This window comes from Cervus elaphus, chromosome 15 (genome assembly GCF_910594005.1).
Source record: "Cervus elaphus chromosome 15, mCerEla1.1, whole genome shotgun sequence".
In the NCBI taxonomy this organism is placed as follows: domain Eukaryota; kingdom Metazoa; phylum Chordata; class Mammalia; order Artiodactyla; family Cervidae; genus Cervus; species Cervus elaphus.
Genome location: NC_057829.1, coordinates 82,191,391 through 82,248,502, shown reverse-complemented (window position 1 = coordinate 82,248,502; position 57,112 = coordinate 82,191,391). Strand labels below are relative to the sequence as shown.

Here is a 57,112-nt window from a genome sequence, read left to right as displayed (position 1 = left end):
ATGAAGTCCATAACTGGGGTATCAGGTTGACCCCCGTTCAAAACCCACTTTGACCATTTTCTGGCTGTGATCTTGGGCAAGTAGCATAACTGTTTCAATCCTCAGCCCCCTACATGAAAGCAGAGACAAATCCGCCTGCCTCCAGGGGCTGCTATGAGGATGAGCAGAGGTCATGCTTTTATGGTAGCAAGCGCAGGGCACAGGACACAGTCCTTCATAAACATCAGGAGTTTATTACATCAAAGGACTCTGCGAGCTACTCCATCAAGGTCATTTTGAGCCTGCAATTCAGACCTACCTCTCTACTCAGGGCCAAGGACATTCACATGAGGCAAACACACTCTCCCCTAAGATTCAGTGTTCAGTGCTCCTGGTGAACTTATGGTTGCTTCTTCCTTGTGAAAGAATTTGGAGGTGAAGCAAGAGGGTTAAGAAAGCAAGGTGAGAGTTTATTTAAGCAAGAATATTCCCCATGCTTCAGTGGTAAAGAATCCCCTTGCAAGGCAGGAGATGCAGGCTCAATCTCTGGGTGGGGAAGATCCCCTAGAGGAGGAAACGGCTACCCACTCCAGTACTCTTGCCTGGAGAATCCCATGGACAGAGGAGCCTGATGGGCTACAGTCCATGGGGTCACAAAGAGTCAGGACAGAAGCAATGGAGCCCAGAAGCACACCCTCAGAGGGAGAGCCGGCAGACAGTGAGGAGCTGCTGCCCTGGGCTTCTTTGGCAAGCCAGTTATGGCGGGCATACAAATGAAGGGTGGAATAGTCATTGGGGAAGGAGGAGCCCTCGGGGTCACACTCCCTGATTTTCATCCCGGCTCCATTTTTGCGAGGGGAGAAGGGGATGTGTGTGGGTCTTCAGTCGCTCAGTTGTGTCTGACCCTTTGCAACCCCATGGACTGTAGTCCACCAGGCTCCTCTAACCCTTTGCAACCCCATGGACTGTAGTCCACCAGGCTCCTCTCCACCTCTGTCCACCAGAAGGAAGGATTTTGTCCTTATTTAGCTTAGATCAGAAGTGTCATGGCGTCAGTACATGATGGGTACTTCTTATCTGTAAGGCTAATCTTATTATAATGAGAGCATAATGAGCAAAAGTTACATTTGGACACAGAACATTCCCATTTCTCCTCACCTTTCTTTGTCTGCTTCCAGGACACTCATCACCCAAAACCTGTGGCTTCCTGTCAGTCTGGAGGTTCCTGCTTTCCTTTGTCTGTCTATAGATGCCCACTGTCTACAAGATTCATAGTTTCCTGCCACCTGGCCCCTGCCCCCGCTTCTCTGCTCATACCTACCTACCTGCCCGCTGTGACAATGGTGTCACCAAGGAAACACACTGGCACGGGTGAAAGAGCAGGAGAACAGGCAGGGTGCTGCATGGTGCAGAGCCAGAATTGCAGAGATCAGAGACCAGGGAGTTCAGCGGGAAATTTCAGGGAAGTTAACACATCAGAAGCGATCAGCCCAGGGTCTGGGTTGGACCAGGTACACAGGAACACAGGCCATAGTTATTATCACTGTCATCCACTGCAGGAGGTGATGGGACCTATGCCTCCCACATCCCTGCATCACTTTGCCAACAAAGGTCTGTCTAGTCAAAGCTATGGTTTTTCCAGGAGTCATGTACGGATGTGAGAGTTGGACCAAAAAGAAAGCTGAGTGCCAAAGAACTGATGCTTTTGAACTGTGGTGTTGGAGAAGACTCTTGAGAGTCCTTTGGACAGCAAGGAGATCAATGTAGTCCATTCTAAAGGAAATCAACCCTGAATATTCATTGGAAGGACTAATGGTGAAGTTGAAACTCCAATACTTTGGCCACCTGATGCAAAGAGCTGACTCTTTGGAAAAGACCTTGATGTTGGGAAAGACTGAGGGCAGGAGGAGAAGGGGGCAACAGAGGATGAGATGGTTGGATGGCATCTCTGACGCACTCAATGGACATTAGTTTGAGCAAACTCTTGGAGATAGTGAAGGACAGGGAGGCCTGATGTGCTGCAGTTCATGGTCGCAAAGAGTCAGACACAACTGAGCAACTGAACAACGACGACAACCCTGGCATCACCGACTCTCACCCCTTATTGAAGGACAGGAGCTCCTGCAGAAAATCTCACTTTATTGCTGTTTTGTGGGCTTGCCAGGGGCCTTTTTCATTATTCCTTGTTTTCCTCTCTGTATTGCTTGCTCTCTCTCCTTCTTGGCTTTTGGTTCAGTGTGGGAGTTATTTGATTTATTATTTGCTAAACAGGCAAAGCAATTTTTTTCCATGTTAAATTTCATAATTTTACCAGCGCTGGCAAAAGGGTTCACAAATACCATAAATCGTCTCCCTGAAGTCTTTAAATCCATTCAGACGGTTGCAGGATTATGCATCATCTAGCAAAAATACATTGGCTCTGTGATGTTTTATCCTTTTTATTTAAACTTGACTTGTTTCTTATTTGTTTTGGTTTTTTCTAAACAAAAACCTTAACACTAAAGAAATGAAGCTGACAGCACAGAGTTCCCTAGGCATTAGGGCTCCCTCATGAAATTCAGAAAACAGCAATCATCAGCCCGTGGATTCGAGCTGCACAGAAAAGGCATCCACAGTTATCTGTCCCATTATCAACATTTCCCATTGCCAAGGACCTACCTAGGTCAGCCTGGGTACCATATTTAGTCTGGGCATTCTGGAAGAAATACATTAGAGCTGGAAAAAAAAAATAAAAACGTAAAGATGACCTTTTCAAGCTAACATTTAACAGGCAGGAAATTGAGGCTGTGAGGAAGAAGTGACCTAAAGTTGGAGGCAACCAAGATGTCCTTCAGTCAGGCTGCAGATCACGGGGTCAGCCACAGCGTCTGCACACGGCACCCTGTGAGCAAGTGCAACTAGACAAAGCACAAAGGGAAGGAAGAGAAAGATCTGGCCCCAGTCCTGAGTCTGATCTGAAGATGTGAGCGGCGGAAGCCAAAGGATCAACATCACTACACATCAAAAACATGGATGCTGGCTCCAGAGACAAGGCAGAGGAATAGAAGGACGTGAGCTCACCCCTTCTTACAGAAACACCAAAATCACAACTAACTGTTGAACAACCACCAAGATGTCATTCAGTACGTAAGTAGAGAGATTTCCCTGTAGTACATTCAGACAATGGAATACTGCTCAGCGCTAAAAAGAAATGAGCTATCAATCCATGAAAAGATATGGAGGAAACTTAAGTGCATACTACTAAGTGGAAAGAGCCAACCTGAAAAGCATAGATCTTATATAATTCCAGTATGCAATTATACATCAATTCTGGAAAAGGTAAAACTATAGAGTTAGTAAAAAGATCAGGGGTTGCCAGAGTTTAGGGGAGAGGGAGGGATGGATACACAGAACACATAGGATTTTTAGGGCAGTGAAAATACTCTTGTGATATTACAATTATGGATACATGTACATTTATCCAAGACAGTAAATTGTGCAACACCAAGAGCAAAACTTAACATAAACTGTGGGATTTGGGTGATAATAATATGTCAGTGTAGGATCTTCAATTATAAAAAATTTACACTCTGATGGTGATAATGGAAGAGGCTCTGCACATGTGGGGACAGGAGACATATGAGAAACCTCTGTTCCTTCTGTTCAATATTGCTATGAATTGAAAACTGTTCTAAATTAAAAAAAATAAAAACTACACTGTACATTGCTATGTATTGGCTTGGCCAAAATGTTTGTATCATCTTAAAGTAAAACCCAATATATCTACTATTGACGACCAATACAACACTACTCATGGCTCCCTAGGTTTCCCTGGTGGCTCAGATGGTAAAGAAACTGCCTGCAACGCAGGAGATCGAGGTTCGATCCTCGGGTTGGGGAGATCCCCTGGAGAAGGGCATGACAACTCACTCCAATATTCTTGCCTGGAGAATCCCACGGACAGACTCACACACGACTAAGTGACTAACACTTTCAGGGGGGAAAACCCCATGGACTGTAGCCCAGAAGGCTCCTCTGTCCATGGGATTCTTCAGGCAAGAATACTGGATTGGCTTGCCACGCCCTTCTCCAGGGGATCTTCCCGACCCAGGGATTGAATCCTCATCTCTTTCGTCTCCTGCCTTGGCAGGTGGGTTCTTTACCACTAGCACCACCTGGGAAGCCAACTACAGCTTCCATATCTACAGACTTTGCCCCTAATCTAATCTCTTCTCAGTTAGCCTATCAGCTCCTTGAACCAAAGCTTTTCTAAAAATAAATAAACGAATTCCGTGTGGTTGAGAGCTTGCTTTTCCCTTCTGACATCCCTGGGGCCTGGAATGCTGGGAGATTAAGTTTAAAAGAGTTTTTCCAGACTCTCCAAGACCTCCCTTTTCTCAACTTCACCCACATCCCAAGTATCACCCTGTGCCCAGACTTCACATGGTTTTAATTCTAGCAGGCATCACCTGATCTCTTTAACGCACAGACAAGAGGCTGGGTACGGGAACTGATTCCATGCACTAGGCCCTGTTTACGCACCTCTCCAGACCTTTCCACCCACCTCTCCCTCTCCCCCACCCCTGCTCTCTAGAGCCTTCCTAGGCAGGGTTCATGCCATTTTCTTTGCTATACAGCCCAGCTGCCTTCACATGCTTAGTCTCTCAGTCATGTCTGACTCTTTGCAACCCCATGGACATTAGCCTGCCAGGCTCCACTGTCCACGGGATTTTCTCAGCAAGAACACAGGAGTGGGTAGCCATTTCCTCCTCCAGGGGATCTTCCCAACCCAGGGATCGAACCTGTATCTACTGGGTCACCTGCGTTGCAGGTGGAGTCCTTACGGCTGAGCCACCAGGGAAGCCCCTGCCAGCACGCTTGATGCCATCAATCAGGAGCCCCCCTGCCCCGCAGCATGGCTGACCCACTGGCCAGACCACGTCACCGAAGCTCTGCCTCTCCCGGCACCTCCCTGGATCGGAGGAAACAGAGCGCAGAAATGCAGGGTTGTTAACACCCAACAGCCAAGAAACGAAGGAGCCAACTGGTAAACACCTCCCACTTCTTATCCCCTTCCCCCAGCCTCCCCACCCGGCTCTGGATGGTTCTGAATTGCTGTGATTCTACGCCTCTGCTCCGTGATGCCCTGCACTGCTGTATTCCTTACTAACTCTGACCCCCTCTGGCAAACACCAGCTTGTATTTACTGTCATTGGCTGCCGCTCTCAATTCTCTTTTTCCCCTTGGTATTTCACCACTCTCTACTTTCCCACCAAGCTTTCTCTGTAAATGGCCAGACAGTAAACATTTCAGGTTCTACAGGCCGCATGGTCTCTATCACAATGACTCAGCTCCACCCTTGCAGCCTGAAAGCAGGTGGCAATGCAATTTGTTAATGAGTGGGTGTGACTGGTCAATAAAATGTTATTTATGGATGCTGACATTTGAATTTCATGTTAATATGCACATGTCAAAAAATTCTTTTTTCATCTTTTTTCAGCCATTCAAAATGGAAAAACCATTCTTAGCTCATGGATCATATAACACAGCCAATAAGGGGATGCATCTGGCCCATAGTTTGATAACCCTCCTTGAAATCACTGAGTCGTCAGGTTTCTTCATTCACAGATTATACAAACCAGGTGACACAGGCCAAAGTTTGCCAGTCCAGCTTCAGCCCATAAGCTCTGCTTCAGGCCTGTTTTCTAGAGCTCTCAGGCTAAGGCACCACAGTCATAATCCTCAGGTGAATTTTTTAAATAATAAATGAAAATATTTTTTCTTCTTAAGAATGTTCTGTACTGACTCAGGAGCCTGAGTTTCTAGACATATAGCTCCATCAAGAATCCTGCCAGATCCTGAAAGGCAAACACCATATGATATCATTATATATGGAATCTAAAAGACGACACAAATGAACAAATCTGTGAAAAAGAAAGAAACTCACAGACATAGAGAACTGACTTGTGGTTTCCAAGGGCAGGTAGGGGAGGGAAGAACTTAGAGTTTGGGATTAGAAGATGCAATCTGTTACACCTAAGATGGATAAACTACAAGGTCCTACTGTATAGCACAGGCAGCTATATTCAAGACCCTGTGATACGTGTACCCCAGTGTTCATCCCAGCACTGTTTACAACAGCCAGGATGTGGAAGCAACCTAGATGTCCATCAGCTGATGATGGATAAGAAAGTTGTGGTACATATACACAATGGAATGTTACTCAGCTATTAAAAAGAATGCATCTTAATCAGTTCTAATGAGGTTGATGAAACTGGAGCCTATTATACAGAGAGAAGTAAGTCAGAAAGAAAAACACCAATACAGTATATGGAATTTAGAAAGATGGTAATGATGACCCTATATGCGAGATAGCAAAAGAGACGCAGATGTAAAGAACAGACTTTTGGACTCTGTGGGAGAAGACGAGGGTAGAATGATTTGAGAGAATAGCACTGAAATATGTGTATTATCATATGTGAAATGGATCGCCAGTCCAGGTTCAATGCATGAGGAAGGGTGCTCAGGGCTGGTGCACTGGGATCACCCAGAGGGATGAGATGGGGAGGAAGGTGGGAGGGGGGTTCAGGATGGGGGACACATGTACACCCATGGCTGATTCATGTCAATGTATAGCAAAACCACTACAATATTGTAAAGTAATTAGCCTCCAATTAAAATAAATTAATTAATTAAAAAAAGACCCAGTGATAAACCACAATGGAAAAGAATATGCAAAAGAATGTATATATACACAATTATACGTATCTGTATGTATAACTGAATCACCTTGTTGTATAGCAGAAATTAATACAACATTATAAATTAACTATATGGCAATAACATTTTTTTTTAAATCCCCTGCCTCCTTCCCACAGTTATCCTTATCCCTGAAGCTCAGGGATCTGGGAGACTGGGTCCTCTGAGGAGCTGGGAGCTCTAGGGCTTCTCTTGTGTGTCAAACACTACCTTCCATTCCCTTTTACTTCCCTTGGGCATAATTCTTTACTCCCCTTAAGGTTAAGGAACATCAATTAAATTTTTTTATCCTCTATTAATACCATCTACACAATGAATATTTATTGCTCACTAAACATAGGTTGATTCTTCATCACAGTAGGTGTAAGAAGACAGATTTCAGGCTTCCCTGGTGGCTCAATAGTAAAGAATAGTAAAGTAAAATAAATACTAAAGAATAGTTTAAAAAAAAAAAAAAAGAGGAAAAAAAGAGTTCATGATGGGGTTGGATTGCCTAATCAGAGATGCCTGAGGAGAAAGATGCCTTCAAGAGAAGTGAGTTGCACATCATGTTAGGTAATCAAGAAGAATCTCTAAGACTACTTGGCAAGGATGCTAAGGATTCAAGAATTTATACTTCAGGGACTTCCGTAGTGGTCCAGCAATTAAGACTCCAAGCTCCCAATGCAGAGGGCCCGAGTTTGGTCCCTAGTTGGGGAACTAGAGACCACATGCTACAGCTATAGATCCCACATACCACAACTAAGACCTGGTGCAGCCAAATAAAAAATAAATATAAATAAATAATTTTTTTAAAAAAAGAATTTATATTCAGGAAGAAGGTTGGACTTCAGTCCAGCCCCAAGAGTCTGTGATTCCCCAAATGGTCTGAGACCCAAGAGAAAGAGAGAGAAAACTAACAGCTGCCCATTCACTGTGCTGAGTGCTTTGCAAATGAATAGTATCAAAAATAATAATGACCAACAAGTATTGAATTTATGACACATTCCAAGTACTGCACAGCACTAATCCAAGACCACACAGCTAGAAAACAAAACAAGCACTGAACTCCAGTCTGACTAACCCCAAAGGCCAGGAGGTATCTTTCTCCTCAAGTGGGAGATTAGGTCAGACCATGAAGTCCTAGTATGTTTTGATGGGACTGTATTGTCTGACCACTTAAAAAGTGACATTAATGATCATGTCCTTGACTAAATTAAGGTCCATTGTGATGTCTCTTCTCTTGAGAAGGAACGTATCAGAGGATCAATTAAAAAATAAAATTGCAGAGAATCACGAATGCTATGGAACATGGACTCTCCCCAGGGAACCGGGAATAGCAACAAACTGCCTCACAGCCCATCACCAATTAAGGATGCTTAAATGGCAGCTTGTATCTCAGGGGGACGCCACAGGCAGGAACCACGGCGTTTCATCAGGCCTGAAAACAAGTACTTTGTCGTGATCTTGATGTATAATTTACGTGAGCATAAAATGTGTCTCCTCTCTTTTTAAAAACAGACAAGCGCCAGCCCAGAGCCCCAGCTGTGCCCCTCGGCCCCTCCACAGAGAAAGACTATTCCTGTCATGGTCTAGCTTTTGTTTTGACCTGCAGCACATCTGAAAACGTGGCCATGGCAGCCACTCTGAGCTTCCCTTCAATCTGCCCCTCAAGTGAAGCAACTACTTAACACCCACACCTGTTCCCATTCCGAAATGCCCTCCCAGCTCCTCCTTCAAAACTCAGGGAGTCCTCCCAGAGGGGCCTCTTCCTCATCTCTACCATGCGTCTCCTCTATACCTGGGTTGCACATAGTTTTGAATTCATTATCATGATGCTTGGAAAGAATTAAAAACAGCATTCTTAAGTTAGGTTTGCCCCCGCAATCAGGCTATAAACCTGAAGAGAAGAACCAGTCTATTATGTATGTGGGAAGAGACAGAGAACATTATTCATCTGAATTTCAGACTGGCAGGGGTGGTGGGAGCTGATTCTCATGAGAAAGATGAAGGGAGAAAAACCCTTTTTCCAAGGGCCAGTGTTCAGTGGAAAGTTGCTGTATGAAGACCTTGGCTACATAACAAACCAGCACAGAATCGAACGGCTTAGAATCACTGCGATGGGCATTACCTCTCACAGCTCTGTGCATTTACCAGACTCCACCTGGCGGCTCTCACCTAGGTCTCTAGTTGCTGTTGTTTAGTCACTGAGTCGTGTTCAACTCTGCGACCTCATGGGCAGTAGTAGCCAGGCTCCTCTGTCCTTCACTATCTCCCAGAGTTTGCTCAAGTTCATGTGCATTAAGTCGGTGACGCTCTCTAACCATCTCATCCTCTGCCACCCCCTTCCTTTGCCTTCAATCTTTCCCAACATCAGGGTCTTTTCCAAGAGTCAACTCTTCGCATCAGGTGGCCAGAGTATTGGAGCTTCAGCTTCAGTCCTTCCCATGAACATTCAGGGTTGATTTCCTTGAGTACTGATTGGTTGGATCTCCTTGCAGTCCAAGACTCTCAACAGTCTTCTCCAGCACCATTCCAGGTGCACTCAGATCCTGGCTGGGGTCAGCTGAAGAAGGGTCCACAGGGACAGATGTTCAGATGACGGCCTCATGCCTACCGCTGGCGGCCATCCAGACCCGCACGTGTGTCTCTGCACCCAGCCTGCCTGGGCCTCTCCAGAACATTTTGGGGTACTGCTGGTGTCCTTAAACTATGCCCCAGAGGGTTAAAGAAATTGGTGACTAACCAACTCTGGACCTTGTCTTCCAGGAGGACAGATGGGGAGGCAGCTTGTGGAAATCAACTTCGTTTGTAACAGGACAGAAGTGGCCGAAACCGGCTGGAGCCAAGACAGCTGATCAGAGTCTGTGCAGAAGAGACTTGCTTGCAGGTGGGGCGGCCTTCTGAAGTCACAGCTCGGATTTCCACCGGGAGTTTCATACCAGCTCTGGGCAAATGGGCACGCGCAACCCAGGAAGAAACAAGCCACGTGCTTGCACCTGTGTGTAAGAACCCATCGCTTGCCTTAAACTTTGTAAACAGCCATGTTTCTCCTTGATTCGCAGCCTCCAAACCCCAACTCTTATGAAATATCCCCCTCCTCTTTCTACTGGGGACACAGATTTGAGCCGTGCCTCCTGTCTCCTTGTCTCATTGAAGCTTTTCCGTTTCTCAAAAGCAGGTGGCAGAGCATAGGCTTCTATGCATTTTGGGCAGCAGGCCGTTTGCTCCATATCACCTTCGTTTCACAGAGCTGCTGTAATAAATTGCCACAGACAGTGTGGCTTAAGCAACAGAATGTCATTCTGGAGGTTCTTTAAGAGAAGACTTCCTTGCCTCTCTATAACTTGTGGTGTTGATAATCCCCAACAGGGTGGGGACCCCTCACTGAGTCCTTTGCCCTGAGTTGCAAATGCCAGTTGAGCAACATCACGTTGGCATAGCAGAGCAGAAACTTTATTCATTGATCAAGCCTGGAGAAGGGACGGTTCCTGCTCTAAAAACACCTTCTCCCCGAAGGAAAGGGAAGGTGGGAATATTAAGGGGTAGGAGAAGAAGTGACATCAGGGCTCTAGGAAAGGAGCAGAGGTTTCCAGAGGCAGCGGGAGCATGCATAGTCTTCCGTGCTTCTTTGCACGTGGAATTGTGCCTAGCAGAGTACAGACCCTTGCCTTGGGCAGAGAGCTTAGCATAGCAAGGAAGCAAAGAAAACTTCCAGACAAGTCCAGGTCTCATCTGTGCAGGTACATTCCTGTGGTCAAGTCTGAGCCCAATCGGGGCAGTGGACCACTGCATGGCTCTCAAAGCATAGCTGCAAAACATCTCTGTCAAACACCAGGTACTTTTGAAACAAACAGAAGTAAATGAAGGATGGGATCTTTCAGCTCTCAGGGGCTGTGAGCAATCCTCAGGTCCCTTGGCCTCGAGCTGCATCACTCCAGTCTCGCCTCTAACTCCACGTGGCCTTCTCTGTGTTTGTCTCTCTGTGTCCTGTCCTCTTACAAGGGTACCAGTGGATTTAGGACCCAGTCTAACTAAATCCCTGGTAGCTCAGACAGTAAAGCGTCTGCCTACAATGCGGGAGACCCAGGTTCAATCGCTGGGTCAGGAAGATCCCCTGGAGAAGGAAATGGCAACCCACTCCAGTATTCTTGCCTGGAAAATCCCATGGACTGAGGATCCTGGTAGGCTACAGTCCATGGGGTCACAAAGAGTCAGACACGACTGAGTGACTTCACTTTCACTTTCTAACTAAATCGAGCATGATGTCATCTAGATACCCATAACAAATCATATCTGTGAAGACAGTATTTCCAAGTAATTTCTGGGTGGACATGAGTTTTTAAGGGACGTTGTTTAACCTCTACAGCTGGTTTCCCTCAAAATAAGATTTTTCATGAAGACAAGGCAGAAGCTGCAAGGCTTTCTCTGACCCAGCCTCAGAGCAATCAGCAACATTACTGTTGATTATAAGCAGAGTGAGCTCTGATTTGAGAAGGGGCCATACAGGGCATACTACTAGAAGCATGGTCCCTTGGGATCATACTTGGAGACCAGCATCTATAAGAACCTGTCTCCTGAGAAACTGTTTGCGGGTCAAGAAGCAGCAGTTAGAATCAGACATGGAACAACAGGCTTGTTCAAAATTGGGAAAGCAGTACAAGGGTGTGTATTATCACCCTACTTATTTCACTTATATGCAAAGTTAAATCGAAGTACATCATGCAAAGTGCAGGGCTGGATGAAGCACAAGCTGGAATCAAGATTGCCAGGAGAAATATCAACAACCTCAGATATGCAGATGATAACACTCTAATGGCAGAAAGCAAAGAGGAACTGAAAGCCTCTTGATGAAAGTGAAAGAGGAGAGTGAAAAAGCTGGCTTAAAACTCAACATTCAAAAAACTAAGATCATAGTATCTAGGCCCATCACTTCATGGCAAATAGAAGGGGAAAAGTGAAAGTAGTGACATTTTATTTTCTTGGGCTCCAAAATCACTGCAGATGGTGACTGCAGCCATGAAATTAAAAGACGCTTGCTCCTTGGAAGGAAAGCTATGACAAACCTAGATAGCATATTAAAAAGCAGAGACATCAGGCAACAAAGGTCCATATAATTAAAGCTATGGATGGTTTTTCCAGCAGTCATATATAGATGTGAGAGTTGGTCCATAAAGAAGACTGAGAGCCAAAGAATTGATGCTTTCAAACTGTGGTGCTCGAGAAGAGTCTTGAGAGTCCTTTGGACAGCAAGGAAATCAAACCAGTCAATCCTAAAGGAAATCAATCCTGAATATTCACTGAAAGGACTATTGCTAAAGCTCCAGTTCTTTGGCCACCTGATGTGAAGAGCCAACTCTGAAAATACACTGATGCTGGGAAAGATTGAAGGCAAATGGAGAAGAGGAGGCAGCAGAGGATGAGTGGTTAAATAGCATCACTGACTCAATAGACATGAATTTGAGTAAACTCTGGGAGACGGTGAAGGACAGGGGAGCCTGGCATGCTGCAGTCCATGTGGCCACAAAGAGTCAGACATGACTTAGCAACCGAACAACAATCTGTGAGAAGGACCAGGGACAGGGGAAGTGAACAGGAGGGACAGGACACAGAGGGGAGAGAAGACATTCTTAGGACTGCCATGGTGGGACAAGGGAAGCGATGCATGCACTTGATTTCCAGGAGAGGCCTGGACAAGACAGAGAAGGCTTTCAGGAGCCACCATCTGGCAGAAGAGAAAAATTGTACATGACAGAGATCTCTACAGAGGATTTTTAAGATGTTTCACTGCACATCAAGACTCTTCTCTGCCCTTTGACATTTCTCAAGAGATGGGGTAAAGATATGAATTGCCTCCATTTCTGTTTTTCTGCCTTGCTGTTATTTCTCACATGTGATTTTCTGCAGGCCAAGATCACAAGATGATCACAAGATTTCATCGTTTTTATGCAAGCGGCATATCTCTAACCCTCTCAGTAAAGCCAGCACAGGGCTCTGTCCGTGGAATGTAATCAACAAATAACGACCAGGTTTAAAGCATTTACAAGTTTAATTTGGAGATACATTTGAAAGGTGAAACCAGGATTTCTGTTGAATAGGAGTATGTGCATGCACTTTCAAAAGAGTTATCAACTGAGTTTTCAGTTTGTCTTCTCTGTAACAGGTTTCGACACAGGTATTGTTGGATTTTTATAGCCTGAGGGTTATTAAAGGTGATGTTTGGCGAACTGCCTTTCCAGGAAAGTTTGGCGGGAAGGTTCATTTTATTGAACAACATAGCTGACAGTCTTCAGATAACAAAAGACTCAGAGGATGTAGGCAGTGTTCCCTCACAGGCTGCAAAATATACTCCCCATGATAAGCCCAATAATTCTTCCAGCTCAGGAAATGGCTAGAGGGTGACTAGAATGCCGGGGACAAGTGGGGGTATTATGGCTGCGGGCTTTCCAGCTCTGGGGGACTTAGTTAATCAGGGAAATTAAGGGCTCACATCACTAAGATGATTTTAGACCCCAACCAACAAAACAAACCAGTCATGGGAGGAAGTTTATGGAAATGCTTCCTATTTCAACATAGTTGAAATAAAATAAAATCTGGGTACAAAAGACTAGGAATTGACCTGAAGTGAGACTTCTCTCCTCACAATCAGCACACCCTACCTGTTCTTATCGTGTTTGTTGTTGTTGTTGATATTTGTTGAAGACTTACTATGTTATGTGTTTGACATACATAGTCTCATTTAATCCTTACAACACTCTTATGAAAGTGGTACTAATGCAAAGAAGATGTACTGGGCTGGAAAATTTGGGTGAGGGTGGATGGAATAGTCCCTACTCAAAAAGACTGTCTTGCAGTGAAATGTAAAGAAGGGTTTACATATTGTCTGGATTTTTAAAGCCAAAAATGTAGTTTGGGTTTTAAGAAATTGAGCCAAGAGTTCAAAGAGGGCTTAAACACGAGTTTAAATTAGTTTACATGTTAAACTCATATGTATCCAGACCCACTTATGAATGGATGTGTTCATATCCCTATAATCTCAGTGTAATGGCTCAGTGTAATGGAAGCCCTTCTGTGTGTTAATGACATTAACATTGAATAGATGTAAGTGTACATATTAAACATCAATTAAGTGTGGAGGGAGATACTACTTCATACCCACTGAGATAGCTAAATCCAAAAAGATAGACATTAACAAGTAATGGTGAGTTTATAAATTGGTAAAGCCGCTTTGGAAAATAATCTGGATTGTTCTGCCCGTAGTCCGAGTCCCCGGTCGGGAAAGAAGACTCCTCGAAACAATGCAACTTGCAATAGGGGAATTTATTACTGACTCGAGCCAGGGCCTCCCGCCCTCACCAAGGGTGTGAGGACAAAAAGGCCCCAAGCCCCAGTTCTCTCGGGTATTTATTAGGTCAAAAAAAGCAGCAGGTGGTTTGCGCAAGCGGACTGGTTACACAGTAGGTAGTTGGCGCAAGCAGATTGGTTACACAGTTGCAAGGTAATTTTCGTTGGACCAACGTGGGGCTTTCAGCTTTCCCCTGATAGGTTCCCTTTTTCTTGCTAGGCATATGTTGATTGGCTGGCTCCAGGAGGCCTGATAATTATGTTAAACCAGGCCTACTCCTAATCTAGGCTGCCTGTCATGGCGTTAGCCGTGATAGCCTGACAGGATATTCCTCAAAATATTAACTATACAGTAACCATATAATCATCAATTCCACTCTGAGATATCGACTCAAAAGAAATGAAAACATATCCACACTAAGAGCTGCTCATAAATATTCATACCAATGTTATTTGTAATAGTCAGAAGGTGGAAACAACCCAAATTCCCACTAACTGATTTATGGGTGAACAAAATGGGGTGTATCTATACAATGCAATCTTATTCAGTAATAAAAAAATAAATGAAGTACCGATACAGGCTATGACATGATCACCCTTGAAGACGTCATAAGTGAAAGAAGCCAGTCACAAATGACCACATGTTATATGGTTCCACTTACATGAAATGTCCAAAGTAGGAGGATTCATGGAGACAGAAATTACAGTAGTGGTTCCCAGGGGAGAGGGAAGTGGGCAGTGACTATCACTAGGTATAAGATTTCTTTGGGAAGGTAATGAAGATGTTCTGAAGATTGTCTTATGATAGTTGAACAACTTTGTGAATATACCGAAAACCATTGAATTGCATATTTTTAAAGAGTGAACATATAGGGACTTCCCTGGTGATGGGTGGTTAAGAATCTACCTGCCAATGCAGGGGACACAGGTTCAATCCCTGGTGTGGGAAGATTCCACACCCCTTGGTGCCGGGGTCCAGCCTCGGCAGGATCCAGAGGGTACCCTCAGGATGAATGGCGTCTGCGAGAGATAGAAGACACGTGAGACCAGCCTTGATAGGGCCCAGTCTGTGAGGGAGAGAGAGAGAATGACCAGACGGGGGTGCAGAGAGTCTGGCAGAGTCTGGCAATGCTTTATTTTTTACCATAGCTTTTATACCCTAAGTTAGTACATTTCTAAAGGGAAGATAGTTTAATATTACGTCAGCTTGTCCTTCACAAAACCAGGGTGTTTTCTGCATACTTCTTTGTTTATGAGGGTCTTGTACATTATCTTCTGGCCTTGGGGCCTATTAACATTTTATGCAGGTCAGGTGAATGTAAACCTATTTTCTGTTTCTATGGTGACCTTAACTGAAAGGTAGCAGTCTCATAGGGCAAAAGTACAGAGTGGAAGTATAACCTTGTTAACACAAAAATTAATCCTTCTGCAGAAGTTGTCAGTTGCGTTTATCTAAAAAGTTTACCCCACACTGATTCTGCGACTTTGGTGAGGCAGCTTCTGCCTAGCACTCTTGGCTGACAACTAACAACCATCTCATTGTTACCACACTAGGGCTAAGTTCTTATTTCTCTAGATCTTTAACTATATTAACAGTGGTTTCCACAGCACAGCCTTAGCACACTAAAAGCAAAAACACAGCAAGCAAACGTTAACCCAATAACCACTTTTATAATAAGTTTTTCTTATATTTTCTAATAAAACTCCTTCACCCCTCAAAAATGCTCTATGTCTATCAGGGCTTTTATATCAGATTCTTAATTTTATTTTATGATTAAAATATTATAAGCAATCATGCATATTAGTACCAAGGGCATAAATGCATTTGGCTAACAAACTACCAACAAAAGAGTTTAAATTAAAACACTCCTTTCATGCTGGATAATCTCATAAAATACCACCACCTGGGAAACTTATTGATTAAAGTTCTAAATTGATTCTTATTTGGGAAGAGATGGGGGAAGGCCTTCTGCCTGTGTCACAGAAATTAGGGAGTAGTTTATTAAAGCAAGCATCAGAAGAACAGATACCATCTTTAAGGTGAGCGCCGGGGGCAGCTTTGGGGCAGCTTTTCAGAATCCCTGAAAACCTGATCCACCTTGCCCATCAGGCTTTCTCCCCATGACCTTGTCATGGGTGGGATCTCGTGAGCTAGCCTTTTCGGAATCCTTGAAAACCTGATCCGCCTTGCCCGTCAGGTTTTCTCCCTCATGACCTTGTCATGGGTAGGATCTCGTGTGCTGGCTCCTGGCACCTTGGTACAACTAAGCCCCTGGGCTACAACCACTCAGACCCTGCACTAAAACTATTGAAGCCAACGAGCCCTAGAGCCGGTGCTCCACAATAAGAGAAGCCACTCAATGAGAAGCCAGTGCCCCGAAGAGAAGACCCTGCGCAGCCAAAAATAAATAAACAAATAAATAATTTTTTTAAATATATCTTTGTTTTAAAAAAAAGAGTGAACATATAGTATATAAACTATATCTCAATAAAACTGTTCTTAAAAAAAAAGAAGAGAAAATAAAAAGTTTCTTTTTAATATGTAGCTTTAAAATGCCACTTTGGAAAGTCCGAGGACAAGAATGGATTGAGGTTTGTAAGCCTTGCATGTATACAATTTGGGGAACCTTCTTCAACAGACATAATTTTATAAATGCCAATGTGCTGTGTCTTGCTTATTCACTCAGTCATGGCCGAGCCTTTGCGACCCCATGGTCTGTAGCCCACCAGGCTCCTCTGTCCATGGGATTTCCCTGGCAAAAATACTGGAGTGGGTTGCCATCCACTCCTCCAGGGGATCTTCCAAATCCAGGGATTGAACTCAGGTCTCCCGCATTGCAGGCAGCTCCTTTAGCAGCTGAGCTACTAGGGAAGGCCATAATTGCCAATACATTGTACAATAATTTGAGTATAGTTAAAAATACAGTGTGTGCTCAGTCGTGTCCTACTCTTTGTGACCCCATGGACTGTAGCCAACCAGGCTCCTCTGTCCTTGGAATTTTTCAGTCAAGAATACTGGAGCAGGGTGCCATTTCCTACTCCAGGGGATCTTCCCAACCCAGGGATCAAACCTGTGTCTCTTGCGTCTCCTGTGTTGCAGGCAGATTCTTTACCACTGCACCACCTGGGAAACCTCCAACAATACAGTACTATAACTTAAAAATTTGTTAAGGGGTAGAGTTCATGTCATGTGTTTTTTTTTTACCACAATTTAAAAATACAAACACAAATTTCAGTGCAAACTGGATAATTAGGATGAGAAAAGAAATGACAAATTTAAAAATAAATTTTAATAAAAAATTAAAAAGTAAGACCTGGAAACCATCTACAACCAATTTATAAAACCACACTTTTTATTAACTAACTGCCTGTCATCTGTCTACAATCCTACTTTCCAACATTGCTGGCCACATAATCTTTGTTCACGTTGCCATGAGACAATGATGTCTATCACTTTCTACAGGGAGAACAGAAAGTACTTAGTCTTTCCTCTAGCGTAATTGATACAAATTGCTTTTTATAATATACATATCCCAATTTCCCCCTGCTTAAGACGAGTCTTCTGCCTTCCCAGGACATCCTCCCCAGAGATGAGAGGCAGTCTTTATCTTCTCTTTGAGCCCAACATCACACCCAACACTTGAACCTTCCAACACCAGACAGGCAAACTTGGTGAAGATATGCTGAAACCAGCACTCCCATCCTGCCCAGAGAAGTGAAAACAAACTCACTTGTTCTTGGAACACAATTTGACAACAGATAGTAGAGATCCCTCTAAATTCCACCTTTGGGAATTCCTCCTAAGGAAATAACTGCAATGCACAAGAGTAATCTAAACGTCTGATGTAAGCAAATAATAAACAACCTTATTATCTGATCATGTGTTGGCACCTTTTAAAATGGTGATAAAAATAATGTAATAATTTGAAAATTATAATACACATAATATTGTACAATTATAATAAGTCATAGGTTGATATAAAATTGTGTACACAGTATGCCTAGAACCAGGCAGTTGGTGCAGTGGTAAAGAATCTGCCTGCCAATGCAGGAGACAAAGAGGCATGGGTTCAGTCTCTGGGTCGGGAAGATTCCCTGGAGAAGTAAATGGCAACCTGCTCCAGTATTCTTGCCTGGGAAATGCCATGGACAGAAGAACCTGGCAGACTACAACCCATGGGGTCACAGAGTCAGATATAACAGCTCAGCACAGAACATGCCTAGAACTAGATTTGATTTCAACCCTGTGCATAAAGAAAAAGAAAAAAAGATTGGAAGGAAATGCATCAAAATACTAAAATGATTGTGTTGGGAAGGCTTATGCAAATTTTCCTTATCTCATATAAATTTCATAGTGAAAATATGGCTGCCTAATAATCCTGTCTGCTCCCTGACTCAGCCCATAGAATTAATGGTCCTAAATATTAGCAAAGCAGCTGGCTCCTTAGAGAGGGCTGCTACAATAAATAAATGTAAAGTATGGTTATGAGTTTATTTTTGAAGTGCTTTCAGCAAAATCACTTGTTTACACATAGCAACATTCGGGGCGGGGGGGAATCAGTGCAGTTAAATACCTTCACCTCTGAAACTGCCCCACACATAGTGCATAGCTTTGTCCTGTGGCTGAAACCTCTGTTCAGCAACTCCTAGACACACTATTAGAAGAGTCAGTGTAGGTCATACCACCTGCTGCATGCTCTCCAGACCTGAAAATCAGAATAACTCAACAAGAAGCCCACAAAGCTGCCAAGAGCTGTCAGAGGTGTGCGTTGTTGTAGCAACAATCCGGCGGCAGCAGTGGAGCAGAGGAAACAGGAGTTTGTTGCTATGTTCAGGGCATGGGACTTGCTGGACCAGAACTAATGGGGGATGAAAATGCAGGTGACAGTTGGCAATGGGTGACTTACAACTTGGATATTCGTAAGGAAAATGTCTACCCTTTAGGTGGTGGTCCAGTCGTGTTTTAAATACCTCATCGTTGCTGTAGAGAGAGAATTCCATGTAAGTCCCATTCACAGTGGACTTTACACCATGGACTTACTATCAGAAATAGTCCTGTGACCTGAAGGAGGTGAGAGACACGTGGAGGAAGCTGATTTCACAAGCTCATGGTGGCCTTCCTGCATCAATGCATGCAAACCAGCAGCAGAGCTAAGCCTTGACCGCAGAGCACAGTGGAAAGAACCCCAGGCTTTGGAATTGGGAAGACTTCCCTGGTAGCTCAGCTGGTGAAGAATCTGCCTGCAATACGGGAGACCTGGGTTCGATTCTTGAGTTGGGAAGATCCCCTGGAGAAAGGAACGGCTACCCACTCCAGTATTCTTGCCTGGAGAATTCCATAGACAGAGGAGCTTGGCAGGCTACAGTCCACGAGGTCACAAAGAGTTGGACACAACTTTCACTCACTCACTTGGGTTCAGATCCAGGCTCAGCCACTTGCTAATTGTGTTACATTGAAAAGATGCTTAACCACCTCCAGCCTCAGTTTTAGCATCAGTAAAATGGGAATAAAAATTTCTGCTTCACAGGATTTTTAGAAGAATCAGAAGTGCCATTTGTAAACATAAACGATACCACATGACCCAGCAATTCCACTCAAAAGTATCTACCCACACAAAGACTTGTATATGAATGTTTGTAGGAGCATTACTCAGGATAGCCAAAAAGCTGAAAGAGAGGAGCTTGGAGATTGTTTATATTGTGGAATCACCAATATAGCAAGCCTTGGATGGCTGCCTTTTGTTCTTTTATGAGAAAGGAAAATAAACCCTGTGCATTTTTTTTAAAAAATTGTCAAAAAGTAGAAATAAACTCTCCATCACCTGATGAACAATCCCTGGGTCAGGAAGATCCCCTGGAGAAGGGAATGGCTACCTACTCCAGTATTCTTGCCTGGGAAATCTCATGAACAGAGGAGCCTGGCAGGCTACAGTCCATGGGGACACAAAGAGTCAGACATGACTGAGCAGGCTCCCATCTTAAGCCTGTTATTTAAAACAGAAATGCTCTATTTAAAACGCCTAGCATAGTGCCAGGTAACCAATAGGTCATGGTTATTATTGGATCTGTCATTCGATTACAATTTAACTGGCTTCTCCTCCTTCTAGAAAATTTCCTTAGTACATTGTGTGTTTCCTGCTCAGAAGGTAGTATTAGAAGCAGAAGTGCAATCCTTGAAGAGACTCTGCAGCTCATCGATCCTTTCTGCAGATGGGAAAGCTGAGGCCCAGGAGACTGCTGGTTCTTACTCGAGGAAGCTGAATTAACCAGTACATTCCCAGCAAAGCAATGCAAGTACAAAGGCAGCAAGTCTTCTGCTCCCAGGAGCACACCTACATGAACTGCTTCTGCCTGAGTCCTTGGCCCAGGATCAGCTTCAGAAAGAAGGGCATGGACATAGATAACAACCATAATTATCATCAGGCTAAAGGCTGGGGTCTCCTGGGGGAGGTTGTGCTCTCCTGGACAGTCCCTTAGTTGACATTTTCTTCCTCAGTAAGAACTCGGTTAACAATCAGACAGAGTGGGGCTCAGAGTTTCTTCATACATTAAACACTGAGGCCTGGACACACACACCCTCTGCACACATGGGACCCTTGGTGGAAAAAAAGGACAAATCCCAGCTGAGGCAGTGACAGCTGATGAGTTGAAATTTTTCTGTCCCCAAAACACCCCCTACCCAAGTCTGAGTCTGAAAATTCCACACTAGGGATGCATTCATTTGGGTAGAAGCATTCCCTTTCCATTCAGAAAACTAAGATCATGGCATCTGGTCCCATCACTTCATGGCAAATAGATGGGGAAACAGTGGAAGTGACAGACTTTATTTTCTTGGGCTCCAAAATCACGGCAGATGTTGACTGCAGCCATTAAATCAAAAGACTCTTGCTCCTTGGAAAGAAAGTTATGACCAACCTAGACAACATATTGAAAAGCAGAGACATTACTTTGCCAACAAAGGTCTGTCTAGTCAAGGCTATGGTTTTTCCAGTAGTCATGTATGGATGTGAGAGTTGAACTATAAAGAAAGCTGAGCGCTGAAGAATTGATGCTTTTGAACTGTGGTGTTGGAGAAGACTCTTGAGAGTCCCCTGGGCTGCAAGGAGATCCAACCAGTCCATCCTAAAGGAAATCAGTTCTGAGTGCTCAGTGGAAGGACTGATGTTGAAGCTGAAACTCCAATACTTTGGCCACCTGATGCGAAGAACTGACTCACTTGAAAAAACCCTGATGCTGGGAAAGATTGAAGGCGGGAGGAGAAGGGGATGACAGAGAATGAGATGGTTGGATGGCATCACCGACTCAATGGACATGAATTTGAGCAAGCTCCAGAAGTTGGTGATGGACAGAGAAGCCTGGTGTCCATGGGGTCCCAAAGAGTCAGACACGACTGAGTGACGGAACTGAACTGAGGAGCCAAAGATAACATATCCTCTTTTAATTTTAAATCATACAATTTTATAGCCATGAGGAAACCTAGATGTCATCTAGTACAATGGTGTCCTAAGGTATGTTGGCAACTGACTTTTCACATAAATGCTGAAAAAGACAGTCAAAGTGTTAGTCACTCAATCATGTCCAACATTTTGTGACCCCATGAACGGTAGCCCACCAGGCTCCTCTGTCCATGGGTTTCCCAGGCAAGAATACTGGAGTGGGTAGCCATTCCCTTCTCCAGGGGATCGTCCCAACCCAGGGATCAAACCCAGGTCTCCTGCATTGCAGGCAGTTTCTTTACCACCTGAGCCACCAGGGGCCTAATATTTAAAACAGGTAAAGGGGGAGTTGCTCTAATACCAGCAGAGGGAGGTGCCATACTCTGCCCACCTGCTTCCCACTGGGCAGCCCCTTCGTGTGTCCAAGAATGCGAGACTCCTCCACACCAACTGGAAACTGCCACCCCACGCTGTCGTGTGGTCGGAAATGGTAGCTATTAACATTAATTACTTGGTCTAAAGAACAGCTACCGGGTGTTGAGCATGAATACTCAATGAAGTCCCAGCAGTGTACAAAGTAACCACCTTACAAGGCTTTTCTCATTTAATTCTCACAATAAACTGCTCTGGCGTTGGTACCATTATTATTCCCCTTTTACCACTTAAGTGGCACACAGGTTAAATAACAACTAATATGAGTAGGAGGCAGGATATGAACGCCGGCCATCTGACTCCAAACCAGCCACCATATTTCTCCTAACTCATTCTTTCCATGCCACAGATGCAGGCCAAGCACAGGAAGTGGGCTTTGTGCAGTCAGAAGGTTGATATCTGCAGAGCTGGACCCAGGATCAGGGTGCGACTCCCAGTTCAGGGTCCACCTAAGGGGTTCCTTCGTCTAAGGGATCAAGTAAAAAGTCTTCATGAAGAAGCCCCAGTCTGGGGATTCTATAGTGATCCAGTGGTTAGGACTCCACGCTTCCACTGCGGGGACAGGTTCAACTCCTGGTCCAGGAAAGAAGATCCTGCAAGTTGCGCAGAGCGGCCAAAAGAAGCCCCAGTGTTCAGCACGGTTCCCTCAGTCCTCATCCCTGCCAGCCCTCCAGTCTCACCAGGGCTTGTCCCACTCACGCTCCTGGACCACCAGGTCCTAAAAATGCCCCACTCACTCTGTCACTCCCTTCCCTCAGGTGGTCCCCAGAGAAGGGACCCCCAGGGGATGTCCTTCCCCTGCCCTGATTAAATCCTACAGAGCCTTCAAGGCTTAGTTAGGGCATCTCCCTTGTACGATTCCTAGGGAAACCCCGGACACTTGCCAGACCTCTCCACACTTCCCGGCCCACCTAGCTCATCCTTCCTCCTCACTCCCCTCCACAGAGAAGCACCTTTACTCCTGGGCACATCAGCCTCTCTCTCTCCAACTAAAACCTTGAAGAATGAGTCCCACCTGTTACCTATCTTTGTTCCCTAATCCGAGAACAAGGTGTGCTCCAATAGAGTAGGAATGAACAAGTAAATGACCCTTGAGGTAACACAGAAATAAATGGCTATCAAGTCCATTTTGAGCCCCTCTACATTTTTCTTTAAGCAAAAAGTTCACTCGAAAGTTAAACAAAAAATTTTTAAGAAAAAAAAGTCACCTCAAATGGAATGATTAAATATATACTTTTGTCCATGGACTGCATACCCTTTTCTGGACATGCAGTTCCACTCAGTTAACACACGCGAGACTTCCCATAGCTCATCTGACCTTCACTCTCTCTAGACACGAGCACAGTCACACATCCACTCTTGAGCCCCCACCCCCATCTCTACCAAGTGGTGCCCAAATCTCTACTCACACCCTCCAGCAATCAAGAAGACACAGTCTTTCCAAGGCAGTTCGTTCTGACCTAACTCCTAAAATAAATCATAGCAAACAAGAGACCGTGGTCCTGTATTCAACTGTAATCTGCTTCCTTGTAATTCTTCCCCAGTACGTCCTCTTTACCCCTAGGTCCACTCAGATCTAGCCTAATCCCTTTTCTGGAAAACAGCCCTTCAGAATCCTCTCAAGTCCCATCTAAATCTTTGGATTAAATATTGCCAACTCTGCCAACAGTCTTGACTGCCTTCTCAGCATCTGTGTGGTTTCTCAACAACTCCCAAGTGTCGTAGACCTGCTATTGGTGCACCCAGGATTTTATTAGCTCTTTTGGCAGCTATAGCTCAGCAGTCCCTCATAGAGGTTATGGTCAACCACCTCCTTTGAGTCTTTTCCATTCTTGTTGCTGCTAAGCCATGTCCCTCTCATTCTAAATGGAGCAGCTGCATGTATGGACCTACTTTGTTTCTGTAATTGCAGGAGAGACTGCTAGCTGTTGGCCACAATCCATTTCCTCTATTTCCCAGGCACACAGCTAGGTTACACTTCTCAGGCTCCCTTGCAGCTAGATGTTGTCACGTGACTTAGTTGTAGCCAATATATTATGAACACAAGGTGTTTAAGAAACAAGTGTGACATCAGAATAACCAAATCATTAATGAAAAATATTTCTTTTTTTTAGAGGAATTCTGGCTAACAAATGAGCAAGAAAAGACAGAACATCACCACATACAAACCTTTGCATAATCATCAACAGTCAAAACACCATCTATGGAGTAAACTTGTCCCCAAAATCTGGACCAGAGAAACAAGTGTGGCCCTAAATCCATTATTGTTGAAGCTGAGTGATGAGTATTGGGGATAAACTTTAGTATCTCCCTCCTTTTTTGTATGTTTGAAATATTCCATAATAAAAATAAAGTTAAAAAAAACATACTCTTCCCCTTCTCCTGAAGGCACATCTAGAGGAGGATGTTAATGAGACCTTCAGGGATGGAAGAAGCCACAAGATGGAAGGAGCCTGTCATCAGCTAACCACAGACATCTATCTCAGACTGTTATGTGAACAAGAAATAAACATCTGTTGTGTATGTGACATTATAATATTCTAGGCTTATTTGTTTCCACAACCTACTCTACACATAAAATAGGGAAAGAAATACTTTGGTCTTGGTCCATAGCTTAACTTATCTGATCTTTCCAAAATCATTCTTTTTCTCAAATTATGTTCCCTTCTTTTGCTATTTGTCCATTCTAGCATTTAGGCTTTGAAATGAAAATGCCAAGTACAGCATTTTTAAATGTTACACAATGCCCTGTAGCCCACCACTAGACACCTTCTACAGGGAGACCAAGTCAATTAATCAATATCCTTTGAGTAGTGATTCTGTTATGAAATCATCTCATTATACAAATCCCTGACACAATATTCTGTTCTATCTGATGATTATTATGTCCCTGTCAGATGCCTTGCTAAACTCTAACTAGGTAATTGACAGCTGAGTCTAGTAACTTAGAAAAAAGGAAATAAGATCAGATTTGATTTATTCTTAGTAAATCCACACTAACTCTATTGATCATGTTCAGTTTTAAGTGGTCACAAGTAATTCCCTTAATAATTTATTGTGGTATCTTGTCTGGTTTCAACTGTTAAGCTCACCATTCTATAATTTATGGGGAGAAAAGTCATCCCTTTTTGAAAAGTCATTTCCTTTTCAAAAATCAAAACTACTTTTGTAGGGTTCCAACCTCTAACACTGCAGTTTCTCAAATCCACTCCCAGTGGTTGGGTATTCCCACCGGCAGATCCCCTGGAAAATATTTTCTTTCCCTCAAGATACTTGAGATCATTTAGAGAAATTCAGGCTCTTAACTCTAGTTCCCTTTTTATCAATATGTATTCTACCATTGTTTTTGAGGATCTCTTCTGTAAGAGAGAAGAGATGCAAAATAAGAATAAAGCCATTCTACTTCGTCTGTGTCAATTATGTTCACCATGTGTATCTCTCAGAACAGTTAGTTGTTTCTTTTGGAAAGAAGTGGTAGGTTCCTGTTGCCTTGAGTCCTTCCAGCTCCATTCTGGGTCCCAGCTCATTGTCCATAGCTTCTTGGGGAATGTGTACAAGAGACACGCTGACACTTTCTCATTTTTTATCACCAACGAGGGCTGCAGCATCATGTTCGCATCTGACCTCATTCCCCAGGTCCTAGGTGAGCAATGCACCAACGTCAGAGTAATGCCTTCAATGTCAGGCCAGGGCTAGCAGACAATGTGGACATCTCTGCTTGTCTCTCAGTCCTCAGGCCCTACTAACCCAGCAGCATTAGATCAAAGAGACTAAAAGAATAATGAACAAGAATGACTCACAAAAGAGAGGTAATTTGTCAGAATTTTACTTGAACTTCTTTCACTCCTCCCACCTAAATCTCTTCTTCCTAGTACCATGGTGCGTGCACACTCCTGAGGGTCCCCCTTCAGTTTAGGTCCACACCAAAGAGCTGGACCTGAAGCAGAGACAGTCCTCAAGCATCCCAGAGCACAATGTATGAACTTGTTGTTCAGTCACTCAGTTGTGTCTGACTCTTTGCCACCCCACACACTGCAGCACTCCAGGCTTCCCTGTCCTTCACCATCTCCCAGAGTTTGCTCAAATTCATGTCCATTGAGTCGATGAAGCCATCCAACCATCTCATCCTCTGTATATGACTAATACTATCCTTGAACCCAAGTTATCTTGGCCGTTCTTGCTCTGCATATCACTAGCGAACTCTTGACATGTTTGTTTTAAAACAAGACAAAAGTGACTGACATTTTTGCTTTGACTCTCAAATTGCTCTCAACTTTGACCTTTCTGACATCACTGAAAAGGTTGAGAAAGAACTACTTACTTATCAGAACTCAAAAACTACCCTCAAGGACACCAAAGTTTCACATCTTGTTCTCAAGGTTGCCACCACTGTCGTTTCACCATCTCATCTCTCCTCGGCACTAGGATATAAAGAACAACCTACTGTTTCTCACTCTGGCCTTGGGGAGGACAGCCTCCATCCAGACCAGTAAAGCACCTGTTAGACATTCTGCTTCCAGCTGAGTCCCCAAGCAAAAGGTTAAGCCAAATGGTTAACCCTGAATCATGACCAATATATCTCTGAGCCATTTGGAGAATTTGCATCTACTTGTTCCATCTAGCCCAGCAGAATCTTTGCCTGAAAACACTTTGACTCCTCAATTATTTTATTCTCACTTGGATGATCCTAAATGACTCTTCCCACCAGTCCTGCAGATTTTTGAGAAGTGTTATATTTTATTTGTCCTTCCCCAGTGCCTCAGTGGTAAAGAACCTGTCTGCTAATGCAGGGGACATAAGAGACTCAGGTTCAATCCCTGGGTTGGGAAGATCCCCTGGAGAAGGGAATGGCAACCCACTCCAATATTCTTGGAGAATCCCAAGGACAGAGGAGCCTGATGGGCTACAGTCCATAGGGTTGCCAAGAGTCATGCACAACTGAAGCAATTTAGCACTCACACACACTAGCCTCAGCTTCAATTGTTTTTCCGAAGCAAGCCTTTATTGGGGCTCCTGCGGCAACAGCAAGGGAGCAAGAACAAACAACAGGTTCCTTTCTTTGCTCCCTGCCCCCCAGGGGGGAGCAAGCTTGTTCCCTGTGTGGGGTGAGGGTAGGGATGTGTCCAGGGGTTGGGCCAGAGGTGTGGTTTAGATGTTTTGCCTGCCGCTTAGCTGATATTGTGTGCAGGGGGCATGCTCAGTACACTGCGTTTGCTCCCAACACTCTGTTTTTCTCTATGCTCCTACCTTTTGGTCTCTTTGTATCTTTTGGGTCCGGAACTTGCCCCGCCTGCACTGCGCCTGCACACAGTCCTGTTTAGTCCCATGCGTCTCTTTATGTTTTATTGCTCTAGGAGAGGCATGACCAAGTGCAAGCACTGCCGCACTGCAGCAAGAGTGAAGCTGGGGAATGACCCAGCTTCGCTCTTAACAAGTCTGTTTCCTTAAATAAGAGCTGGCTCCCCTTGTACAGCCATAGTTTCTAACATTCCAGAATAACATGCTATTGCTCACTCGTGAGCTTGTACAATGAGATCATTCAGATAATTCAATAGACAACAAGGCAGTGGACAAGATCCACTTATTTGTCCAGCAAGACCTTCGAGTGTGCCGCCTGTGAAATCAGACTTCCTAGACTGAAGTCTGACCCTGTTACTTCTGACTCATGAACCTCAGTTTCCCTATACATAAGATGTGTCCACAAATTGCACTTCCACCTAAAGCTGTTGTGGGATTAAATGATATAACCCACATCAGTACTTAGCAAAATGCTTGGCACATCAGAAGAGCTCTGTGAACATCACTATCATTATGAATTCAAGGGAATCTGAAGACTGTCCACTGGCTCACAGGAGATACGAATCCAGACTTCATTGGAATGGTTCACCTCAGTCTTAAATTTAGAATAAATGACTTCCCAGGCTTTGTCCCTGCCATTATTTCCTGCAATCAGCCAAACCTAGCTCTGAACTAAAAGCAGCTATCATCTGAAGTAAGGAAATGAAACGTTTAGCAAAAAAAACAAGCAAATTCAATGAGATCTTAGAAAATAAGTCTTCTGGGTCTCTCATTTACACTCTCTATCTTGTAAATTCCTGGAAATTGGAGATTCACAACTTTTTAATCAAAATTTAATTAGTACCTTGCACACAATAAGCACTCAGTGATTGGGAATATATATGAAAAAATTATGTCTCCAGTCACCCATGTACCAGGGAAACCCAATCCTCATTCTTATTCATTAAAGCCCAATTCTCCAAGGACTTGTCTGAGAGCCATTGGCAGAGATTCCTCGGAGCGTCAATTAAGGAGCCCCTTCCCCTCCTATCCACTACCTCTCACCTTCCCTTCCCTCCTCATTTTCAGTTTCCATCTTCTCTGAGAGATTCCTATCATAGAAAATAGAGAATTGCTTTTTAGCAAGAATAATCTAGGGACTTCCCTGGTGGTCCAGTGGATGGGAATCCACCTGTCCATGCAGGGGACACAGGTTCAATCCCTGGTCTGGAAAGATTCCACATGCCTCGGGGCAACTGAGCCAATGGGCCACAACTACTGAGCCTGTGTGCTGCAACTTCTGCAGCCCGCAGGCCTAGAGCCCACACTCTGCAACAAGACAAACCACCACAATGAGAAGCCCTCGCGCTGCAACAAAGAGTAGCCCCCGCTCACCACAACCAGAGAAAGCCCGTGCACAGAAACAGAGATCCAGTGCAGCCAAAATAAAGCAAATAAATAAACAATTTTTTAAAAAAGAATAATCTAGAGAAATGACTGGATGTGAGTTTTATCTCTTCAGGTGCATGCTAAGAACATGTACTTTGGGGATAATTATGTTTACCTGTCCTACATCAGGATGTGGCCTGTAGACCTCACACCAGGCATTGTTCCTGCAAGCTCAGATCACAATCTTCTGCTGACAACATCATAAAGATTTCATTCCAAACAAGCTCTAGCCTTACCCAATAAGTTTACCAAGTTGCTCTCCTACCAAGGAAAGCACCCTCTCCAAACATACTGTTGAGAAAGAAAATCCAAGGCCTTTTCAGTTTACACTTATAAATATAATATTAGAAAAATCTCACATCCCCAAATCCGGGAAACCTACGGCTGCTCTTAGACAATTCAGTCACATCGATGGAAGTCTGGCATGTCAGAAGCTGAAGGGCATTCTGTTATTCAATGTGGCTTCTCAAACAGCAGTCTTACTTACTGATAGATAGGGAATCAACAGCAAATTAAAAGAGGTTAAGTTCAGTAGCAAATGGTGCATCCAATTATTTCAGAGCAGTAAATAAGGATAGGGAATGTCAAGGCTCCCGAAACATTCAGAATTGAACTGTGAAATCTGAACAGATATTTGAATGTTGCCTTTGAGAGAGACAATCTGCCAGAGCCAGGAAGAAGGAAAGCAAGTGAAATATCGGTCTAGTAGACAAATACCTGCCCTAGAATGAATGGACTTGCCACTCCTGAGGAGTGACAAGATCAGAAGACACAAGGCCATTTGCTTTGCAAAGCAGAAACAGAGACACAGACATAGAGAACAGACATAAGGGCACCAAGAGGGGATACACGGGGCAGGATGGATTGGGAGATTGGGGCTGACATATACACTGCCATGTACAAAGTCCATAACTAATGAGAAGAGACAGGGAATTCTACTCAACACTCTGTGGTGACCCAAATGAGAAGGGAATCCAAAAACGAGGTAATAAATGTGGACGTGTGGCTGATTTGCTTTGTTGTATAGCAGAAACTATACAACATTTTGCCAACAAAGGTGCATCTAGTCAAAGCTATGGTTTTTCTAGTAGTCATGTATGGATGTGAGAGTTGGACTATAAAGAAAGCTGAGTGCCAAAAAAATTGATGCTTTTGAACTCTGGTGTTGGAGAAGACTCTTGAGAGGTCCCTTGGACTGCGAGGAGATCCAACCAGTCCATCCTAAAGGAAATCAGTCCTGAATATTCATTGGAAGGACTGATGATGAGCTGAAACTCCAATACTTTGGCCACCTGATGCAAAGAACTGACTCACTGGAAAAGATCCTGATGCAGGGAAAGATTGAAGACAGGAGGAGAAGGGGACGACAGAGGATGAGATGGTTGGATGGCATCACCGACTCAATGGACACGAGTTTGAGTAAACTCTGGGAGTTGATGATGGACAGGAAGGCCTGGCAAGCTGCAGTCCATGGGGTCGCAAAGAGTCAGATATGACTGATTGACTGAACAACTGTCTATCTATCTACCTATCTATCTATCTATATATAATACAGTGGAATATACTCTATATGATGCAGTCCTACAGCCTAGACATGCATCCAGGTACTACTCTAGACTCCTACAACCCTTTGTGTGTTATCTTGTTATCTTTATCTTTTTACCTAGCTCATTGTCAACATCTACTGTAAACACACCTGTGAAAGCCTCCCTGCACGTGTCAGAGTGAGTGACTGGTACCCAACTAGAGATGACTAAGGGCTTCCTGAACTGGATCATATCCTAGTGGGTGCCATGTGTTTTGCATTCTGAAACTATATATCACCCTTGGTAAAAGAGAAAAATGATATTGCAGGGTAATGAGGGAAAAGAGTGGCATATTTAGCAAAACACATTTGAAAGTTGAGAAATAATGAGAGATGCCTAAAGTGCTAGTCTGGACATGAAACATCTAGACAGCAGCATCTCAAACCCTACCATCTTACAACGTCTGAAGTATTATTTTGCCTACTGGCATCTCCTGCTGCAAGATTATAAAGCAAATTATGATTAGGCATTCTTCAAAACTTTGAGAGAGAAAAGCTGACTAATAAGGACAGATCATATTTAATTAAGAATGTTTCTGGACTGCCCTCCTGGAGCTGGTGCATAAATCAAGTGGTGACTGTCGCCTTCCTGTTGCTGCTCGTAGCTCGCTGAGCTGCTGTGACCTGCCATTGCCTGACTGCCTGTCTTTTATTGCTCTGAGCCCAGACCCTCCTGGAGGGCAGGGACCCCTGGCAAAGTGCTGAGCACATGGTTGGCATTCAATGAATATCTATTCTGAGATGTTTTTACTCACAGGACTTCTGACACCAAATACATGGGCTTTTTCTCTTTTCTTAATATGATACAATTTAATGTCATCAATCTGCTTTTTAACATGAAATGGTCATACAATTTTTTTCCTTCCATTGTGTAATCACACATTTGATTTCTCATTGATCCAAGATTTACAATAGGGAGTTTCAGCTTTCAAGTGCCTGCATTTTTGTATTGTTTTGTGTGATTATAGTTTATATTTTGGCTATTAATTGTTGGGTTTATGTAGTATTTGCTCTGGGGTCAGTTGGAATGCGGGATTTGAGTTCCCTGAATATACCAGCTATTAGTATAAAGTCATTACAGCTTTGTTACCCAGGTATTACTGTTGCGTTCAAGGTGCAGAAGCAAGGTTATCTAACAAAGGTAGCCTAACATGATGAGCTAACTGGAAGATGCAGAGACCACATCTGGTCATCTAAGCCTGTCTCCTACTCCAGAAGACAATAGAGAAATGGCTCATACCAAGAGAAGGAAAGTGTTTCTAGATCTGCCTGCTGAGTTCACTTCCAAGGGATAGAGCCTTACCTTTTGGGAATAAGAAATTGAGACTATGATCTGAAAAGATACTAGACCAATAAGAATTACCACTCCTATTACCACCCATTAAGGTTAACTATGTGCCAGGCACTGAGCTAAAAGATTTCACATATTTTATCTGATCTTCCCTCAACAAACAAGCAAATAAGGACCCAAGAGCCAAGGGGCTGGCCCAAAGTCACACCATTTGTAAGTGACAGAGCCAGGATTTAAACACAGGTCTGTCCAAAGTTTCAACCTTAACTACTACACACTGCCTTCAAGCGGCTAAGCACTGTCTCTCCCCAACAAATCAGCTGTAGAACCTATGTTATGCAATAATAAAGTCACAAATCCCATCCTCCACGTGGCTTCCCAGTCCAGTTGGTGTTCATTTTCCTGTGCCTAATTCCCTGTCCTGACTCTTCTAAACTCTACTTAGAAGGGTCAAGGTGGGGGCTGTAGACAAAGTAACAAATGACCTTTCTGGAATAACCTCCATTTGGTGTACCAAATATATAATTAACCCAAAAGTTAAATTTATTTCCTGTTTAAAAATCTAAGCAAGTTATAAGGAAAATCAAGAATAATTCCTTTGAAATGATGAAGACAAATTCCTAGCAAGCAGAACAATTCAAGAAACCTGGGGGGATATTTACAATGAAGGATGCTAACTGGACTTTCTGTGGTGATCATCTCACAATATATACAAATACCAAATCATTATGTTGTACACCTGAAACTAACATAATCTTCTAGGTCAATTATACTGCTTAGTCGCTCAGTCGTGTCTGACTCTCTGCAACCCCATGGACTATAACCTGCCAGGTTTCTCTGTCCATGGAATTTTCCCAGGCCAGAATACTGGAGTGGGTTGCCATTTCCTTCTCCAGGGGATCTTCCCAACCCGGGGATCAAACCTGCATCTCCTGCATGTCCCGTGTTGGCAAGCAGATTCTTTACCTGGGAAGCCCAAGTTAAATATATTTCAATTTTAAAATTAATTAATTCTTTTAAAAGAAAGGAGAAAAAAGAAAGTAGGAAAGTAATAAATATCAGAAATGAGACAAAATAAGGGGCAATTAAAACAATCAATGAAAATAACTATCTGTGCCAATAAATTTGAATATCAAGATGAAATCGGTGGCTGTTAGTTGTAAATTACCAAAATACACTCAAGAAAAGATAGAAGAATTGGGGGAGCAGGGATTGTGAAATATCCACCACTGCAGTAGGAACCAGGCCCAGATGGTTTTGCCCATAAAGTGTATCTGTCCTTCAGAGAACAGCTAATCCTGTGATGTTTGAATCATGACTCACAGGGGCTTCCCCAGTGGCTCAGGGCTAAAGAATCTGCCTGCAATGCAGGAGCCACTGGTCTGATCCGTGGGTCAGGAAGATACCTTGGAGGAGGGCATGGCAACCCACTTCAGTGTTCTTGCCTGGAGAATCCCCACAGACAGAGGAGTCTGGCAGGCTACAGTCCATAAGGTCACAGAGAGTCAGACGTGACTGAAATGACTTAGCACACGTGCACAAAAGAAGAGGAAGAACCTTTCCAAATCATTTGGGAAGTAGACATAAACCTGATTCAAAGTATAACTTTTTAAAGTACAAAGAAATTACTGACCTATATTACTAGCAATATAAATTACAAAACCTTACATAATATATTAACAAATTGAATCTAAAAAAATATTTTAAAAGCACAGTGACCAATTCGGGTTTATTATAGAATTTTATGATGACTTAATATCCTACATTGGTTAAACATTAGGAAATCTATTAATGTAACTTATTATATCAGTAGATTAAAGAAGAAAAATTCTATTTTGATAGGTTCCAGAAAAGAATTACATAAAAATCCTAAGTAATTGAAAGAAGAAAATGAAACTTACCTAGAGAGTCTAAACAATCTATATACACAAAGTCTCTAAGAAGGTATATAAAAACTGGAATCCAAATCCAGTCCATTGCTCTTCCCCATATGCTTTCCTACTTTTACTAGGGATTTGAAATGCCAACAAAATTATTCAAAATGCCCTTTGATTGAGGAAAAATAATTTGCAAATGCCACGGTGGTTAGAACAATACCTGATTGTTTTCTTATGTACCCTAAATTGTCTTTGTGAAACAGGGTCCAGGAGGCAGTACAAATATATTATGTTCTTCCGTCACACTAAACTGCACACAATTAGTGCTTTTTTTTTTTAATGTTTCCTGACAATTCCCCCTATTTTATTATATTTGTAAAAAAGAAAGGTCTTGACCAAATGAGTTTGGTTAGTATTAACCAACCTTACACAAAGGCAACGATAAACAGCAAATACAATTATCAAGACAATCACCAAAGTTACAGTTCTGGACCCGACGCTGTGAGTAATACTTTGAAACCATCCTTGTGGGTCTAGCCCGGATAATTTGTTCAGCTAAAGTTTCCAAATTAGTGGAAGAGGGCAGACATTTAGAAAAAGTTTCAAAGATTTTCTTTTGCAGTAATTGTACATTCAGAGAGTCATTATCATGTAAATGAAATTTGATTTGTTTCCAGTTGTAGGTACTATGATTGAAAGGAACAGGAGTAACACAAAATTGGCAATTAATACAAGTTACAGATTAAATTGTAAGTGGGACACAGGCCTGTATAAAATATGACTGATTATAGCGCAAGAAATAGTTACTATGACCACTACTGGTCTCTGCGAAATGTCTAGTCCAAGTTTCAAGTTCTTTGATGCTGACAGCAAGTTTCTAAACATCCCATTGTTCAGGCCCAATTTGTTTATCGAGGATGATTCAAGGAGGAGGAGGTGATGCCATTCCACCGTCAAACCAGCCAAGAAGTCCTTTGTCATGGTAATGTTTCAACATAGTGTTAGTAACCTTTTACATAATGTTTTTTCTTCTTTCCCTAACTCTTTCCCTAAAGTTTCAGTAGTAAACATGGTTCACAGACAGAAAAAGGGCAGCAATGTCCGAAAGTCTTCTTTTGGAGGCAGGATGAAAGCCCAAGTTTGTCAGCCAATGTTTATGCGTAATTTTGCTGGGCCCATACACAAAGGAAGGACTTCATAACCTACAGAAATGTTAATTAGTTTTCCCTCCTCCCCAGGGTGTGAGGGTTCCAAGGAGGGGGACATATGGGTGGAGTCACTGGTTGATACAATCGGTCTTTTCTCCGTCTATTTTATGATCTGTAATAAAGGGGGGTTGGGTAAGTAAGCCCAGTTAAGTTTGGGAGAAACAGGCTAGCAGGAAAATGTACTCAGGACTCCGAGGCATTCCCTGTTGAGAGACCAAATTTTCAGCTTCATTAGTAAGGGTTTTTATCTGTCCCCAAGAGGGGAGGTCGTAGGGTTGATGCCGCCAAGGGCAGTACTTTCTGGAGATCTTTAGAGCTGCCATGGCCCGTATTGGAATTTTCTACCTCCCGGGATTCTTGTTGTTTCGTCTCCATTTTGAATGCCGGGGGCCCACTTGGGTCGAATTTTCCGAGGAAAAAGTTTGTTGGATCCATCGGCCTCAGTAGGCCCTGGGGGTCACTCCGTCTGAATCTTGCCACGTATACCAGAGTCCCTGTTTCTGGGTGCCACTTGTTGGTCCTTTAATGGACCGGAACCTGGTGGTCCAGGGTCAGCGATAAGAGAGTAAGAGAGAGAAAGAGGCTGACATCCCCTGGTTTACGCGGAAAGCCAACAGAGTCCTGTTCTTAGGGCTGGCGCTGCTGCACGTAGGCACCGGGCGCCCTCTCGAGTAGGTGAAGGTGCAGTGCGCCTTCTCGAGAGGGTCTTAGAAGCCCGGGCAAGAAAGTGAGCTCAGCGGGCCTCCGCGCTCCAAGGAATTAGCCAGAAATAGAGATAGAGAGAAAGAAAGAAAGAAAGACACGGGGACCCAAGCTCTGATGAAGCAAATGTCCAATTAGTGCTTTTCAATAGTCGTTAAGCCATGTCTGCTTTTGGGGGCTAAGATGAAGATATCTCTTAGTAAATGTCACATTGCACTTGAAATTATGTGGGTTATTTCCAAGTATCTTTTGATATTGATTTCTGACATAATTCAACAGTGTTAAGAGAACAGACTCTGTATGATTTCAATACCTTTAGACCATGAAATCTTTGAACTTTGTTTTATGTCCCTGGATATGCTCGAGTGCCTCCTAGTTTATAGTCTATGGGAACTTGAATAGAATTTGTATCCTACTCCTGTGTGAAAATTATATAAATCTTAATTACATTGAATTGGTTCACAGTGCTTTTCAGGTCTCCTATATCCTTTTATTTCTCTGTATATGCATTGTATTAACTTTTGAGAGTTTGCCATTGAAACTACCAAGTAAAAATCTTAACTTACCTAGTTAAAAAAATAATTGTAATCTGAAAGAGATGGGAATACCAGACCACCTGACCTGCCTCTTGAGAAACCTGTATGCAGGTCAGGAAGCAACAGTTAGAACTGGACATGGAACAACAGACTGGTTCCAAATAGGAAAAGGAGTACGTCAAGGCTGTATATTGTCACCCTGCTTATTTAACTTCTATGCAGAGTACATCATGAGAAACGCTGGGCTGGAAGAAGCACAAGCTAGAATCAAGATTGCCGGGAGAAATAACCTCAGATATGCAGATGACACCACACTTATGGCAGAGAGTGAAGAGGAACTAAAAAGCCTCTGGATGAAAGAGAAAGAGGAGAGTGAAAAAGTTGGCTTAAAGCTTAACATTCAGAAAACTAAGATCACGGCATCTGTCCCATCACTTCCTGGGAAATAGATGGGGAGACAGTGGAAACAGTGTCAGACTTTATTTTTTTGGGCTCCAAAATCACTGTGGATGGTGACTGCAGCCATGAAATTAAAAGACACTTACTCCTTGGAAGGAAAGTTATGACCAACCTAGACAGCATATTAAAAAGCAGAGACAATGACAAAAACCACTACAATATTGTAAAGTAATTGGCCTCCAACTAATAAAAATAAATGGGGGGGAGGAGGGGAAAAAAAGAAATAAATAAAAAAATAAAAAGCAGAGACATTACTTTGCCAACAAAGGTCCATCTAGTCAAGGCTATGGTTTTTCCAGTAGTCATGTATGGATGCGAGAGTTGGACTGTGAAGAAAGCTGAGCGCCGAAAAATTGATGCTTTTGAACTGTGGTATTGGAGAAGACTCTTGAGAGTCCCTTGGACTGCAAGGAGATCCAACCAGTCCATCCTAAAGGAGATCAGTTCTGAGTGCTCATTGGAAGGACTGATGCTGAAGCTGAAACTCCAACACTTTGGCCACCTCATGCAAAGAGCTGACTCATTGGAAAAGACCCTGATGCTGGGAGGGATTGGGGGCAGGAGGAGAAGAGGATGACAGAGGATGAGATGGTTGGACGGCATCACCAACTCAATGGGCATGAGTTTGGGTAAACTCCGGGAGTTGGTGATGGACATGGAGGACAGAATCGTGCTGGGATTCATGGGGTCACAAAGAGTTGGACACGACTGAGTGACTGAACTGAACTGAACTGATAGTGAAACCATATGTAACCTTGTTCTGTATTTTCCAAGTTTCCTGTAAATGAGTTATCATACTTCCACAATTTAAAAAAATAAAAGTTAAAAAAAAAGCCAGATGCTGGGCATGATATATAGAATGACCTCTTACCTAAATTACAGAGATAATCATGTATGTATGATTAAACATACAGAGATCAAGTATGTATGATTAAAGAGATGACTGGATATTCATTGATATATTAATGATATATTATAAAAGTATATATTATACCATATATAGAAGTATAACATACTTTTTTCTATAATGCTTGAATTTTCTCAATATGCAGGCAACTAATTTTAGAAAAATATTTATATGCAAAGATAAAACTGATTATAACTTGAAAAAAATAGTCATTATGCCATTTCTAAAACAATAAAGTCTAGTGACCGTGATGCCTGGTCTGCAGCACATCTCATATGTAAGCTCCCCAATGTGTCGGTTTAAATCTATATAAGGTATTGCAATTACAACGAAAAAGTTCTAAATGCAAAATTATCCACATTCAACCATTTGGAGAAGCTCCTTTATTAAATTTATTTCTAGCATCAGTAAAATCATGTGTGCAAAGTCTCATCCATTTTCAAGGGAAAAGATATTCACCCTTGGTTCATAAGGCTGGCCACATAGCCCTCCAGTCTTGCATTTAATGACAGCCTGAGAATTACAGAATGAAAACCGCCGAATCTCTACTGAGGCTCTTCTAAGATGGGGACCAGAGAGATGCAGATAACTCAGGGTCTCAGATGTGATAAACAGTTAGAGGCAATTTCACAAGTCAACTCTAGAAAGAATAATAAATCCAGGAAGAGATCAGCTATAACACAAGCATGAGATTACTCTCAAGCTGTAAAAACAAAATCCAAACATTTTCCCACCTTCACCTTTATGAAAGAAAGACTGTTGATAATTTGAAAAGAAAAGCATTGCAGTTTCTGAAAATTTAAATCCCAGACTTTGCTCACTATGAAAGCAAAAGTGTTAGTCACTTAGTCAAGTCCGACTCTTTGGAACACTGTGAACTGTAGCCCGCCAGGCTCCTCTGTCCACGGAATCCTCCAGGCAGGAATCCTGGAGTGAGTTGCCACTCCGTTCTCCAGAGGATCTTCCTGACCCAGGGATCGAACCTCGGTGTCCTGCATTGCAGGCAGATTCTTTATCATCTAAGCCACCATGGAACACTCCCCAGAAAAGTAAAATATGCATCAGAGGCAGATTAAAAATCAGGGCTTTAATCTAGACCATAGCATTCTCTTTGCAGGAAAAGGAGAGCAGCATCTTTCCCTACATGCAACTGTTCAAAGGGCGCAGTCTTTAAATACATGTTGGACATCTGTTGATTTCGCCTTTTTATTTCTCATGTTCATGTTAAGAATGCCCCAAATTTCCCGTGAGGAACCGTACCTCTGCAATTCTGAGCTGTGTGATTTAGGCAAAATTGACACATACACCCCACCACCATCGCCCCCTTTAGCAATCAACTAGGTCACCAGGAGGGACTAAGGAGGCAACTAGCTGCCACTGTCTTCATTCTGCTCCTCAAGGAAACCACACACTTTCTACAGGGAGATCCTCTGTGTTAGAGGAATCACCCCCCACCCAACCATGAAACTGAGCAGGACCCTATGGGACCCTCCCAGGTACAAATTCTTTCTGTGTCCCTTGTTTCTTGTTTGTAGGAAAGAGGCTTCAGCCTCCGAGACCTTCCCTGAGTTCTCAAGGGTAGATTATTTTTTCTTAAATGGATATTTTGTCCCAGCTAAGTTACATCCAGTTACTGGACTAAATAACCCAGGTCTAGCCTGTCCCAGGTGCTAAGGACGCTGTTACCTTTTCATTATTATGTACATCCCTTGAGGAGAAACCAGAACCCTGCCCAGTCGTGGCACTATTCTTTCTTGACTGCCTCTCCTTTGTTCCTGCATTCCCTCACTCCTCTAATTAGCACAAAACAACTGTTTGAATCTGCCCTTTGGAACTCCGGGAAGGTCTAGATGCTGAAATCTGTTTCCTACAAGCAAGAAATGAATGGCACAGAAAGGCTTTCCTGCCCAGGGAGGCTCCCACAGGGTCCTGCTCACTTTCGATTTTCCCTTCTCTGTGATATTCTTTAATCTTGAGGGAAACATGTGCTGGACAAAAGGGAATAAATTTTTGGATAGAGAGGTTAATTATAAGCTCAGCAGAGGAACTCAGTTTTAGAGGGACTCAGTTTCACTCCCTGATCTCAATTCAGGAAGAGCCCAATGTGGAGAAAGGAGAAGACTATACTTCCGAGCGGACTAAGTCTTCAGCCCCACAGCAGGTCCCTGGAGTCACGGGATGGAGGAGAGGTAAGAGCTTAAATCAACTATAACATTCTACCCAGGACGAGACAAGCTGAAAGGAAGTAAAGTTAAGGAATTTGCCCAAGATTTTATTAAAGGGCAGGAAAGAAGAAACTGACAAGATATGGCTAGAGGCAATGATGGAAAGAAATAAAGACAATTTCTTGTTTATATCCCCACTGATTTTGACAGGTTACAGATTTTTCATTTGAACAATAAAATCACAATAGCACAGGAAAGCAAGAAAGGCCATCTAAAGGTAATAAATTTTTTTAAGCCCAGGAAGATAGCAGATAGAGTTAGAGCAGTAAAAATCAGAACTGAGAACATCTACCCATAAGAGTCCTGAAACAGTGAGACTCACCCCAAAAGCCATAGAAAATTTCAAAGTGGAGAAGAGAAAAACCAAGCAGAAGTTGGTGGGGGTTGGGGCCGGGGGTGGGAGACACGACCAGGGAGATTTATCAAAGAACTGCATTGACGGGACTTCCCAGGTGGTCCAATGGGTAAGATTCCTTGTTCCCAGTGTAGGGAGCCCCTGATCTGATCCCTGGTCAGGGAACTAGATCCCACATGCCTGCCACAACAAAGACCCCGCAAGTCACGACTGAGACCCAGGGCAGGCAAAATAAATAAATACTTTAAAAAAAAACTGCATTCAGAAATACAGTGACAGAAAACAGATCAGTGCTTGCCTGGAGCTGTAGAGGAGGGAAGGGATTGATCTCAAAGAGGCACAAGGGAACTTTTCAGAGTGATGAAAATATTCTATATCTTAATGGTAACGGTAGTTACGTAGCAAAATAGGTATGCTTCAAGTGGGTACTTTTTATTATAAACTATAACTTAGGTATAAATACATGAAGATCAACCAAATGAGAAAAGCAAAGACTGTTCATTCAGAGCTTGCAGCCATCATCACTAGCATTTGGCAGAAATTCAAAAAAAACAGGCAAATGTGTGGGAAATCTTTATAGTGGCAGGGGGGCGGGGTGGAGGGGGGAGAAGGCTTCAGGTGTGCCCTGACTGGTGGCTTTTGCACAGAGAAGAAAAATGCGTACCATGGAGGCTGTTACCCCACTGACGCTTGCTAAGAGGACTGACCCAGAGTCTATTGGAAGTTAAAGAGTCAGCAGAGTTAGAGCTTCCTCCAGCAGAAATGGGTTTGGATGATAAAAACCTCTAAGCATGGGAAGGAAATGGCTCAGAGAACTGAGTGAGAAGGAATTTGGGATAAGAATTCAAAAGGCAGATAGAATTGTACTATTTGAAGTGAGGTCTGCAGTCCATTGCTTCCCAAGTGGCTCAGTGGTAAAGAATCCACCTGCCAATGCAGGAGACCCAAGAGACACAGGTTTGATCCCTGGGTTGGGAAGATCCCCTGGGGAAGGAAACAACAACTCACTCCAATATTCTTGCCTGGGAAATCCCATGGATTGAGGAGCCTGGCAGGCTACAGTCTATGGGGTCGCAAAGAGTCAGACACAACTGAGCGACTGAACAACACAACAACTACAGACCATCCACGTAAGTATCACCTGGGAACTCATTAGCAATACAAATTCTCGGGCCACACCCCAGACCAACTGCATCTGTGGGGTAAGGCCAGGGATTTGTGATTTAACAAGCTCTCTAGGTGACTCTTATCCACACTGAAATTTAAGTACCAGTGTAGAGAACAGTCATGTTTCCTGACATTCTCCATGGGAGGGAGCAGAAATACACCCTTATGAAATAGAGTTGAGGAAGATTCAAGAGGAGCCTACAGATAATTGTGTGGTTGGACACTTGGACCTAGAAGTCACTCTGGTAAAGAAAAGTCTGTGAGGGTCACAACGCCAAAGGCTCAGCTGCACTGAGATGCTTGGAGTCGATACAGTTTGTCATTCAGTTGCTAAGTCATGTCCGACTCTGCAATCCCATAGATTGCAGCATATCAGGCTTCCCTGGCCTTCACTATCTCCCAGAGTTTGCTCAAACTCTTGTCGATTGAATTGGTGATGCCATCCAACAATTTCATCCTCTGTCCCCCCCCACCCCCCGCTTCTCCTCCTGCACTCAATTTTCCCAGCATCAGGGTCTTTTCCAATGAGTCGGCTCTTCGAATCAGGTGGCCAAAGTATTGGAGCGTCAGCTTCAGTATCAGTCCTTCCAATGAGTATTCAGTGTTGCTTTCCTTTAGGATTGACTGGTTTGATCTCCTTGCAGTTCAAGGGACTCTCAAGAGTCTTCCCCAGCACCACAGTTCAAAAGCATCAGTTCTTTGGTGCTCAGCCTTCTTTATGATCCAGCTCTCATATCCGTACATGACTACTAGAAAAACCATACCTTTGACTATACAGACCTTTTTACCAAGGCGTAACCATTCCTGGAAAAGATCAGACTACAGAGACTTGTGTGCCAGGACAGAGAATGAATCAAGGTCTTTTAGCTTCCAGAATGAGCCGCATTGCCCAATAGCCCTAAGGATCATGAGCCCTAAGCCTCTGCTGTCTCTAACAGGTGACAAACTGGGTTGCTACCTGGTATAACACTCTGATCTCTGAAACCAACATCGGGATACAAACCAAGGCTCTAACTAACTATCAATCAACTCAATGGTATTTATGAAAAATTAAGGTGCAGTGTTTTATAAATGTTAAATCACTATTTGGCTGGAACCACTGTTTAGTTTAACAGCTCTCTTTGTTCTCAAGTGCAGGTTCTCTTTTGCACCCAGTTTATTAGGAGAGATAGACAGGACCAGGGAAATTTCCCTGACAATGATCTTCTCTCACTCTGAAGACACTCTTAATCAATGAGCTGACAACATAGTGGACTGCTCATTAGATCTGTCAAAAATAAGTCCCAGCCAAGTGAGGGGGCTCTTCCTGAGCCTGAAATAAAGAAAACCACCAAGGAAGATGTGAAAAAAAGCCCAGAAGCTGCAGTAGATCCTCTTATAAAAGAACTGTCTGGGTGATGTACTTGATATTTCACAGAAGGCTATCAGCTACTTTGCAAGCATAACAAATTTCATCTAGGGTTCTTTTATACAAAGAAAAAGAAGTAACAAATTTGGTGTTTTGATAAGGTAGCCTAAAAGAATACATTCAAATCATATATATGTTTTGAAGAGGAAGCATCAGTAAATTACTGCTGAGTAAACAAACCATCCCAAAACTCAGTGGCTGAAACAATAACAGCTATTATTTGCTTACGCACCTAGGGGTTAGAGGAATGACTAGTCTAGTCTGTCTTAACTGAGATGGCTCTGCTCCACATGTGTCTCTCATGCTCCTTGGACCAGTCTCCCAGTCCAGGCACAGTCTTCTGTTTGGCCTTGGCCAAAGAGATTAAGTGGAAACCCAAGATCACTTGGCCTAGGCACAGACCTGGCACTGTCACTTCTGCCCCATTCTCTTGGCCAAACCAAAACACATAGCTAAAGGCAGTGTCCAAGGGCAGGGAAATGTGTTGCACCTTCAAGGAAGAAATTCAAGGTCACATGGCAAAGGGCATGGATACAGGTGAGGCAAGAGTTAGGGTCAAGTGGGAATTCCCTGACGGTCCAGTGGTTAGGACTCCACACTCACTCCACACAAGTTCCATCCTTGGTCAAGAAACTAAGATCCCACAAACAGCACAGACAAAAATAAATAAATAAATAAACATTTGGGGTCAATAAAGCAATCTACCCTAGGGAATAGCACATTTTTCTCATCATGCATATTAGTTGAAATTTCCCACTAGGATTGTACATGGTACCTTGATTTTTTTTTTTAATTATGAAACTATTAATTTAAGGTGACAGGAATGCACATGGCTCTGAACTACCTTTTTAGTCTCATCTCCATGAATTCCCAGGTTTGCACAAATCTTCCACTGGAACCCAAATGGCCAAACTATTGATTTCCACATATACCCTATAATTCTACTTCTTCTTGCCTTGGAGCAGTGGTTCTCAAAGCGTGGCTCATTATATGTATATAGCAGGTCGTCTTTATCCATGCCTCTGTCAGCAGACAATTAGATGACTTCCATGTCTTGGCTATTGTAAATAGTGCTGCAATGAACATTGGGGTTCATGTATCTTTTTGGATTATGGTTTTCTCTGGATATATACACAGGAATAGGATTGCTGGATCATACGGTAGTACTATTTTTAGTTTTTTTAAGGAACCTCCATATTGTTCTCCTGGAGAAGGAAATGGCAACCCACTCCAGTATTCTTGCCTGGAGAATCCCATGAAGAGAGAAGCCTGGTGGGCTACAGTCCATGAGGTCGCAAAAGAGCTGGACATGATTGAAGCAGCTTAGCAGCAGCAGCATATTTTTCTCCACAGTGTCTGTACCAATATCCACCAACAGTGCAGGAGGGTTCCCTTTTCTGTACACCCTCTGCAGCATTTATTGTTTGTAGAATTTTTGATGATGGCCGTTCTGACCAATGTAAGTTTTTTAGTTTCAACTCAGTGTAGCTCTGATTTGCATTTCTCTAATAATTAGTGATAAGAGTGGAGTTCTGAAGGAGAACTGAGACCTCAAGTCATCATGGTCAGCAAGCTCAGTCCAATTCCCATGTGCCTGTCAGAGAAATGTGAAGACATTTAAGAGATTCAAGTCTCTTTGCGGACATTGTCTCCTGGTCTTACACCTCCTTTCAATCAGCAAGCCTCAGTCAGGTCAGTCACTCAGTCATGTCCGACTCTTTGCGGCCCCATGGACTGCAGCACGCCAGGCCTCCCTGTCCATCACCGACTCCTGGAGCTTACTCAAACTCATGTCCATCGAGTCGGTGATGCCATCCAACCATCTCATCCTCTGTTGTCCCCTTCTCCTCCTGCCCTCAATCTTTCCCAGAATCAGGGTATTTTTCAATGAGTCAGCTCTTCACATCAGGTGGCCAAAGTATTGGCACCTCAGCTGCAGCATCAGTCCTTCCAATGAATATTCAACACTGATTTCCTCTAGGATGGACTGGTTGGATCTTCTGACTGTCCAAGGGACTCTCAAGAGTCTTCTCCAACACCACAGTTCAAAAACATCAATTCTTCAGCGCTCAGCTTTATTTATGGTCCAACACTTACATCCATACACAACTACTGGAAAAACCATAGCTTTGACTAGACGGACCTTTGTCCATAAAGTAATGTCTCTGCTTTTTAATATGCAATCTAGGTTGGTCATAGCTTTTCTTCCAAGGAGCAAGCATCTTTTAATTTCATGGCTGCAGTCACCATCTGCAGTGATTTTAGAGCCCAGGAAAATAAAGTCTCTCACTGTTTCCATTTTTTCCCCATCTATCTGCCTTGAAGTAATGGGACCGGATGCCATGATCTGGTCCCATCACTGCCATTCATTTTTTGAATGTCAAATTTTAAGCCGGATTTTTCACTCTCCTCTTTCACTTTCACTAGGCAGCAAGCCTAGTCCTCAATATAAGAAGGGGAGCACTCCAGACATTCAGCTGTCATATGAGTGCCATATGAGGACATGGTAATTATCAATACAAGCATGAACGAAAAGTTAAATTACCCCAGGTAAAATAATCCCCATCCAGGAAAGATAAAGGTCTAGAGCTTTCTGAGCTGACTCCCAGGCCATTGATGTTGTTCAACTTGGTCATCCTGTACTGTTAGCTAATTTGACTTCTTTGTGAATGCCCCAGAGGTTCAAGATAAATAGATGGTGACTCATCTAAAGCAACAAGGAAAATTAAAATGCCCCTAATTATAAAGGAATTTGAATTTGCTGCACCTAAGAACTTAGAGACTAAACTCTTATTTAAAATCATTACAGAGATAAGGTTTGTGAATTTAACCATAATTGCTTTCACTCTATTCTAAAGAAATGCTCATTGTAAAGGTAGTTTTTGTAAAGAAATCATTACAGGTCGGGGGAAAAGGTTTAATCACTGTGCACTTGGAGACAGAAGATTCATTTGCTGGCAGATAATACAGGTTCCAGAACTCAATTTCTAGGGAACAACATAATTCTACTTTTTAAAATATTTAGCATGGCAGTTCTATGGAAATATTTACACCTTTCTAAAGAATGTCCAGACACTTGGAATTGAAAGTAACAGAAAAGGAGATGGTAATCCACTTTCCATTTCAAAGGATACAGGTTGCAGGTGACAATGTCAAAACTTCCGTAAGCCCTGTGCTTCCAGAAAGCAGTGACGGTTGAGAAATCCCGCCCCCAACCCTGTGTTCTAGAAAAGGCCTGATTACAAAGATCCAGGCTTCTTTAGCATATTTCAAGATACCACCCACCTCCAACCTTCCTTTATGACTCCCTTATTTTATAAAACCCTGTTTTTCTCCCTCTTCTTACCCTCATTAATGAACATTGTCCCTATTGCAATATCCTGGATGAAACCACCTCACCTGTCCAGGGAATTTTGTCCTTGAGAAAAGAGTGAAAATCTGTCTATACAACTGAAAATCACTGAGTGAGTTGTTAACTCTGTGTTTATCGGACACCAGACTGGGGTTTTATTAAACAGCAGAGTCATGGAGATATTAATACAAAGCTGAAGGTTATATTCCATGAGTCATCTCAACGTTCTATCTAGACCTAACTCTGAACCAACATATTTACAATCATTTTTCAACTAGATGTTTAGCTGTGGGTATAGGCTTCCCTGGTGGTGCTAGTGGTAAAGAATTCACCTGCCAATGCAGGAGACTCAAGAGCTGGTTCCATTCCTGAGTCAGGAAGATACCCTGGAGAAGGAAATGGCAACCCACTCCAGTATTGTTGGGTGGAAAATTCCATGGTCAGAAGAGCCTGGCAATCTACAGCCATAGGGTCACAAAGAGTCAGACACAAGTGAGCGCGTGCACACGCGCGCGCACACACACACACACACACACACACACACACAACGCATTAGAAAGCTCAGCTCTTGGTTCTTCTAAGACTGGAGTGGAGCACTCCCTGATCTTATTAGACTAACCAAAGACAAAAGTCCTTCCAGTTTATGCCCTTCTCTGGTGTGGACGCCTGCCATCTCCTGGCCAATTTGCTCACTCAACACCACACCTGCTCAGGTTTGCTCCAAATGAAGGGTTGCCAAGGCTCCCTGGCAACCATGTGACCATCTAACCTCCCCCTGCCGGGCCCTGCTGATGTCTGGTTGGTGTGAAGGACAGAATTCCCAGAACAATTAAGGTGATGATTCTATTCAAGCTATTGTTATAAGGAAGATGTCCACTGATAAGAAGCATCTCAAAGGAACGGATGGAGGCCTGGGGTTTTCTAGCAGCAGGGAGGCAACAGAATCATCCTCTATTTTCATGGGAGTCATGGGAGGAAGTGTGGAGGTAGCTCTTACCATGGAATATGCAAGAGTGGAGTGGTCATTTACAGTTACTCCTTTTTCAGAACCCAAAAGGCTGGGAGATTTCTCAATCAGCACTGCTCTACGGAAGCCCGGGGCTCAGATATAATTCACCACCATCACTGAGTCTCACCAAAAACTAAGCCCCAACTCTGTCAAGCACCCTTGCAGGTCACCACGTGTCGAAGCAAAAACAATTATTTTATAAACAAAAACTGCCAGCCTTCAGACAGCAATGCTATGATTTTGCTACCAGAAAGGGTCTGCTGCCCAATGCACTTAGTAGTCAACACAATGGCCCTGGCTTTTGAGAAAAGAGAAGGCTTTATTGCAAGGTAGACCAAAAAGGAGACAGGAGGTAGGGCTCGAGTCTGTCCCCTGATCTGGGGTTCGGGCAAACTTTTGAGAGTTAGGGAGGGAGGCTGGTCTGGGGAAGCGCTGGTGGCCGGGTTATGATGAGAGGGCTTTGGAGTTGGCCACCTATGGTCAGTGTGGAAAAGGGGTTCAACACCAGATGTTCTTGGACAACAGACCCTTCGCTCCTGAAAGGGATCCAGGTTCAGGCTCCAGTAAAGTCCTGGTCCTTTGGTTCCTTTGTGGGGAGAAACTTCTAGGTATTAATTAAGGGCAAAATTTTCTCCTCTGCACCTGCTTTGGCTGCATGACTTGCGGTTTTCTTCTGTTGTCCCTGAAAAACAACTGAATGTCTTGTTAGAAACAGGATAGAACCAAGTTGGGGTGGTTCTGCAGTTATTTGGTGGGGGGCATTGGAGCTTGGCTAATTAATTGGCCACCCGGAGAACAATTTTTCAGCAAACTAGCTTTCAGAAAGTGGGACCTCTTCCACACAATGCTCCCTAGGATTGCACAGTCACTGGTATTTTTGTCTCTCTTCTGAAGCAAATGCTGAAGTCCCTGTGGGTCCTGACTACCTCTGCCAGTCCCCAACCCCCCATTCTTACCCCAGAGCCGGGGAACCCTCAATAAATGCCAGCTGAGTTAAAATATTCTTTGATATAAATCTACCACTTATTCATCAAGCAGAATCATTTTCAAATAGTTTCCAGCTCTGAAACTCTCCAATCCATCCATGTATTCGAACCTTACATCCTGGAAGGAGATAGCACCCAGAGGGCTGTTGATTCTCCCAGGTTTCCCTGGCTCCCCACCCGTGGTCCTGAGCTGGTCCACGCTGGGTGTCGGAGCAACACTCACTTATATCACAGCAAAGGCAGAAAAGAGAAGGAAAACAAAACCCACAGCAGAAGTGGGAGTAGAGGCTCTACAGCTTTCGGGGTGGTGTGATTGATCAGCAAAGCCCCACGTGTAAAACCCAGAGTTTAGGCATCTGTGTTTCATTAGCACAGGATGAGAACTCCCAAGGGGTTGTAACATCACCTCCATCTCTAAGAGAATGTCACACCACGTGGAAAGAAAGAGGCTGTCAGTAGCCACAGTGGGCTTGGATGGGAGAGGCAGAGAGCTCCAGCATCACACAGTCATGGCAGAGATTCACTTACAGAGGAAACTGGAAGGAAGCCAAGCCAGCCACAGAAAGCCAGAGTCCTTTGGTCTGCAAGGAGATCAAACCAGTCCATCCTAAAAGAAATCAACCCTGAATATTCACTGGAAGGACTGATGCTAAAGCTGAAGCTCCAATACTTTCGCCACCTGATGTAGAGTCAACTTATTAGAAAAGACCCTGATGCTGGGAAAGATTGAAGGTAAAAGATAAAGGGGGCGACAGAGGATGAGATGGTTAGACAGCATCACCAATCCAATGGACATGAATCTGATAGTGAAGGACAGGGAAGCCTGGCTTACTGCAGTCCATGGGGTCACAAAGAGTTGGACATGACTTAACAACTGAACAACAACAATGATCAATACAAGCACAGTCCTTCAAGCCACCCCACAGTAACCAGAGCCCAAAGGCAAACATAGCAAATGTCATTAGATAAGACCATATGGAAAAAGAAGAAATTCTGAGTTAGACCCAAATTATTTTTGTAACCACACAGGCTATAAGGGTTATTGTCTTTACTCCTCAGCAAGGATAACTCCTAATATACACCATCGGATTCCACCCTATAACATTTGTAAGATGGAATATACCAACAGGTGAGGGCTGGACCAAACTGAATACTAAAGCTCTGACTCGCAATCTCTGCAGTAACTTACCCAGGTCAGTTAGGACGGGGTCAGCGATCACCAGCTTCCAAGTCAGGACCAACCAGAGAAAGCTGGAGGAGATCAGAATACACCAGGACTTCCCTGATGGTCCAGTGGCTAAGATTCCACATTACCAATGCAGCGGGCCAGGGTTCAATCCCTGGCTGAGGAACTAGATCCCACATACCACAACAAAGAGTTCACATGGCATAACTAAAAATCCCGCATGCCTCAAGTAAGACCCGGCACAGCCAAATAAATATTTATTTAAAAAAAAAAAAAAAGAATATGCCGCCCTAAAATACTCCACTCTGTCACAATGATTATTTTGAGTTGGGAGGCAAATGAGAATCAACAGGTCCAGAAAGAAACCTTCCCAGACCTTCTCTTATCTGACAAAGAGCAGAAACTTTTGATAACTTGAGGATGCCATAAATCCTCTCTGCCAAGGAAGTTTTATGGCCATGAAGACGACAGAAAGTTGGCACGGGAATTTACCTACACATATGACCCATTATCTTCCATTAGTTCCCCCATTTATTTACCTTCCACAGCTGATACCTTTAGAAGCCTAAAACCCTTCTCCTTCATCCTGTTACTTCTCCTGAGATTTATTGTTTCTTTTTGAAGGTGCTGTATAAGCCCAGGTTCCAACCACTCTTAGTTACCCAGAAGCTTCTCCCACGGGATAATAAACTGTTCCTGTCTTGTTGATTTGTCTTTTGTTAGTCTAATTTACAGGAGACCAGTCAGAAAATCTAAGTTGGATCAGAGGAAAAACATTTTTCTCCTCCCCTACCAAGCTTCTCAAACCAATTACTTAAGATGCTTGCTTCTAGTTAGCCGACCTCCAGCTTCCCCCAGACCAACATCCTGCAGTCAAAACACACTTAAAACCTTCTCCCTTTCTTCACTGTAAAACTTTCCTGTTCTGCTGCCTGCCTTGGAGTCTCAGCCAGACACAAAGATGGAGGTTGACTTCTTGCCCACAGCAAGCTTTGAAGAAGTAGCCTTTGTTCTCATTTGAGTGGTCTTCTTTATTTCTGGCTTTCCCTAGTGGCTCAGCTGGTCAAGAACCCGCCTGCCAATGCAGGAGACTCAAGAGATGAGGGTTTGACCCCTGGGTCAGGAAGATCCCCTGGAGTAGGAAATGGCAACCCACTCCAGTATTCTTGCATAGAAAATCTCCTGGGCAGAGGAGCCTGGTGGGCTACAGTCCATGGGGTCACGTAAGAGTCAGACATGACTTAGCAACTAAACAATGACAATTATAACCGGGAAGGGTTAATTTTAAATATATACTGGATCTGTTCTGTGACTTAAACCCTTTTTTGTTATTATGAGCATACATAATGGCCTGCTCAGGGAGATAACCTGAGCCGCCCACCTGTGAAGAACTGTGTAAGGAAGTAAAACTAACACATTGCCCTGCCTGAGGCTTGCCTTTCTAGGGAACATTTGCAGGATTTAAATAGTTGTTTTGCTTTGTTTCCTCACCTCCCTGCCACCTCTGATCCATAAAAGAACTTCGCAACCAGCTCCTGATAAGATGGTTATTTTGAGGCACTAGCCTGCCATCTTCTTGGGCAGCTGGCTCCCCAATTAAAGTATCTTCTTTGCCTCAGCCCTTCATCTCATGGAACCATTGGCCTGTCATGCGGAGAGCAGAGCGAGCATGGACTCAGTAACACAACCATTTCAATGGTATATGTGAACTTTGACCTGTATAGCTCCACCCCTACACCATCTGAAAGCTGCTGTGAATGGAGGAAGGGGGCCAGAAGCTAAGGGATGCAGAAAGCTCTAGAAGTTGGAAAAGGCGCTGCAACTAAAGCACAGCCAAATAAATAAATATAAATAAATTAAGAAAATAAAAGAAAGTAGAACTTTGATATGGCTAAGAAACATCTCTCCCTCTAGCCCTTTACAAATACCCAGCTGTGCAAAAGCCACATTTTCTTTTTTTTTTTTTCCTCCATTTATTTTTATTAGTTGGAGGCTAATTACTTTACAATATTGTAGTGGTTTTTGCCATACATTGACATGAATCAGCCATGGATTTACATGTATTCCCCATCCCGATCCCCCCTCCCCACATTTTCTTGTGTTGCTTTTATACCAGCACTAGCAGCTGATTGTGAAACAAAGTTTTCACTGCTTTCCCTAAGTTAAAATGAGTAGACGGACTTCCCTGGTGGTCCAGGGACTAAGACTTTGCACTTCCAATGCAGGAGGCCCAGGTTTGATCCCTGGTCAGGGGACCAGATGCCACACACTGCAACTAAGACTGGCACAGCCAGATAAACAAATATTAAAAAAAAAAAAATGAGAGAGAGGGGAAAGCAGAACTGGGCTCACCCACCAATTAAGGGCCAGGAACTGACCATGACTCAAACATCTGCCCCCATGTACTTATCTATTTGAGTCATTAATAGATCTTATTTTGTAGGGTCATTGTGAGGTCTAAGTGAGTTTATACAGGTCGAGAGCTTAGGTGAGTGCCTAGCACATTCCAGGGCTCTGTTACGATTGCTCTTTCAGAGTACAGGCTTGTTAGCCTAACTTAGACTTTAGTCACTGTCATAAAGACCTCAACCAAAGCATTCCTCTGAGTTCTGCAGACTTGCACCCATGGGCTAGATGGGCCCTGCTGGGCAGGTAGCATTCTCTCAGGGGAATCCTTCTCTGGTTTTGCCCAGTATGAACACAAGTCTCTTGAATTCATCTCAATTTGACTTAATTCTCTCTAGGCATGCTCCATGTCACACTAACAACTGGGAAGGGAAAGCATGGATGGTCTGTCTCTGGGTGGCTGAGTCAAAAGTGGGACCTGCCGTTAGACACAGGGGATTGGGAAAAGAAAAGTATTCTGACCAGAGTGAGAAAAGAAAGCATTCTGTGTGTGTCCTGGAGTGGCGTGTTCCTCTCTGTAACACTTGACGTTATGGGTTGAATTGTGTCCTCACTCCAAATGTTCAAAAGCTGGAGTCCTGATCCCCAAGACCTCAGAATGTGATCTGATTAGGAACCAGGGTCTTTGCAGATGTACTTAGTGAAGATGAGGTCATACTGGAGTAGGGTGGGCCCCCAATCCCACAGGACTGGTGCCCTTTTAAAGGGGAAATTTGGACATAGGTCTGCACACAGGGAGGATGCCCTGTGAAGACTGGGGTTATGCGACCACAAGCAAAGGAAGTACTAGACGTTCAGAGAGACGTCTGGGGCAGACTCTTCCCCAAACCGGCAGAGGTGGCATGGCTATGCCATCATTTTGACTTCAGACTGTCAGTCTCCAAAAAGACGATGTATTTCCGTTGTCCTGAGCCAGAGTTTGCAGCACTCTGTTGTGGCAGCCCTAGGAAACAAATACGTGTGTAGAAAACCTGTGCTGTTGTTGTTCAGTTGCTAAATTGTGTCTGACTCTTTGCGATCCCATGGACTGCATTGAGCCAGGCTTCTCTGTCCTCCACTACCTCCCGGAGTCTGCTCAGACTCATGCCCATTGAGTCGGTGATGCTGTCTAACCATCTTGTCCCCTTCTCCTCCTGCCCTCAATCTTTCCCGGTCTTTTCCAATGAGTTGGTTCTTTGCAGTAGGTGACCAGCCAGAGTATTGGAGCTTCAGCTTCAGTTTCCAATATTCACTGGAACAATATATTCCTTCCAATGAATATTCAGAGTCGAGAAAAGCTAGGTTGCTGCAAAAAGAATCTGCTGACAGTGTCATAATGTACTGTCTGAGGCCCTGTTCCACTCAGAGGGTGAGAATTAATAAAAACATGAAATAAAACTTGTCACCAGCCTTTAATAACCACTCCATAAAGCAGGACTTCCCGCTCCTATAAATTGTTGATGGGAGTGTGCCCTGATGCAGTCTTGTTGGAGGGCAGTTAGACAGTATCTATCAATAACACACACATCATTTTGACACAGAAATTTCATGCACAGGACTTGATTTTATACACATGCTTGCATTAATTGCAAAGATCCATGCACATAGATATTCAATGCAGCATTTGTTGAGAATAGCCAAAACATGGGGGGAAAAGAAACTCCAGGTCCTTTAGTAATTATGACACACCCACACAGAATAATATGCAGTGGATAGGCATTCCCAGAACAATCTGTATGCTAATGTTTAAACTCTCCAGGCCTAATTGTTAAGAAGGGAAAAAAACATAGATCAATAAGTATAGCATGTAACAATTCATGTTTTTAAAAAACGAGAATTTCCTGGCAGTCCAGTGGTTAGGACTCTGCACTTTCACTGCCAAGGACCAGAGTTCAGTCCTTGATCAGGAAGCTAAAATCCTGCAAGCCGCGGTTTGATCAAAAAAGCAAAAGAGTAACAAGATGTTAAAGATGGTGGGGGAGGGAAGGGAAGAGGCGTGACTATAAAGTGCAGCACAACTCGATCTTTGCGGTGAAGGAGCAGTTCTGCATCCTGACTGGGTGGTGGTTACAGAAACCTACACAAGGGATCCAATGCCATTGAACCACACTGTACCAATGTTAATCGCCTGGCTTTGATATAGGGGTGTAGGGTGGAAATTTTTCTCCTTTTTCCCCTCTAGGTTCTTTGGCTAATCTAATAACTGAATATATAAGTCAGATTAACAGGAGAAAAACAAATTTAATTTTGTGTGTATGGGAGCTCCATAAAAATACAAGACTCAAAGTGACTGAAGCACGGAACTTTTATATCTTTTAGACAAAAAAAAAAAAAACAATAAATTTATGGAGAGCTGACAAGACAAAGGGGTTCAAGTTTGGAGTAGTAAATTAGTGAAGATGCAACAAGCTTTGTTCAAGCAGCTTTCTCAGTCCTAAATTTCGGTCTCTGGTGGTAAAGATGCCCTCTACCCTCTTGGTACCTTTCACAGGGGGATGTATTTCCTGTTTCCAGAGGAACTAAGGAGGTCAGTGTCCTTCTTGCACCAGCTGTTTCCTAAGTAACATGAATTCAAAGTAATCAATATGATCAACATGCCAGAGTGGGCATATTTTGCAGAGGCGTATCCTACTCCCCATCAGGAGAAACTGGGTTAGGGTACAGAAGACAGCTCTGCACTGTCTCTGCAACTCTCTATGAATCAAGTGATTTCAAAATTTTTCAAAATTTATAAATAAACAAAAAATCATGTAGGACATTAGAAAAATAACAAAATTATATACATACATGTGTGTGTATACATATAAAGATATGAATGTCTATCAATGCACAGGAAACTGAAAGCATGGCCATCTATTGTTGGTATTCCTTAATTCTGGGACAGGAATGGAGAGAATAAGGCATTTTACTCTATAATTCTATCAACTTTAGTATTGATAGAATATTTTAAAGTTACTTTTTCCCTTAAAAAGTACGTCTTCCAAAGGGCCCTTTAGTTATCCATCTTTGAGGAAGAGCACTAAATTTTGTTTTCCATTCTAGAATTTAAAATAAAGCAAGTTAGGGGACTTCCCTGATGGTCCAATGGCTAAGGTTCCATGCTCCCAATGCAGGGGGTCCAGGTTCCATCCCTGGTCAGGGAACTAGATCCCACATGCTGCAACTAAAGATCCCAAATGCCACAGCTAAGACCTGGCACGGCCAAACAAATATTTGTCTTTTAATAAGTAAAAGCAAGTTAAGAGAAGGAGGGAACATCTGAAATTGACAACCATCATTTCACCCACCAGCTCTTCGGAGTTCAATGAGCAGTGGGACTTTTATCAGTCCCACAGAGAGGGGATTCAATGCAAAAGAGAAGGAAATAGCCAGAGGTGCCCCAGCCCATCAGCAACACACAGGCCTCTCCTAGGGCATCTGTGATCATGAACTGCTTCCAGCTAAAGCTTCCTTGTGCATTATACTAATTGAGAAGAACAGGTTTGTTAAAACAAAATTATGCTAGAATCAAGAAAGTGGGGAGCTTGTTTCAATCTACTTCAAAGAAATTGTTTGGAGGGACTCCTGAAACCAGCTGCTTACAGAGAAGAGAAGTTCTCTCTTTGCAAGACAATCTATAGAGCCAGCTTTGGATTATTACAACTCAGGGCTATATCATTTGCCTTATTAGGACCTCAACACTTAGTATTGGTAAGAATTTACCAATTTTGGAAAAGTAGATTTTTTTTCTGGAAGAATGATGGAGGCATAGTGACTTGATATTTTATGGATGGCTGAAAACCCTCAGATCAACTCTATCAAACCAAAAGATGGCATTCACTGTATGAACAGGGCATTGTCACAAACAAGGGGTCGAAACAGACAACTGACCACACTAGACAAGGACTACCCAAAGGACTGAACATCAACCTTTCCAAAATCAACCTTTTTTCCTAATCATTAAAATAATTCATTGAGCACCAACTGGCTATATGCCACATTGATCACCAAGATATGACCCTTGCCCTCATAATTTCTTTTAACTGAGATCTAATTCACACAGCATAAAAATCATTCTGCTGCCTCCTGCTTTTAAGTATAATTGTTATACTAGCCAGGGCTTCCCTGATGGCTCAGAGAGTAAAGAATCCGCTTGCAATTCGGGAGACCTGGGTTCGATCCCTGGGTTGGGAAGATCTGCTGAAGGAGGGCATGGCAACCCATCCCAGTATTCTTGCCTGGGGAATCCCCATGGAGAGAGGAGCCCGGCGGGCCACAGTGATGGGGTCACAAAGAGTCAGACACGACTGAGCGACTAAACACACGCAGATGATACTAACCAACTCAGCGCATTTACTCATTGAGTTCCCTAACAGCGTACTTTGCAACCGAGCCATTTTAAAAACGACAGTATGATGCTTCAGGTTCAGAAAGCTCAGACAACCAAGACCGTCCTGTGTCCTGACCAGGTCTCCTGCACCAGGCCCTACTGCCTCTCAGCCCCATGTCAGTCCTGCTCCCACCGTTCCCGGGCTCCAGCTGCACAAACCTGCCCTCACTGCCTTCCCCACCAAGCCCTTCCTGCCTCAGTCCAGGCTCCTGTCATTGCTTCTTCCTGAAGGCTCCTCTCCCAGACCTTTGCAAGGTCAGGGTCTTGTTCAGGTCACAGCCTAAAAGTTCCCTTCTCAGAAGGGCTTTCTTACCTCACCTAATGTGGTGAGCTCCCCTCACCTCTTTTTACCCTGTCCAAGCCTTTAGCACAGCTTGTCATTATTTTTTTTATTTATTCATTCATTTACTTCAATGATCTCCATCTCCCATCCAGCAGATAGCAAACTCCAGGAAGGCAAGGAATTCGCCTCTGTTATTAATACTTAGCACAGTGTAGGACCTCAACAATGCACACAGTGCATGAACCTGCTTTCAAGGTTTTCCTAGCTAAAGCTAGGGCTTCCCCAGGGCTCAGAAGTAAAGACCTCACCTCCAATGTAGGAGATGTGGGAGATGCAGGTTCAATCCCTGGGACAGGAAGATCTCCTGGAGGAGGGCATGCAACCTGCTCCAGCATTCCTGCCAGGAAATCGCGTGGAGAGAGGAACCTGGCAAGCTACAGCCCACAGGGTTGCAGAGTCGGACACGACTGACGCGACTGAGCCCAGCTAAGACAGACATAAAACGCTGGGGCTTTAGGGACTTCCCTTATGGTTCGGGGCTAAGACTCTGCACTCCCCATGCAGGGGGCCCAGGTTCGATCCCTGGTCAGGGAACTAGATCCCACATGCCAGAGCTACAACCCAGCATGGCCAAATAAATAAATAAAAATAACTATTAAAAAAAAGACTTTGGGGTTCTGATCAGCCATTATCCACATGTTGCAACAGATCCTGGATTGCTCTCTAAGGGAAAATTTGGCCCTGCCAACAGGTACTTCTGTGACCCACCTCCATGGGCGGGCAGACCAGCCTCAGCACAAACACATGTCCCGGTCAGACTCCCAGTTTTCTTAAGAGGATGCCCATCTCATCTCCACAGCAAGGAATTGGCCCTGGAAGGTTGGTTTGTGCTATGTCTCTACTTGTCAGAGAACAAACCATCAAACTCAGTACTAGCCTATACTTAGCAACCTGAACTTACCTGCAAAAAGTAATATTGATGAAAGACTGCTTAGAGAACACACCGCCCACTCTTTCCTTCAGTTTTAAATGCAACCTTTTAAGTCAGCCAGATCTTTGGAAAGAATAATTGAACCATTTTTGCTTCCCATATACGAATTTTTACTAAACTATATTTTTTCACTATATTTGACCTACCTTGAAAGACACTATGAAAAACAACCCTGAGAAGCTCATCATTATATATTA

General features: G+C 43.5%; 1 long non-coding RNA gene across 1 annotated transcript; it reads right to left on the bottom strand.

The window, feature by feature from the left end:
* Positions 1–9,085: 9,085 nt before the first annotated feature.
* LOC122709284 lies at positions 9,086–34,691 on the bottom strand. The gene is made up of 3 exons (XR_006345461.1): positions 34,594–34,691; positions 33,513–33,517; positions 9,086–9,123 (listed from the first exon to the last, which is right to left on the bottom strand). It is a non-coding gene; the product is annotated as an uncharacterized LOC122709284 (long non-coding RNA).
* Between the last annotated feature and the right edge of the window lie 22,421 nt (positions 34,692–57,112).